We start from the raw sequence: 72,089 nt of genomic DNA on the forward strand, positions 1-72,089 counted from the left end.
GTGGAGATACAAGACCAGCCTGTATCAAAAAAGGAAGCTGAGTTTCCTGTTCATTCATTCCTGCACTCATTCATTCACAAATATTTGCTAAGCCCCTTCTGTGTATCAAGCACTGGTATAGAGGTGAAATGAGAGTCAAGGTCCCTACCCTCAAGGGTCTTGCATTTTTGTGGGGGAAATAGATAATCAGTAGTCATACTAATAAATGTAAAATTGCAGTGATGACGAGTGCTCCAAGTGTAAGTTCCAGACCCTCAACAGCCTATAAGTAAGGGGTTTGTTCTGACCCAAGGATCAGGAAGGACTCTCTGAGGAAGTACTCTCTAGGCAGCCAGAGATACTAGGCCTGACCTCGAGGACAATTGCAGGGAGCCAGAGGTCAGTTTTACAGACAACATCACTGCCCTTGGCAAACCAGGGGAACGACTATGTAGCAATTGCATGGGGCAGCTCACAGCTGGCGTCAGCTTTGTCTTAAGTATACTTTCCCCATTTGATGTTACTACTGATAACAGCTTGAGCCAAACATTTGGGAATATTTATTCCCTGTGAGAAAGTGAGCATATATGCTGCCTACTTTCATCCTCAACTAGTAACAATGCTCCTAAATTTCCTTGATTCTAATTTAGCAAGCTTTCACCTTGACTTCTCCATGGAGGCCACGGGACATAGTGGAAAGAAGATATTCTTTTAAATTAGACAGGTATGGACCCAGATTGTGGTTCTGTGACTTCTAAGTGTGATCTTGAGTAAGTTTCTTAAATTCTCTGATCCTGTTTCCTCATGTGTTTTTTAAGTGTACAATTCAATGACTTTTAGTAAATTTACTGTGTTGTACAGCCATCTCTATAACTCAGTTTTAGAACATTTTCACCATACTTTCCTCATCTATTAAAGGAGAATAATACCCATATTAAAAGGTTTTTATAAGGAAGAAATGAGATCTTTATAAAAATAGAAATTTCTGGGCTTGTAACATAGAAAACGTTCAAAAATAGTATGAAAGGTGACTTCAGCAAAATGCCAGAATAAGGAAATCTAAAATTATGCCCCTCCCTCCAGAAAAAGAATGAAAAAATGGCAAAGACTATCAGAATCAACTTTGGAAATCTGGAAGTTAAACAATGTTTTCATCAACCCAGGAGGACACTTATTTTAACAATACACAACTGAATCTCAGTAAGAACAGCAAGCTTTATGGTGTGTTCATTTATCCTAGTCCCATCCACCACTACCCACTGCAGAGGTAACCTTGAAATTCACAGCCCATGTTCCTGATTCTGGAGGGAGCAGAAGAGATTTCAAGCAAAGAATTGTTATTTCATCTGTCTGGTGGTTCCCTGGACGACCTAGTCAAAAGCTTTCTCTTTATTTCACCTGACTTAGAAGTCACCCAGTGCTGAAGTTGCTACCCTGGGGCATATGTCAAAAATATTTACAGGCAAATGTTTTAGTCTCTGCTGCTTGAGGCAATGGATAACAATTGGGGCAAACACTAGACTAACCAAAAAGGTTTGGAGGAAACGCTGGGGGGTGAGATGTCTATAAGGGCTGTATAAAGCTCCAAAATTTTAGATCATCCAGTTTTAGGAAAAGGAAGAAAAATGAATGAAGAAAAATGAACAAGGCCTCAGAGACCTGTGGGACACCATCAAGTCTACCAACATCTGCATAATGGGAGTCCCAGAAGGAGAGGAGAGACAGAGGAGCAAAAAGAACATCTAAAGAAATAATGACTGAAAAATTGTCCAATTTTTGGAAAAACATTAATCTGTACATCCAAGAAGCTCAATAAATTCTGAGTAGGATAAACTTAAAGAGATACACACCTGGACACTTCATAATCAAATTGCTGAAAGACAAAGATAAAATCTTGAAAGCAGCAAGAGAGAAGTGACTCATCACATACAAGGGAGCCTTGATAAAATTCATAGCTGATTTCTCATCAGAAACTATATATGGTGGCCAGAAGATAGTGGGATGAAATATTCAAGGTGCAGAAAGAAGAAAATCTTTCAACCAAGAATTCTATATCCAAGAAAACATTGTTGAAAGAAATTTAAGAAGACCTAAATAAATGGAAAGACAGCTCATGCTGATGGATTGGAAGACTTAATATGGTTAAAATGGCAATACTCCCCATATTGATGTACAGATTCAATGTAATCCCTATTAAACTTGCATCTATTGCAGCAGTGGACACGCTGACCCTAAAATTAGTATGGAAATGTAAGGGAACTTCAATAGCCAAAACGATATGTAAGAGAAGAACAAAGTTGGAAGACTCACAGTTACTGATTTCAAAACTTACTACAAAGTGTCAGTAATCAAGACAGTGTGGTAGTAGCATAAAGATAGACATAAAAGTCAATAGAAGGGAATTGAGAGTCCAGAAATAAACCCGTACATTTATGGTCAATTGATATTTGAGAAGGGTGGCAAGAAAATGCAATGGTGAAAAATAGTCTTTTAAACAAGTGGGACAATTGGATATCCAGTTGGGAAAAGAATGAATGTGTACCTGTACTTCACACCATATGCCGGTATTAACTCAAAATTGATCAAAGACGTAAGTGTAAAAGCTAAGTCTATATAACTGTAAGAAGAAGATATAGACATAAGTGTGACCTTGCCTAGCCAATGATTTCTTAGTTATGACACCAAAAGCAGAAGCAACCAAATAAAAAATAGTTAAGCTTCATCAAAACCAAAACTTTTGTGTATCGAAATACACTATGAAGAAAATGAAAAGATAACCCACAGAATGGAAGAAAATATTTGCCAACCGTATGTTTATACGTGATTTGTATCCAAAGTAGAATTCAGTAATAAAAAGACAAATAAAATTAATAAATGGGCATATGAGTCTTCTTCAAAGAAGATATACAAATGACCGAGAAATACATGAAAAGATGCTCAACATCGTTAGGGAAATACAAATCAAACCCACAATGAGATACCACTTAACACTTACTAGGAAGCCTATAATTTTTTTTTAAAAAGGAAAGTGCAAGCATTGGCAAGGATGTGTAGAAACTGGAACCCGCATACACCACGGATGGCAATGTAAAATTGTGCAGCTGCTGTGGAAATCAGTTTGGCAGTTCCCCAAAAAGTTAAACATAGGGTTACCATATGACCCAGCAATTCCACACCTAGGTATATATCCAAGAGAAATTAAAACATGTGTCTACACAAAACTTGTATGCAAATATTCATATTAGCATTATTCATAAGAGCCCGACTACTCAAATGTTCACAGTGGAATATTATTCAGCCATAAAAAGCGTTAAGTACTGACACAGCTACAACATGGATGAACCTAGAAGATATTATACTAAGTGATAGGAGCCAGTCACAGAAGTCCACATATTGTATCATTTCCATTTCCATTAAATATCCACAATAAGCAAATCCATAGAGTCAGAAGGTAGATCAGTGGTTGCCAGGGGATGGAGGTGTAGGGAAGGGGGGTAAGAAATGACTGGGAACAGGTAAGGGGTTTCTTGAAGAGGGGTAATGGGGATGGCCTGGAATTAGATTGTGGTGATGGTTGTACAACATTGTGAACATACAAAAAAATTGAACTGTGCATTTTTAAATGGTGAATGTTACATGAATCTTATAGACTATATTTTTAATTTAAATTTTAGGTTCATGGCAAAATTGAGCAATTGAGGTACAGAGATTTACCATATACTCCCTACCCCCCACCTCCCAACACACACAACCTCCTCCAGTATCACCATCCTGCACCAGAGTGGTATATTTGTTACAACTGATGAACCTACATTGACACATCATAATCACTCAGAGTCTATAGTTTACAGGAGGGTTCACTCCTGGGGTTGTACATTCTATGGGTTTCAACAAATGTGTAATGACATGTACCACCACTGACGTATCATACAGAATGGTTTTACCACCCTAAAAACCTGTGCTCTGCCGATTCATCCCTCCCTCTCCTCCAATTCCTGACAATAACGGATCCTTTCACTGTCTCCACTGTTTTGCCTTTCCAGAATGTTATATAGTTGAAACCATACTGTATGTAGCCTTTTCAGTTGGCTTCTTTCACTTAGTAAGTCAAGTGAATTTTATCTCAATAAGAAGTTGCCCAAAAAGGGGTGGAAAAAATCATAGTAAAGTCATGGTGTTGGTGGTAGTTATTATTATTATTATTTTTAATTTTATTTATTTATTTATTTATGGCTGTGTTGGGTCTTCGTTTCTGTGTGAGGGCTTTCTCTAGTTGCGGCAAGTGGGGGCCACTCTTCATCGTGGTGCATGGGTCTCTCACTATCGTGGCCTCTCTTGTTGTGGAGCACAGGTGCCAGACGTGCAGGCTCAGTATTTGTGGCTCACGGGCCTAGTTGCTCCGCGGCACGTGGGATCCTCCCAGACCAGGGCTCGAACCCATGTCCCCTGCATTGGCAGGCAGATTCTCAACCGCTGTGCCACCAGGGAAGCCCGGTGGTAGTTATTATTAATAAAACTCCTAGAAATAATTTTTTCACTCAATATTTATTGACTAACTATAATATGCATGGAATAATTTATGCAAATATAAATAAGGCAAGATAGCTCAAGGCACTTAGAGTTTAGTAGGGGAGAGAGACACAAACAGAAAATTAAAATATCAGTTAGTCATTCAGCAAATATTTCTTAGATGGCTCCTAAGGGCCAAGCCATGTACAATGTGGCAAGCGTGGTGATAGGGATGTCACAGTGGTCTTATGAGCCCAGTGTAGGGGGAGAAGCACAGCACCCTGGACACATTCACCCAGTGCTGGGGTCAGTGAACATGACACTCTGGGAGGGTTAGGGATATACTGGATGGAGCATGTCTGAAACAGGGGATCCAGGGTGCATGAGGTCATGAGCTAACAAAGAAGATTGAAGTATCTGAGGATACTTAACCCAGAAAAGAGGAGGCTCGGCGAGAACTAGTTGCTTTTCACTAAGTATCCGATCCTCAGTGGGGAGGCTGAGCAGGGAGCAGTCCCAAGAAGTCAGACCCGCAGGGCCAAGGTGAGGCACTGGGAATGGGTGTGATGTGTGGTCCTGGTGGATGGAGCTGAAGGGTAAGAATCCGATGGGCTGTACTATAAGGAGAGGGTCAATGTCAAAGCAGAAAAGAAGTCTAAAACAGGGCAACAGCTTCGGGGCTAAGACAGGAACAGAAGTTGAAGGACAAATCCAAACAGGGGTCAAACATAGGGGAGGTGAGAGAAAGGATTTCTGAGCAGGGGGAGCAAAGTGACTAAGCCTGTATGATCTGAGGACAAATTGCCTGCATTTGAATTTTGGCTTGGCCACTTGCTAGTTTAATGACTTGGAGCAAGTTACTTAACTCCCGTGTACCTCAGTTTCTCCATCTGGGGATAGCAATAGTACCTACTGTTGTATTGAATTAATACACATAGAGCATTTAATACCTGGCAATATGTGTTAGCTATTATTTTTTTTCTTTATTGGAGTATAATTGCTTTACAATGGTGTGTAAGTTTCTGCTTTACAACAAAAGGAATCAGTTATATATATACATCTTCCCATATCTCTTCCCTCTTGCGTCTCCCTCCCTCCCACCCTCCCTATCCCACCCCTCTAGGTGGTCACAAAGCACGGAACTGATCTCCCTGTGCTATGCGGCTGCTTCCCACTAGCTATCTATTTTACGTTTGGTAGTGTATATATGTCCATGCCGCTCTCTCACTTTGTCACAGCTTACCCTTCCCCCTCCCCATGTCCTCAAGTCCATGCTCTAGTAGGTCTGTGTCTTTATTCCCATCTTACCCCTAGGTTTTTCATGACGTTTTTTTCCTTAAATTCCATATATATGTGTTAGCATACGGTATTTGTCTCTCTTTCTGACGTACTTCACTCTGTATGACAGACTCTAGGTCTATCCACCTCATTACAAATAGCTCAATTTCATTTCTTTTTATGGCTGAGTAATATTCCATTGTATATATGTGCCACATCTTCTTTATCCATTCATCCGATGATGGACATTTAGGTTGTTTCCATCTCCGGGCTATTGTAAATAGAGCTGCAATGAACATTTTGGTACATGACTCTTTTTGAATTATGGTTTTCTCAGGGTATATGCCCAGTAGTGGGATTGCTGGATCATATGGTAGTTCTATTTGTAGTTTTTTAAGGAACCTCCATACTGTTCTCCACAGTGGCTGTATCAATTTACATTCCCACCAACAGTGCAAGAGGGTTCCCTTTTCTCCACACCCTCTCCAGCATTTACTGTTTCTAGATTTTTTGATGATGGTCATTCAGACTGGTGTGAGAGGATATCTCATTGTAGTTCTGATTTGCATTTCTCTAATGATTAGTGATGTTGAGCATTCTTTCATGTGTTTGTTGTCAGTCTGTATTTCTTCTTTGGAGAAATATCTGTTTAGGTCTTCTGCCCATTTTTGGACTGGGTTGTTTGTTTTTTTGTTATTGACCTGCATGAGCTGCTTGTAAATTTTAGAGATGAATCCTTTGTCAGTTGCTTCATTTGTAAATATTTTCTCCCAACTGAGAGTTGTCTTTTGGTCTTGTTTATGGTTACCTTTGCTGTGCAAAAGCTTTGAAGTTTCATTAGTTCCCATTTATTTTTGTTTTTATTTCCATTTCTCTAGGAGATGGGTCAAAAAGCATCTTGCTGTGATTTATGTCATAGAGTGTCCTGCCTATGTTTTCCTCTAAGAGTTTGATAGTTTCTGGCCTTACATTTAGGTCTTTAATCCATTTTGAGTTTGTTTTTGTGTATGGTGTTAGGGAATGATCTAATCTCATACTTTTACATGTACCTGTCCAGTTTTCCCAGCACCACTTATTGAAGAGGCTGTCCTTTCTCCACTGTACATTCCTGCCTCCTTTATCAAAGATAAGGTGACCATATGTGCGTGGGTTTATCTCTGGGCTTTCTATCCTGTTCCATTGATCTATCTTTCTGTTTTTGTGCCAGTACCATACTGTCTTGATTACTGTAGCTTTGTAGTATAGTCTGAAGTCAGGGAGCCTTATTCCTCCAGCTCCGTTTTTCGTTCTCAAGATTGTTTTGGCTATTCAGGGTCTTTTATGTTTCCATACAAATTGTGAAAATTTTTGTTCTAGTTCTGTGAAAAATGCCAGTGGTAGTTTGATAGGGATTGCATGGAATCTGTAGATTGCTTTGGGTAGTATAGTCATTTTCACAATGTTGATTCTTCCAATCCAAGAACATGGTAAATCTCTCCATCTATTTGTATCATCTTTAACTTCTTTCATCAGTGTCTTATAATTTTCTGCATACAGGTCTTTTGTCTCCTTAGGTAGCTTTATTCCTAGATATTTTATTCTTTTTGTTGCAGTGGTAAATGGGAGTGTTTTCTTGATTTCAATTTCAGATTTTTTCATCATTATTGTATAGGAATGCCAGAGATTTCTGTGCATTAATTTTGTATCCTGCTCCTTTACCAAATTCATTGATTAGCTCTAGTAGTTTTCTGGTAGCATCTTTAGGATTCTCTACGTATAGTATCATGTCATCTGCAAACAGTGACAGCTTTACTTCTGCTTTTCCGATTTGAATTCCTTTTATTTCCTTTTCTTGTCTGACTGCTGTGGCTAAAACTTCCAAAACTATGTTGAATAAGAGTGGTGACAGTGGGCAACCTTGCCTTGTTCCTAATCTTAGTGGAAATGCTTTCAGCTTTTTCACCATTGAGGATGATGTTGGCTGTGGGTTTGTCATATATGGCCTTTATTATGTTGGGGAAAGTTCCCTCTATGCCTACTTTCTGCAGGGTTTTTATCATAAATGGGTGTTGCATTTTGTCGAAAGCTTTCTCTGCATCTATTGAGATGATCATATGGTTTTTCTCCTTCAATTTGTTAATATGGTGTATCACATGGATTGATTTGCATGTATTGAAGAATCCTTGCATTCCTGGAATAAACTCCACTTGATCATGGTGTATGATCCGTTTAATGTGCTGTTGGATTCTGTTTGCTAGTATTTTGTTGAGGATTTTTGCATTTATGTTCATCAGTGTTATTGGCCTGTAGTTTTCTTTCTTTGGGATATCCTTGTCTGGTTTTGGTATCAGGGTGATGGTGGCCTCATAGAATGAGTTTGGGAGTGTTCCTCCCTCTGCTATATTTTCAAAGAGTTTGAGAAGGAAAGGTGTTAGCTCTTCTCTAAATGTTTGATAGAATTCGTCTGTGAAGCAATCTGGTCCTGGGCTTTTGTTTGTTGGAAGATTTTTAATCACAGTTTCAATTTCAGTGCTGGGTCTGTTCATATTTTCTATTTTTTCCTGATTCAGTCTTGGCCGGTTGTGCATTTCTAAGAATTTTTCCATTTCTTCCAGGTTGTCCATTTTATTGGCATAGAGTTGCTTGTAGTCACCTCTCATGATCTTTTGTATTTCTGCAGTGTCAGTTGTTACTTCTCCTTTCTCATTTCTAATTCTATTGATTTGAGTCTTCTCCCTTTTTTTCTTGATGAGTCTGACTAATGGTTTATCAATTTTGTTTATCTTCTCAAAGAACCAGCTTTTAGTTTTATTGATCTTTGCTGTCGTTTCCTTCATTTCTTTTTCATTTATTTCTGATCTGATTTTTATGATTTCTTTCCTTCTGCTAACTTTGGGGGTTTTTTTGTTCTTCTTTCTCTAATTGCTTTAGGTGCAAGGTTAGGTTGTTTATTCGAGATGTTTCCTGTTTCTTAAGGTAGGATTGTATTGCTATAAACTTCCCTCTTAGAACTGCTTTTGCTGCATCCCATAGATTTTGCTATTGATCCCTTACAGAGTATTTTTAATTTCATTTATTGTGTTGTTCATCGTTGTTTGTTTGTTCTTTAGTTCTTCTAGGTCCTTGTTAAATGTTTCTTGTATTTTCTCTATTCTACTTCCAAGATTTTGGATCATCTTTACTATCATTATTCTGAATTCTTTTTCAGGTAGACTGCCCATTTCCTCTTCATTTGTTAGGTCTGGTGGGTTTTTATCTTGCTCCTTCATCTGCTGTGTGTTTTTCTGTCTTCTCATTTTGCTTATCTTACTGTGTTTGGGGTCTCCTTTTTGCAGGCTGCAGGTTCGTAGTTCCCGCTGTTTTTGATGTCTGTCTCCAGTGTCTAAGGTTGGTTCAGTGGGTTGTGTAGGCTTCCTGGTGGAGGGGACTAGTGCCTGTGTTGTGGTGGATGAGGCTGGATCTTGTCTCTCTAGTGGGCAGGTTCACGTCTGGTGGTGTGTTTTGGGGTTTCTGTGGCCTTATTATGATTTTAGGCAGCCTCTCTGCTAATGGGTGGGGTTGTGTTCCTGTCTTGCTAGTTGTTTGGCATAGGTTTTCCAGCACTGTGGCTTGCTGGTCGTTGAGTGAAGCTGGGTGTTGGTGTTGAGATGGAGATCTCTGGGAGATTTTCGCCGTTTGATATTATGTGGATCTGGGAGGTCTCTTGTGGACCAGTGTCCTGAAGTTGGCTCTCCTACCTCAGAGGCAGAGCCCTGACTCCTGGCTGGAGCACCAAGAGCCTTTCATCCACTCGGCTCAGAATAAAAGGGAGAAAAAGTAGAAAGAAAGAATTAGTTGAAGAAGAAAGAAAGAAAGAAAGAAAGGAGGGAGGGAGGAGGGAGGAAGGAAGGAAGGAAGGAGGGAAGGAAGGAAAAAAAGAAAGATGATAAAGTAAAATAAAATAAAATATTAAAAAGTTATTAAAATAAAAAGATAATTATTAAGAGAAAAAACAATAAATATAGACAGATAGAGCCCTCGGACAAATGTTCAAGCAAAGCTATACAGACAAAATCTCACACAGAAGCCTACACGTACACACTCACAAAAAGAGGAAAAGGGGAAAAAATCATAAATCTTGCCCTCGAAGCCCATCTCCTCAATTTGGGATGATTCGTTGTCTATTCATGTATTCCACAGATGCAGGGTACATCAGGTTGATTGTGGAGCTTTATTCCACTGCTCCTAAGGCTGCTGGGAGAGATTCCCCTTTCTCTTCTTTGTTCTCACAGCTCCCAGGGGCTCAGCTTTGGATCTGACCCTGCCTCTGCGTGTAGGTCGCTGGAGGGCGTCTGTTTTGTGCTCAGACAGGACGGGGTTAAAGGAGCCGCTGATTCGGGGGCTCTGGCGCACTCAGGCCGGCGGGGAGGGAGGGGCACTGCGTGCGGGGCGGGCCTGCGGCGGCAGAGGCCAGCGTGACGTTGCAGCAGCCTGAGGCGCGCTGTGCGTTCTCCCGGGTAAGTTGTCCCTGGATCCCGGGACCCTGGCAGTGGCGGGCTGCACAGGCTCCCCAGAAGGGAGGTGTGGACAGTGACCTGTGCTCACACACAGGCTTCTTGGTGGCGGCAGCAGCAGCCTTGGCGTCTCATGCCCATCTCTGGGGTCCGTGACGATAGCAGCAGCTCGCGCCCGTCTCTGGAGCTCCTGAAATCAGCGCTCTCAATCCCCTCTCCTCGCGCACCAGGTACGTGGGGGGTTTCTTGCCTTTCGGGAGGTGTGAGGTCTTCTGCCAGCGTTCAGTAGGTGTTCTGTAGGAGTTGTTCCCTGTGTAGATGTATTTCTGGTGTATCTCTGGGGAGGAAGGTGATCTCCGCGTCTTACTCTTCCGCCATCTCCCGGAAGCGTGTGTTAGCTATTATTATAGCTAATGTTTTACATACTTCTAAGCTCTGTAAGCTGAGGTTATTTAAAGAGACTAAGAGAAAATATCAGCTCCCTTTTCAGCCTGGAGGGTTGCTGGACTTGTTTTGTGAAACTCCCCGAGGATGCCATTTTGAGTATGTAGCTTGGAGGAGAGCTTCCATCCCCTTGCCACTCTTACCAGCAGGCATGGTGAGCCTATACCATAGTCGAGAACTCCCCAGATACCTGGAGTGAAAGAGCTGTGCATAAGAGGGACACACGGCTTGGAGAACTGAACTCAAGGAGAGCCTGGGGGCTGCCATTTAACTGCAAATGTCTTTCCTCCTCTCCTGTAGCAGTTCTACCAATAGAGATTCCTTTGGAAGTCCAAGCCCCTCTCTGAATGTAAATCCGTTTCACCAAGTCCTTCTAGAATCTGAAGATACCAATGAAATTGGAGTTGCAGCAGGGGCCACGATGACTAAGCAGGAGGGTCTGTAACTGTGTTGACCCAGAGGACTACTTCTCAACCATGACTGCACACTAGAAACACCTGGAGAGTTTGTACCATATGGATGGCTGGGTCTCACCTCCACAGATTCAGAATTAACTGTTGGTGAGGATTCTGGCCATAGGTATGTTTAAAAAGCTCCCCGGTCGATTCAACTGTGTAGCCAGGGTTGAGAACCACTGAGCTAAAGATAATGGCAAAGCAAGAGCAAGTGATCTAGACTAAGTGGACAACGTGGGAACTTCTGTAGTCTCCATTTCTTTCAATTCACGACTCATCATAGGGCACGCATAACACTCTTCAGAGCAGTGACCTAACCAGCCTGGATGCACGGGCAGACAGACACCACCAAGCCTTAGACACACATGAGCCTCTGACAATAGACTGGGTGTGGAAGTATGGGTTTTCCATGGGCAACATCTGCAACAGAGAGCAGGAACCTTGCTGGGTGCTTGCTGGATAGTGGTTTGCAGGATTAGATATTTGAATGAGTAAATAATGAATTTGTAACGTTAATTTGCAAAACGATTTGTTTTGGTGAATTCATTTATTTTGGGTGATTTGCCTTAAGAATGTGTGAATGTGTTTACAACAGAGAAGACTAGAACCAGAGCCTAGTTTAATTTATGAGGCATATAATTGTTTTGGATGGTCAAACGAAGTTTGATTACCTGATATAGCATAATGTGGCCATAATCTGACTGCCACGATCTCCACAAATGGTGACGTGATATATATGTGTAACCATCAGCTACCAATGTTGTAAACATGAGCAAATGGACAACAGCAGAATTCTGGCCTCGGATCTACAAAAACATAAAGCGGACCGACTTTCTAAGCCAAGAAAAAAACAACACATGACTTGCCAAGATTCACAAAATTGACACTCTGTGCCGTCTATAAAACTATGCTAAGGATTTGGCCTGCAGGCAACAAAATCTGAGATGATAGAATGCCCATCTGAAAACTGCCACTGGCAGCTCTTGACAAAAAATGTTTGCAATATGGCTGAGGGTGCCTTGCCAATTTACCACAAATTTCCCAGTCTAAGGAGGCAGATGAACCAATGAAAGTCCCCTCAGCCATCTCAGTAAGAGCTCAGCTTGTCAAGATTCAGAATTGCTCAGGGCCAGGCCACTTCTGTGATGGAATTATCCTTGAGCCTGGCTGTTGTGCACAGCAATTTATAATGTGAGGAGCTGAGATAGCGCTTAATCTTGGAGAAGACGTGCAGTGTGGGTATATAGGGCCATGACCTGGCTTCTTTTTCTGGATCTGCCCACCTGTGTCTCCATATGTGAATTTGGAAGTCAGCCTTCTTCCATCCAGCAACCTTTAAGAAGTGCCTACTAAGTGCAAGGTGTTGCAGGTTCAAAGGTGAGTGTAATATGGTTGTCACCTTTGAGGGGCTCATAGTCTAGCAGTAAGTATAGGCATATAGATCAATGTAACAGAATAGAGTCAAGAACTTGACACCCCCATATACTGTTCTCCACCATTAATGTTTTACCTTGTGGAGAATGTCATATAAATGGATGATACCTTTAAGATTCATCCACGATGCCTTTAAGGTTCATCCAAGTTGGCACTTATATCAGCAGTTGATTCCTTTCTGTTGCTGAGTAGTATTCCACTGTATGGATGTACCATAATTTATTTAGCTTTTCACCTGCTGAGGGACATTTGGATTGGTTCCAATTTGCGACTATTATAAATAAAGCTGCTTTAAGAATTGAAATACAGGTTTTTGTATGGACTTAAGTTTTAATTTCTCTTGGAAAAATGCCCAAGAGTGCTATAGGTGGGTCATATGGTTAGTACATATTTGACTTTATTTTTCAAAGCTGCCAAACTGTTTCCCGGAGTGGCTGTACCATTTTGAATTCCCTCCAACAATGTGGAAGAGTTCCAGTTGCTCAGCATGCTTGCCATACTTCATTTGTCAGTATTTTCTATTTTAGATATCCTGGTAGGTGTGTAGTGATATCTCGTTGTGGTTTTAATATGCATTTCTCTGGTGTCTAGTGATGCTGAACATCTTTCCACGTGCATATTTGTCATCCATATATCCTCTTTGGTAAAATGCCTCTTCAGGTCTTTTACCCATTTTCTAATCGAACTGCTTGTTTTCTTATTGTTGAGTTTCTTCCTATGTTCTCAGTATAAGTCCTTTATCAGGTATGTGATTTGAAAATTATTTTCTCCAGTCTTTAGACTGTCTTTTCATTTTCCTACAGTGTCTTTTGCATAGCAAAAGCTTTGATTTTTGATGAAGTCCAATTCATCAATTTTTCCTTTATGGTGTCATGCCCAAGAACTCATTGCCTAACTTCAGATTACAGAATTTTTTTCCCTATGTTTTCTTCTAAACGTCTTATAGTATTACGTTTTACATTTAGATTGGTGCTCCATTTAATTTTTTATAAAGTTTGGGTTAGGGAGAAAGAGATTTTTAGACTTTGGGTGGGGTGGGGGAAGGTTGTTCGTTTTGTTTTGCTTGCCTATACATGTCCAAATTTTCCAATACCATTTGTTGAAAAGACTCTCTTTCCTCTGTCAAAAATCAGTTGAACACATTTGTGAGGGTCATTTGCTGGACTCTCTTCAGGTCCTTTGATCTATGTGTCTATCCCTCTGCCAGTACCACACTGTCTTGATTATTACTGTAGCTGTATAGTAAGTCGTAGAAGGGTTAGTTGAATCCTCCAACTTTATCCTTTCAAAATTGTTCCGGCTATTCTAGTTCTGTTTCCTTTTCATGTAAATTCTAGAATCAGCTTGTCTATATCTACAAAAAGTCCTGCTGAGATATTTATTGGAATTGCATTAAATCTGTAAAATAATTTTGGGAGAATTGACATTGTTAGTGTGCAAAGTCTTCCAATCCGTGAATACAGTTTGTCTCTCCATCTATTTTGTCTTTGATTTTTTCTATCAGTGTTTTATAATTTTCAGCATATTATCCTGTACATGTTTTGTCAGATTTATACCTAAATACTTCATTTTTAAGCTATTATAAATATGCTTTAAAAATTTGGGTTCCTAGATGTTCACTGCTAATATGTAGAAATATGGCACATTTTTGTTTGTTGACCTTGTATCCTGTGCCTTTGACAAACTCACTAGTTCTAGGAATTTTTTTTGGTAGATCCCTTGGAATTTTCTACATTAAGCAATCATGTCATCTGCAAATAGGGACAATTTTAAACCTTCTTTTTCAATCTGAATGCCTTATAGTTCCTTTTCTTTCTTTACTGCACTAAGGCTTTCAGTATGATGTTGGATAGGAGTGGTGAAAGCACACATTCTTGCCTTATTCCCAATCTTAAGAGGAAAGCATTCAGTCTTCCGTCACTGTGTGATGTTAACTGTAAGTGTTTTTGTAGGTGCCCTTTATCAGTTGGGGAAGATTTTATCACAAATGTATATTGGATTTTGTCAAGTGGTTCTTTTGCACCTACTGAAAGAATCATGTGGTTTTTTTCTTTAGGTTGTTAATATTGTGGATTTTATCTAGTGATTATTGAATATTGAACCAACCTTGCAATTCCAGAATAAATCCCACTTGGTTGCAGCATTATTAGTTTTACCTATTGCTGAATTTGATTTGCTAATATTTTGTTGAGAAACTTTGCATTCATGAAGAATATTGGTCTGTACTTTTCTTATAATTACTTTTAGCCTCATAAAATGAGTTGGGAAGTATTCCCTTCTCTTCTAATTTTGGGAAAAGATTATATAAAATGGGTTTTATATCTTCGATAAGTATTTGGTAGAATTCACCAATGAATCCTTCTAGGAGTACTGATTTCTTTGGGGGAAATTTTTAAAATACAGATTCAATTTCTTTCATAGATATAGGGCTATTTTGATCATGTATTTCACATTTGATGAGTTTTGGTAGATTGTGATTTTCAAGGAATCAGTCCATTTCATCTGAGTTGTTGAATATATGTAAATAGAGTTGTTCATACTATTTTTTTTTTTTTTTTTTGCGGTTCACGGGCCTCTCACTGTTGTGGCCTCTCCCATTGCGGAGCACAGGCTCCGGACGCGCAGGGTCAGCGGCCATGGCTCACGGGCCCAGCCGCTCCGCGGCATGTGGGATCTTCCTGGACCGGGGCACGAACCCGCGTCCCCTGCATCGGCAGGCGGACTCTCAACCACTGTGCCACCAGGGAAGCCCGCACACAATTCTTTAATTTTACTTTCATTGTTTACAGGTCTGTAGGGATAGCCATAATTTTATTCCTGATACTGATATGTCTTCTCTCTTTTTCTTTGTACATCTTATTGGGTGTTATCAATTTTATTGACCTTTTCAGTAAACTTTGGGTTTTGTTCATTTTCTCTGTTAGTTTTCAATTTCATTGATTTCTGTTCTTGACTTTACTATGTCCTTTCTTTCGTTTGATTTTTTTTTTTGTATCTTAAAGTGGAAGCTTAGATTATTGATTTGAGAACTTTCTTCTTTTCTATAATAAGTGGTTAGTGCTATAAATTTTTCTCTGTGCATTCTTTTAGCAGCATCCCACAGATTTTGATATGTTATATTTTCATTCAGTTAAATATATATTTCTACTTAACTGAGACTTCCTCTTTGACTGGATTATTTAAAACCATGTTATTTTATTTCCAAGAGTTTGAGGGTTTTCCAGACATCTTTGTTATTGATCTCTCACTTAGTTCCCCATCCCTTGGAACCAAAGAAGTTTCACCTCTGAGGGTTTTAAGTGCCTGTGGGCCCTGCTCCAGTGATTGTAATTTGCCACCTAGATTCAAACACAGCAGATAAGTCGTGGAGCTGGGATTTAAAACCAGTCATTTATGACTCCAAAACTTGAAATCATCCTTGACTCCTTTTCTTTCAATATACCTCATAGCTAGTCAGCAAACCCTATGAGCTCTACTTTCAAAATATATCCAGAATCTGAACACTTCTCACCACCTTCATTGATACCACTCTGTTCCAAGCTGCTATCGCCTCTGGCTTGCCTTATTGCAATAGCCCCCTGACTGGACCCCCTGCTTCTGTTCTTATCCCAGTCCCCTTCCAATTGGTCTCAGTAGAGCAGGCAGAAAGAAACTTTGAAAATATATCCTGTTTCTTCTATCACTGAAACTTTCCACTAGCTCCCCATCTCACTCAGAGTCAGTTAAAATCCTTACGGGGATCTATAAGGCCTTCCATGCTCTGGTCCCTTGCTGTCTTTCTGACATCATCTGCTACCACTCTCCCCCACTCTCTCCACTTCTGCGGATCCTCAAATAAGCTGGCCCTATCCCTGACTCAGGGCCTTAGCAAGTACTTTTTCCTCTGCCTAGAATCCTCTTTCTTCAGGTTTCTCTTTCCCTCCTTCATGGTTTTACTCAAATGTTACCTTCTTAGGGAGGACTTCCCTGCCCATCCTGTTTAAAATTTAACTCCTCCCCTGTCCCTTTATTTTCCCTCTCTGAATTATTCTTCCCAGTAGCACTTTTCACCAACTAACATACTGTGTCATGATTTATTTACCACATTTATCGTCTGCCCAAACCCTCACTGAAAAATAAACTCCCATGCGGGCAGGACCTTCATTTTGATCATCACTCTATTCGAAGCATCTATCAAAATGCCTGACATTTAGTAGATGCTTGAAAGATATTTGTTGAATAATGGATGAATAAATGAATGAATGAATTCTTTCTACTACTCCTTGATGCTTCCGCAAAAATAATAATTGTCACTAATAAAAACTACTATTGGGACTTCCCTGGTGATCCAGTGGTTAGACTCCATGCTTCCACTGCAGGGGGTGCAGGTTCAATCCTTGGTTGGGGAACTAAGATTCCGCATGCTGCGTGGGGTGTGGCCAAAAAAAAAAAAGAGCTAGTATTTATTGAGGGTCTGCCACTCAGGTGCTGTCTGTGCTTCATCTTATTTAATCATCCAAATAATCCTGTAAGATAGGCTGTATTATCTATATTTTACAGAGGAATAAGACTGCTGTTAGAGAGAATACAAGGCAAGACAGTGGTTAATAACAGCGACCATTTGTTGAACATGTTACTAAGTACCAGCTATTATCCCAAGAGCTTGCCATGCTCTATCTCACTTAATCCTCCTAAAACTCTATAAAATGGGTGTGATTATTTTTCTCATTTTGGCAATGAGAAAACGGAACCATAGTGATTTTAAATGAGATGCCCAAGGTTACACCACTGCTTAAAAGTGGCCTTGGGGTTCAAACCCAGGCATTGGACTTAAGGGCCCAGGCTCTGCTCTTCTATGCCCTAGTGTGATCTCAAGAAATGGGAATCAAAGGTAATGACTCCCAGGTTTCCGGCTGGAGCAGTTGGGGAGATGTTGACGCCATTTACTGAGGTGGACAAGACTGGGATAGGAATACATTTGGAGAAAGAAAGAAAATCAGGTTTAGCTTGGTCCATACAAAGATGTTTATGAGATGTTCATGATGGTGTTTATGAGACATCCAAGGGGAGATGTAAAGAGAGCAGTTGACTATCCAAGTTTGCAGCTCAGGGAAGCGGTCTAGACTGGAGACATCAATTTGGAAACCATGTGCATGGAGTTGGTATTTAAAGCCACAGGAATGGATGTGATCCTGGCCCCTTCTAAAGGCTGCCTGGGGAAAGAGAGAAGCCATGCCAAATGTGTGAATCAACCTGCCCCTTGAGATGAGCACAAGCCCAGCTTGCATGTGATCCACTGGCTACCGCCATGCTGAGTTGCAGATGGATCCTCTTTCTGGCAACATTGAAAAGCACCTCCCCTTCTTTCCAGCCATCTCTCAGGACCTGTAGTCTGAATTATCCGCATTACAGTTCCTGTCAAAAACCCAGAGGAAGCCATTGATATTCAAGAGTGCTAGTTTTAGGGAATTCCTCCAAAATTTCAAAGCTGTATCCCTATATCATACCAGAGCTCCAGGAAGCTACAGACCTGGTCTCTATCACTCTGTCCCCCAGTGGAATTACCTTTACAGAACTATAGCTTAACATTATACATTTGGATTTTCCTGAGGGTCCACATAATAGATACCATATGTGCAATATCAGTACATTTCTTGGGTAAAAGTCCTATTAAATATACCATCCGTTATGTGGTGCGCGTTCCCTTAAGCGAAGACCTAGGAAACAATTTTTCTTAAAGTTCTGAAATGAGAAACAGGTTGTCTTTCTTGACAGACTAGTGTACTTGCTTTTGTGAGCTGCTGAAGGTCCTCTAGGCCATCACCTCTCCGTCTTTGCCTTATCTTCCAGGAACCTCAGAGTCGATTTGTTGCTCATTTTGAACAGTTTCTCTTCATCTACGTCAGGAGTCACAAACTGGGGCCCAAATGTTACCTGTAGATGAATAACATTCAGCTAGCTTTGTATTTAAAAATAACCACATGGCTTTTGGGATGAATAGATCTAGATATAGAACATATATACATTTAAGACATCTCTCAATTGTCTTAAATCTGTCCTGATTTGCACATTTATGCTACTTGCCTGGTCCCTGTAGAGTTTGCAACCTCTGACACACATCTTCCCACGTAATCATTTTTCCTCCCCTCAATTCCTTATTAATATTTGGACCTTCTATTTTTAACTCTTGTTTAAACAATTTTGGTTTCATTGTATTGCCATGCAAATATTGTATTTAGGCTGCCTAAAATCCTTCTAGAGAAGGAGGTTACCAAAGAGGAAGGGTCAGGGGAGGGATAAATTGGGATTTGGGGATTAACATATATACACTACTATATATAAAATAGATAACTAATAAGGACCTACTGTATAGCACAGGGAACTCTACTCAATACTCTGTAATAACCTATATGGGAAAAGAATCTGAAAAACAATAGATATATGTATATGTAAAACTGAATCACTTTGCTGTACAGCAGAAACTAACACTACATTGTAAATCAACTATACTCCAATATAAAATAAAAGTTTTATAAATTACATGGAAGGAGAGGTATCAAAAGAGATAGAAAATAAGAAAGAATGGTTAAGAAACATTTAAGATAGAGTAAAAATTCCAATATACATCTAATGAGAGTTAGAGAAGAAGAGGACAAAGAGAACTGGTAAGAAGCAGAATTTTAAAGCAAATGAGACTGTACCTTACTAATGTAAAATGTTAATAATAGGGGAAATTGGGTGTGGGGTATACGTACTACCTTCTATCTTTACACTATATTTGTGCTTCTGTAAACCTAAAATTGTTTTAAAATAAGAAGTTGATTAGCATAAAAAATAAAATAAAATAAAAATTTTTAAAGACCCCAAAACATTGCTTCTACCTCCACATGCACTTGTATTTCCAAGGCTAATTATTTAAGAGTGGTTTCTTTCATCACACTACCCCATAAAATTGTGTCGGAATTCGCATTAAACTCAGCCAGCAAGCACGCTCAGAGCTCACAGAGTTCAAGTTGGCCAGAGATCAGATGGAAATGTTGGGGCCCGATTCCCTGGGAGGATGACGGGAAGGTGAGGTGGAGATGATTTAGAGGAAAGGGCATTATTCTTAATACGCTTCATAATCCTATTATGAAGCTGGAGGGTGAAGATTAAGATTTATTAGCTATAGTAAGACGCTGTGCTTTCTGGGAAATGGTCAATTGGTGAAAATACTGATAGGTCCCATGTCAAGGTGGGCCATCTCACTTTTGTCCCCTGGACTTTTTGCAGCTGTTTTCAGTGCTAAGCTGGGTATCCACGTTGGACCATCTGACCCTCTTTTCCTCTATGGACATTCTTCTACCTTGTCTTAAAGGGCAAGAACACAGAAGGCTGCCGTCAAAATTAGTTAACTTTGTGAAGTGGGGAGTAAATAGCCTGTGGATTAGGAGGCTAAAAGAAGGATTTAGGATGATTTGTGAGTCATTGATCTGTCCTCTTTCCAGTTAGCGAGGATCAGTCAGTGATTTCTTTACAACATGTGTCCCACCCACTTCATACGTGCTTTCGAGGTGGTCAGGTCCGAACAGCTCAGTGTTGGTAGGGACGTTGGAGGCTATGGGGTCTAACTTGCACCTAATGTCTCAATACCTGGCAGTTTTCATCCAGCTTCTGTTTGAATGCCTCAAATGATAGAGAATTCACTACCTCATGAAGCATGGATTCCATCGTTGAACTTCTCTAAATGTTGAGTGTCTCTTCTGTGAAATTAAGATCTGTGTGATATAATGGAAAGAGCATTGGCTATGGTAGAGGACAGAACTGAAGTCAAGATTCTGTCTCCCCTCACTTGACGCTTGGCAAGTCCCTTTAGCTCCCCAAGTCTCAGTTCTACTGATTTTAAAAGGATAATGGCACCAACTTGATGGGATTGTCCTGAGGATTAAAGGAGACCATATAAGTGTATGTCCGTTGTGTGGCATGGGAAAGGAGTTCAATGACGCTTGGTTCAAGATGCTTTACGTGTAGTTTGAGCTCTTTCTCTGGGAGCCCAGTGACTACATATAATCTCTTCTCCTTGTGATGTCCTCACTAAAATGAGTGAACACACTGACGGTGCCCATTTGGAACCGTTGCCTCACTAGCTGAAACCCTTTCCATCCTGAAAGCCTTTCCCATGCTGTGAGTTCAGACCCTTCCTTTCTCTGACTGACCTTCTCTGGACTTGATCTACTTTGACGGAGCAACCCTAAAAGTGGGGGGCCTAGCCAGGGTCCCCACATGTCATGCAGAAAAGCCTACCCACTAGCCAGTGTCTGTCAGCTCTAGCCCCAGAGGTAGCTTATGAGACGACGCCTCTACAGAGCCCCTCTTGCCTTGTTGAAAAGCTCTTCAGTTGTATTAAGGCCTGATGGCAAAGAAGATGGCCTGCATCCTCAAGGGACAGACCACTTGCCAGCCTATCTTTAATTTTAATACTTCAGTTATCCCCTAGTGCCTCTTTATGGTCACCATCACTTTCTGCTAATTTCTTGATTATTCTGCCCAGGCAGCAGTAGAGCCAATCTTCTTCTGAGTTCCCAATTTTCATATCTTTAACTGTAATTAGCCTTTATCAGACTCCAGATACTTCTCATCAGAATCCAGTCTTTAAATCGCAGACTTATTGGAAAATGAGGGGCAGGGTTCTAAGCAGCCCCGATCTGGAGGCGCTGTGGAAATGAACCGTTTGCCAGTGATAAACCTGGCTGATTTTGTGCCAGTCTCTCCTTACAAAAAGGGAATGACTTTGGTGGAAATATCTGAGACCAGGGGTTGGGCCACTTTCCTCTGTCCTTGGCTGGTTGGGTAACATTAGGTAAAAAAATCTTCTCTGTGCAAAACGCCTTACCTGTTTTTTGGGTTTTTTTAACATGTTGATAAAGAGCAGAGTTTTATTTATTTATTTTTAACATCTTTATTGGAGTATAATTGCTTCACAATACTGTGTTAATTTCTATTGTACAACAAAGTGGATCAGCTATATGTATACATATATCCCCATATCCCCTCCCTCTTGCGCCTCCCTCCCACCCTCCCTAGCCCACCCCTCTAGTTGGTCACAAAGCACAGAGCTGATCTCCCTGTGCTACATAGCTGCTTGCCACTAACTATTTTACATTTCATAGTGTATATATGTCAAGGCTACTCTCTCACTCCGTCCCAGCTTACCCTTCCCCCTCCCTGTGTCCTCAAGTCCATTTTCTACGTCTGCATCTTTATTCCTGTCCTGCCCCTACGTTCTTCAGAATGATTTATTTTTCTTTTTAGAATCCATATATATGTGTTAGCATATGGTATTTGTTTTTCTCTTTCTGACTTCACTCTATATGACAGACTCTAGGTCCATCCACCTCATTACAAATAAATCAATTTCATTTCTTTTAATGGCTCAGTAACATTCCATTGTATATATGTGCCAAATCTTCTTTATCCATTCATCTGTTGATAGATACTTAGGTTGCTTCCATGTCCTGGCTATTGTAAATAGAGCTGCAATGAACACTGTGGTACATGACTCGATTTGAATTATGGTTTTCTCAGGGTATATGCCCAGTTGTGGGATTGCTGGGTCATATGGTAGTTCTATTTTTAGTTTTTTAAGGAACCTCCATACCGTTCTCCATAGAGGCTGTATCAATTTACATTACCACCAACAGTGCAAGAGGGTTCCCTTTTCTCCACACCCTCTCCATCATTTATTGTTTGTAGATTTTTGATGATGGCCATTCTGACTGGTGTGAGGTGATACCTCATTGTAGTTTTGACTTGCATTTCTCTAATTATTAGTGATGTTGAGCATCCTTTCATGTGTTTGTTGTCAGTCTGTATATCTTCTTTGGAGAAATGTCTATTTAGGTCTTCTGCCCATTTTTGGATTGGGTTGTTTGTTTTTTTGATATTGAGCTGCATGAGCTGCTTGTATATTTTGGAGATTAATCCTTTGTCAGGTGCTTCGTTTGCCAATATTTTCTACCATTCTGAGAGTTGTCTTTTGGTCTTGTTTATGGTTTCCTTTGCTGTGCAAAAGCTTTGAAGTTTCATTAGGTCCCATTTGTTTAGTTTTGTTTTTACTTCCATTTCTCTAGGAGGTGGGTCAAAAAGGATCTTGCTGTGATTTATGTCAAAGAGTGTTCTGCCTATGTTTTTCTCTAAGAGTTTTATAATATCTGGCCTTACATTTAGGTCTTTAATCCATTTTGAGTTTATTTTTGTGTATGGTGTTAGGAAGGGTTCTAATTTCATTCTTTTACATGTAGCTGTACAGTTTCCCCAGCACCACTTATTGAACAGGCTGTCTTTTCTCCATTGTATATTCTTGCCTCCTTTATCAAAGATAAGGTGACCATATGTGCATGGGTTTACCTCTGGGCTTTCTATCCTGTTCCAATGATCTATATTTCTGTTTTTGTGCCAGTACCATACGTCTTGATTACTGTAGCTTTGTAGTATAGTCTGAAGTCAGGGAGCCTGATTCCTCCAGCTCCGTTTTTCGTTCTCAAGATTGCTTTGGCTATTCGGGGTCTTTTGTGTTTCCATACAAATTGTGAAATTTTTTGTTCTAGTTCTGTGAAAAATGCCAGTGGTAGTTTGATAGGGATTGCATTGAATTTGTACATTGCTTTGGGTAGTAGAGTCATTTTCACAGTGTTGATTCTTCCAATCCAAGAACATGGTCTATCTCTCCATCTGTTTGTATCATCTTTAATTTCTTTTATCGGTGTCTTATAGTTTTCTGCGTACAGGTCTTTTGTCTCCTTAGGTAGGTTTATTCCTAGGTATTTTATTCTTTTTGTTGCAATGGTAAATGGGAGTGTTTCCTTAATTTCTCTTTCAGATTTTTCATCATTACTGTATAGGAATGCCAGAGATTTCTGTGCATTGATTTTGCATCCTGCTACTTTACCAAATTCATTGATTAGCTCTAGTAGTTTTCTGGTAGCATCCTTAGGATTCTCTATGTATAGTATCATGTCATCTGCACACAGTGACAGCTTTACTTCTTCTTTTCTGATTTGGATTCCTTTTATTTCTTTTTCTTCTCTGATTGCTGTGGCTAAAACTTCCAAAACTATGTTGAATAAGAGTGGTGAGAGTGGGCAACCTTGTATCTTTCCTGATCTTAGTGGAAATGCTTTCAGTTTTTCACCATTGAGGACGATGTTGGCTGTGGGTTTGTCATATATGGCCTTTATTATGTTGAGGTAGTTTCTCTCTATGCCCACTTTCTGGAGAGTTTTTATCATAAATGGGTGTTGAATTTTGTCAAAAGCTTTCCCTGAATCTATTGAGATGATCATATGGTTTTTCTCCTTCAGTTTGTTAATATGGTGTACCACATTGATTGATTTGCATATATTAAAGAATCCTTGCATTCCTGGGATAAGCCCAACTTGATCATGGTGTATGATCCTTTTAATGTGCTGTTGGATTCTGTTTGTTAGTATTTTGTTGAGGATTTTTGCATGTATGTTCATCAGTGATATTGGCCTGTAGTTTTCTTTTTTTGTGACATCTGGTTTTGTGTGTATCTTGAAGGTCTCCTCTCTTCCCTGTTTTAAGATTTTCTATGAAGAGAAAAATAGATTCATTGTGGCGAAATGCTTTGTAAAGCACAAGTTCTGAATTTGTGCCAGGCTTGCATTACCATTAATAATTATCTTCTAGCATCTGATGGGCTGACTGTGAGTGTGACTAGAATCTTTGTGCATATATATGAGCCACCAGCCGTGACGCCGGGGCCTCAGCTGGTCTGGATCTACCAGTGCTGCTGTGGGTCTAGGGCTCCAGGTATGGACTCCTTGGCGAGGGCTTACCCATTCAGCCTTCACCTTACCAAGCCTGCCTCACCAGTGTGTTTGAGATCTAGTTTTTCCTATCCATACCGTTGTTAACTTGCCACTGGCCCTACACAGGGTACAGCCCCTCCTACTGTATCCAGACCCTGAGCTCCAGGTGTCCCCCTCCCACTGTTGGGACCCCATTTCTCTGACTGCTCCATCAATGGTCAGCACCTTCTCTTTGATTTCTTCATGTCCTGGCCCATCCTGCATCTAACACGCATCTCCAAGTTTGTGATACATCTGGACACACCCAGAAATAACATTTAACCAGATATCTGGGCCCCCCATTGCCCAGTCAAGTTGACACTTAAAATTAGCCATCCCAAGCCCACCCCTTGTGAACTTGGCATCCATCCACATCTTTGTAAATCATACTTAATCTCCAAATGAAGATAATGACAAGGTGGTAATTCTGCCTTCCATGATGCAACTATCCTGCACACAACTGAACAAGCATTAAGTCCTTCCCCAGAAGAAGAGGTAAAGTCCTTGAGTGATGTTTACTCTTCTTCACATACTGTAACTGAAATACTGTGATGGATAATTACAACAGTGGTAACCTGTGCAATGTCAGAGCTTCCACATGACATCCGTATATCATGCAGTGCTTTATGCTCTACCAAGGGTTTTCACTCAAGTGTGAAAAAACTTCTAGACCTCTTCAGAACTAGCCAGGATGGCAACTTCTAGAGAAGGCTTTTAGTAATGCACATGTCAAGTTCTCCTTGCCTTTTGATAAGCTGGACAGATCCTATTAGAAGGTTCCCATAGGAACCAACAGATGCCGTGCTGAAGATTTTGCAAATCAGAAGCACAATGCCCCCAGGGATGTTTGTCATGCCTACCTCAAATCAGACCAATAACAAATGGAATTTATTTCAATGACCAACTTAGGGTGTCTGGGTTTCAGGAGGGCTGGTGGGGGATGGGTGTGCCAACAAATGGACTACAATGTGCAAGTCTGTGATCCTTTTTATTTTCTAACTCTTTGTTTCAATATTATCTGTGACAGGTCTTGCTGTTGTCATGTTTTGTTTTGTCTCAATCCTAGCTATTGTCAAATTCTCGGAGGTCAAAAAAGTGCAAGATAATAAAACCTTAGGGAAAAAATGAGCCACTGGCTTAGAGAGTGAGTATATGAAGGGCATTCTAGGGTCTTAGGTACTTGGATTCACACAACTTGGCCTTTAACGCAGGTTTTATGGTGGTGGAGGCATCATCTTCCACATAGGTTCCCACTGGAAATGTGGTTTGTTTCCTCGTCCAGAGTCTGGTTTGAGGCAGATTATGGGTCTGGGATGTCCATGCCTCAATTGGCAAGATTGAGGCTTGTGTCAAGCTGCCGTGGCAGAGCCTTGAGCTTGCAGAGCTGGTAAATCAGGTCTATAGTGGCGATCCCTTTGCCTCTACCCAGATATTTGTAAACCCCAGTGGCATCTTCAGATCTCCAGGTAATTTTTAGCATTCTTGGATCCTGAAAAGTAATGTGTGTTACATATTCTTCCCCGGAATCCATTATTTATGCAAAGCGCAATCCTTGGTACATCAGAGAGAATATTATCATACAATTAGATTTTTCTGTGGCCCTTTCATGGTTGCTAACACATAAAATTTCTCCTTGGACTTCCCTGGTGGCACAGTGGCTAAGAATCTGCCTGCCAATGCAGGAGACATGGGTTCGAGCCCTGGTCCGGGAAGATCCCACATGCCGCGGAGCAAGTAAGCCTGTGAGCCACAACTACTGAGCCTGTGAGCCACAGCTACTGAAGCCCGTGTACCTAGAACCCGTGCTCTGCAACAAGAGAAGCCACCGCAATGAGGAGCCCGTGCACCGCAATGAAGAGCAGCCCCCACTCGCCGCAACTAGGGAAAGCCCGTGAGCAGCAGTGAAGACCCAACACAGCCAAAAATAAATAAATAAATAAATACAATTTTTTTTAAGAAAAAAAATAAATAAAATAAAATGTCTCCTTTAGCCCGGATTTAAACTCTACCTTAATTTACACATTATTGAAAACATTACAAAAATAAATCAGTTCAATTTTTAAAGTTCCTGTATGGTATTTTGAGGACAGCCAAATTCTCCTGCTTGTCTGGACTCTTTCCCGCCACCTGCCCCAGCTCATGGCAGGCTAAATAACTGTGGAGAAAAAGCAGACTTTCAGCTGCGGCTCAGATTACTCTGTCACTCTTCCTGCGTGGCAGACAGATCACTGCTGACATGGAGAATGAAGACAAGAAAATTACTTCATTATAGTGTGTCCTGATCAATTACAAACATCTAGGAGTTGGGTCTGTCCATCTGCTGCTCTGATCTGGCCCTGGACGTAGCTCTGGGTTATGAAAACAAGGATTGTGTTGCCTTAGCCCCCAGGAATTAGCAAGCGAGAGGTTTTCAAATCTACGATCGGAGTTGCTCTTCTGCGGTGTGTTCCTTTCTTTTCAAAGATCCAGAGGAGGGAGGGCAAGGGGCTTTCTCAAGGTCAAAGCATAAAGCGATAGCAGAGTCAAGTCTAGATCCAAAAGAACGTGTCAGGTCTCAAACATTGTAACCTCAAGCGATGGCAGTTGATGCTTAGTTTTACCAGTAAACACTTCCCTTTGCTCCCTTCCAGAATCCAGGGTCCCCAGACCCTGTAGCGCTCACCTCTTTTATAATGGCTGGGAGCTCTTAGGGTGTAGGAGTCCGGCTTCCTGGTTTATGTCACTTGCCCCCAGGTCATTCTTCATAGCATCAAGCAACTTCTAGCACTGGATGTTTGTTTGCTCACTTAATTTTCACAACAATCCAATGAAGTAGGTGCCATTATTTTTGTCAGTGCTTAGAAGGGTAACGTAACTTACCCTACGTCACACAGCTATTAGGTGGTATGGCTTGGATTAGAAACTGGAAGTCTGGCTTCAGAGCCCACCTTTTGAACCACTGTGCTACACACGTCCACCATCCCTTACCTAGGAGCCATGTGTGGTTGTTCAGAGAGTTGAACATTTCAAATTTTAGAAAGATAACACATTGCACTATATTGTATATTACCTGATACTAGGGCAGGAGCCTGTAGTCAAACAAGTGATGTTTCTGCAGTGAAATGTATGAATATTCACATTATGTAGGATAAATGAGGATTATAAATCCCCGCTGCCTCAAGTTCAAGTCGGGTTTTGTCATAGTTAAAGAAAAATATTCCATACTCTGATCTATTGGAAATTGGACAATGCAAACAGGCAACCGAGGACTTGTCCTCACATTGCTCCTCTCCCATCTGTCCCTACAGCTGGCTGCTCGAGTCAGGGCCACCATTACCTCTCACCTGAATGTTTCAATAGCCTGTCCTCTGACCATGAAGCTGACAATGAGGAGAATTCTAGAAGGTAGGAGACTTCCTGGCATTACAAGGGGCATTCTAGTCTTTGACTATGTTGAGTCAGTCCTTCATATCCACGTTTTCCCAGGCCCTAGGCTTTTTCCTTAGAGAATCGCTCTTCCTGTATTCCAGAGTGTCAGTTGCCAAGCATGTGTTTCATCACTGGACAAAAAGAGACCATCAACTTAGCCACTGTCTGATTCAGTTTGCTCTTGAGCCATTCAGTTGCATTCACCCGCTTCAAGTGAGGTGGGTCTGTACCACAAGTGGCTACAGGGCAATGGGGGCTGGGTCATATTCATCTGGCTTGCTGAGTCATGAAACACATCAAAAGGCCCTGGCCCTACATATTTAAAGTGATGAAAGGGAAAAACCTACAACGAAGATTACTCTACCCAGCAAGGATCTCATTCAGATTCAACGGAGAAATAAAAACCTTTACAGACAAGCAAAAGCTAAGAGATTTCAGCACCACCAAACCAGCTTTTACAACAAATGCTAAAGGAACTTCTCTAGGCAGGAAACACAAGAGGAGGAAAAGACCTACAATAACAAACCCAAAACAATTAAGAAAATGGTAATAAGAACACACACATCGATAATTACCTTAATGTGAATGTATTAAACGCTCCAACCAAAAGACACAGACTGGCTGAATGGATACAAAAACAATACCCATATATATGCTGTCTACAAGAGACCCACTTCAGACCTAGAGACACATACAGACTGAAAGGGAGGGGATAGAAAAAGATATTCCATGCAAATGGAAATCAACAGAAAGCTGGAGTAGCAATTCTCATATCAGGCAAAATAGACTTTAAAATAAAGACTATTAGAAGAGACAAAGAAGGACACTACATAATGATCAAGGGATCAATCCAAGAAGAAGATATTACACTTGTAAATATTTATGCACCCAACATAGGAGCACCTCAATATATAAGGCAAATGCTAACAGCCATAAAAGGGGAAATCGACAGTAACACAATCATAGTAGGGGACTTTAACACCCCACTTTCACCAGTGGACATCCAAGGTGAAAATAAATAAGGAAACACAAGCTTTAAAGGATACATTAAACAAGATGGCCTTAATTGATATTTATAGGACATTCCATCCAAAAACAGCAGAATACACCTTCTTCTCAAGTGCTCATGGAACATTCTCCAGGATAGATCATATGTTGGGTCGCAAATCAAGCCTTGGTAAATTTAAGGAAATTGAAATTGTATCAAGTATCTTTTCCGACCACAACGCTATGAGACTAGATATCAATTACAGAAAAAAATCTGTAAAAAATACAAACACATGGAGGCTAAACAATACACTGCTTAATAACCAAGAGATCACTGAAGAAATCAAAGAGGAAATCAAAAAATACCTAGAAACAAATGACAATGAAAACAAGACGACCCAAAACCTATGGGATGCAGCAAAAGCACTTCTAAGAGGGAAGTTTATAGCAATACAATCCTACCTCAAGAAACAAGAAACATCTCAAATAAACAACCTCACCTTACACCTAAAGCAATTAGAGAAAGAAGAACAAAAAATCCCCAAAGTTAGCAGAAGGGAAGAAATCATAAAGATCAGATCAGAAAAAAATGAAAAAGAAATTAAGGAAATAATAGCAACGAATCAATAAAACTAAAAGCTGGTTCTTTGAGAAGATAAACAAAATTGATGAACCATTAGCCAGACTCATCAAGAAAAAAAGGGAGAAGACTCAAATCAATAGAATTAGAAATGAAAACGGAGAAGTAACAACTGACACTGCAGAAATACAAAGGCTCATGAGAGATTACTACAAGTAACTATATGCCAATAAAATGGCCAACCTGGAAGAAATGGACAAATTCTTAGAAATGCACAACCTTCTGAGATTGAATGAGGAAGAAATAGAAAATATGAACAGACCAATCACAAGCACTGAAATTGACACTGTGATTAAAAATCTTCCAACAAACAAAAGCCCAGAACCAGATGGTTTCACTGGCAAATTCTATCAAACATTTAGAGAAGAGCTAACACCTATCCTTCTCAAACTCTTCCAAAATATAGCAGAGGGAGGAACACTCCCAAACTCATTCTACAAGGCCACCATTACCCTGATACCAAAACCAGACAAAGACGTCACAAAGAAAGAAAACTACAGGCCATTATCACTGATGAACATAGATACAAAAATCCTCAACAAAATACTAGCAAACAGAATCAACAGCACATTAAAGGGATCATACACCATGATCAAGTGGGGTTTATCCCAGGAATGCAAGGATTATTCAATATACGCAAATCAATCAACGTGATAAACCATATTAACAAATTGAAGGAGAAAAACCATATGATCATCTCAATAGATGCAGAGAAAGCTTTCAACAAAATGTAACACCTATTTATGATAAAAACCCTCCAGAAAGTAGGCATAGAGGGAACTTTCCTCAACATAATAAAGGCCATATATGACAAACCCACAGCCAACATTGTCCTCAATGGTGAAAAACTGAAAGCATTTCCACTAAGATCAGGAAGAAGACAAGGTTGCCCACTCTCACCACTCTTATTCAACATAGTTTTGGAAGTTTTAGCCACAGCAATCAGAGAAGAAAAAGAAACAAAAGAAATCCAAATCGGAAAAGAAGAAGTAAAGCTGTCACTGTTTGCAGGTGACATGATACTATACACAGAGAATCCTAAAGATGCCACCAGAAAACTACTAGAGCTAATCAGTGAATTTGGTAAAGTGGCAGGATACAAAATTAATGCACAGAAATCTCTGGCATTCCTATATACTAATGATGAAAAATCTGAAAGTGAAATCAAGAAAACACTCCCATTTACCATTGCAACAAAAAGAAAAAAATACCTAGGAATAAACCTACCTAAGGAGACAAAAGACCTGTATGCAGAAAATTATAAGACACTGATGAAAGAAATTAAAGATGATACAAATAGATGGAGAGATATACCGTGTTCTTGGATTGGAAGAATCAACATTGTGAAAATGACTCTACTCCCCAAAGCAATGTACAAATTCAATGCAATCCCTATCAAACTACCAATGGCATTTTTCACAGAACTAGAACTAGATACAAAAGACCCTGAATAGCCAAAACAATCTTGAGAAAGAAAAACAGAGCTGGAGGAATCAGGCTCCTGGACTTCAGACTATACTACAAAGCTACAGTAATCAAGACAGTATGGTACTGGCACAAAAACAGAAATATAGATCATTGGAACAGGATAGAAAGCCCAGAGATAAACCCACGCACATATGGTCACCTTATGTTTGATAAAGGAGGCAAGAATATACAATGGAGAAAAGACAGCCTCTTCAATAAGTGGTCCTGTGAAAACTGGACAGCTACATGTAAAAGAATGAAATTAGAACACTCCCTAACCTAACACCATACACAAAAATAAACTCAAAATGGATTAAAGACCTAAATATAAGGCCAGACACTATCAAACTCTTAGAGGAAAACATAGGCAGAACACTCTTTGACATAAATCACAGCAAGATCCTCTTTGACCCACCTCCTGGAGAAATGGAAATAAAAACAAAACTAAACAAATGGGACCTAATGAAACTTCAAAACTTTTGCACAGCCGAGGAAACCATAAGCAAGATGAAAAGGCAACCCTCAGAATGGGAGAAAATATTTGTAAATGGAGCAACTGACAAAGGATTAATCTCCAAAATTTACAAGCAGCTCATGCAGCTCAATATCAAAAAAACGAACAGCCCAATCCAAAAATGGGCAGAAGACCTAAATAGACATTTCTCCAGAGAAGATATACAGACTGCCAACAAACACATGAAAGGATGCTCAACATCACTAATCATTAGAGAAATGCAAATCAAAACTACAATGAGGTATCATCTCACACTGGTCAGAAGGGCCATCATCGAAATATCTACAAACAATAAATGCTGGAGAGGGTGTGGAGAAAAGGGAACCCTCTTGCACTGTTGGTGGGAATGTAAGTTGATACAGCCTCTATGGAGAACGGTATGGAGGTTCCTTAAAAAACTGAAAATAGAACTACCATACGACCCAGCAATCCCACGACTGAGCATATACCCTGAGAAAACCATAATTCAAATCGAGTTGTGTACCACTATGTTCATTGAAGCTCTATTTACAATAGCCAGGACATGGAAACAACCTAAGTGTCCATCGACAGATGAATGGATAAAGAAGATTTGGCACATATATACAATGGAATATTACTGAGCCATAAGAAGAAACGAAAATGAGTTATTTGTAGTGAGGTGGATGGACCTAGAGTCTCATACAGAGTGAAGTAAGTCAGAAAGAGAAAAACAAATACCTTATGCTAACACATATATGGAATCTAAAAAAAAAATGGTCATGAAGAACCTAGGGGCAGGATGGGCGTAAAGACACAGACCTACTAGAGAATGGACTTGAGGACATGGGGAGGGGGAAGGGTAAGCTGGGACTAAGTGAGAGAGTGGCATTGACATATATACACTACCAAACGTAAAATAGATAGCTAGTGGGAAGCAGCCACATAGCACAGCGAGATCAGCTCGGTGCTTTGTGACCACCTAGAGGGGTGGGATAGGGAGGGTGGGAGGGAGACACAAGAGGGAGGAGATATGGGGATATATATACATGTATAGCTGATTTACTTTGTTGTAAAGCAGAAACTCACACACCATTGTAAAGCAATCATACTCCAATAAATATGTTAAAAAGAAAAGGGCCCTGGCCCTGTACAAGAGAAACCTTTGCAGAACTCAGCACCTGTGATCTGAGAGGGGTGTACACCACTCTGAATTTAACAGCACGGTGGTGTCTTCCTGGATGCTGTCATGTTTGGCCTTCTGAAAGTCTGATTCCTCTGGCTGACAGTATGAGCGGCTTACATAAAAATGATTCCTCACATGTGGACAGCACTGTCCAGGGCACAACTGTCCAGAATTACGTGTCATGGCTGCGTGTAATTCTCGCATCAGCCCTGAGATGGACATAGGCTTTGGCAACCTCCCTGCAGACAGCTCTGGGGTGCACTCAGAAATACTGTGTTATTCATAGAACAAAAATATTAAACTGCCATAGCTAAATTCTTATATTCTTCAGTGAGTACACTAGTGGTTTATTACTTAAATTATTTCCTGAAGAAGACCTACTAGATGGGGGAAATTCAGTGTGTGCCTGAACGATGGTTACATATTTTGATGGTAGATGAAATGATGTGGATATTAAATGATTAGAACTAGATCACAAATGTTATTATAGAGATGACTGTAAACTGATAAAGTAAAAATGTGTGCAAAAATGCTTCTAGTTTACCCAAAATGAAAACTAATGAAAAGCTAAATACGAAGTCGACAGCCACAAAGAACAGTCTTCCTGGGCAGGCTACATAAGAAGAAATATAAATCTATGATGAAGAAATGTACATAGAAAGGTGACTTAGCAGGTGAAGCAGATAAAATATAAAAGCATTGCAACATTTAAAGCATTTTTATATATTCAAAAATAAGAGTAGAGTTTAAATAAATGCAATTTATTATATATCAATTATACCCCAATTACAACACATGAAAAGGAAATTATAGCAATGGTCATCCAAAGAGGCTCTCTGTGGACACCTCGGTAGGAGGGGACCATTCTAGGAGGACCAGTTAACACATGACACTCCAGCCTTCAAGGCAGCCCAACGGATCCTGGGACATGAGCCACCCACTACTTACAAATGACATCCTCTGCAACCCATGGCATTTTAGTTCTCTGGAAATTTTTTCTGAAGACATAGTAGTTCAAGGCTGAAGTCATTATTTTTACCAAGCCCATATCACATCTTATGTGTTTGCAACTGAATAGTAGACAAACTAGGCCCTTCTGTTCTCCCCCCACCTAGGAAGTCCTGGAAGCGATGAAGTGACTTTCTAAGGTCATGAGGCCAGCCCACCCAGGACTGAGACATACTTCTCCAGTCCCAGTCTTGTGACTACACCACCAGGCAGCCGTATTATGTTTTTACTTTTGTCAACACTCTTTCATTTGTGTTAATTCTACTTTTAATGGTAATGGCCCTGTGAGATATCAGACAGGCATGAGTATTCCCGTGCTATAGATTAGGAAATTGAGGTCTGGAGGAGCTAAACCACTTGCTCAAGACCTGACCAGTCCATCTCTAATATGAATACTAGACTAAAGCCCTTTGCGCTCAACCATATTGCTTTGATTTGTGGTTTAGGACATGTGTCAGGACAGGACTACGACAGTCTCTTAGGGCATAAGCCTGCCTCAGTGTCTTCCTTGCATACTGTAAGTACTCAATCACCATTTTTTTTTTCTCTTTTTCTTTTTGCTTGAGAGGAGAGTTGAAATGTTTCAATGCTTGCTGGTTAAAGCCATTCATCTTTTACTTCATAAAAGAACAAACCAACCTAACAAGGTTACATCTCTCTTACCTTTAGGGTTAATCATGTCACCAGAACATTTTTCAAAATAATTTTTTCCCTGATAGCTTCACAGGAGTGTCAGCCCTTCCAAATGTCTTCACTGTCTCCTCAGGCTGACACCTCGAAATTTACCATTTATACCATCAAGCTGTCATTTGCTTTTGATGAAATGACTTGACTACAAAAAAAAAAAAGATTGTTATACTTTTGGACTGAAAGCAAAGAAATGGATTCCTTTGGTGAAGCAGAAATCTATTGATGTGTTCATTCGTTTGTACTCTCTACCCCAGGAGGGTCACTGGGGACCCTGGATTCTGTGCAGACTTCCCCTACCTGTTAATGACTTGTTCCAGAAGTTTGAGCAGCTGAACCATAGCAGAAAATACCACAATCTAACCGGGGAGAGGAATAGCTATTTCCTCTTCTCACGGGAGTCTATCGCCATGGCTCCCTCCTTGCTTTCTCCCTGAACTTCAGTGTGGAAAGGGGTAAGGAGCAGACTTTAGTGTAAAACGGATTTAGGTTCCAATCCCTGGTCCTCCACTTAATTGTTATGTCATCTAAAGTGAGTTCTTCTGAATCTCTTCAAGTGTCAGTTTCCACCTGTGTATAACGGGGTTCATACTGGCGTTGACTTGGTGGGCTTACATGAAATAAACTTACATGGAGAACTTGGCACCATGCTTGGTGCTAACGGTGGGTGCTCTTGTTCGCGGGATGAAGGTCATGTTGAATATGTCTAGTCCGGTCTATGGCCAATGGATAGAGCTGGACCATGTAAGCCTCTGCGTGGGCAAGTTAATTTCCTGTAGTGTGAAATTGCTGGGCCAGAGGGTATGTGAGTTTTAAATTGACACAGATAGTGCCAAATTGATCCCTAGAAAGATGGCATCCATTCACACTTTAACTGTATGAGAGGGCTGTGTCCTCTCAGCTGCACCAGCACCGGGCATAACATAGCCTTGTGTTTTGCTCAGTGCAGAAAATGGTATTGCATTGCCTTGATGTACGTTTCTGTATTTGTTCATGAGACTGAACGTATTTTCTTGGGCCCACTTAATTTTTTTTGTTGTTTAACATCTTTATTGGAGTATAATTGCTTGACAATGGTGTGTTAGTTTCTGCTTTATGAAGCAGCTCTACATATAAAAGAACCATCTATTTGGGTACACTGGTTGTTGGGCTGGGTTGCACCCAGAAGACGCCCTACCGGGTGAAGTGTGGAGGGTACCACACCAAGGTCGTCTTTGGATCATGGCAGCCTCCTGCGCATGGGGACCTCAAAGACCCAAGAGAACTGTTTCCCACTTAGGTGGGCTGAGCATGTCACAGCGTGTGCCAGCTCTCCTGCCTCTGGTCCCGGGTGGAGGTGGGGAAGCAAGGGAGAATTTCAAATTACTCAGCTGAGAAGTCACAGAAATGACCTGAATTCCCAACTCTGCCATTGACTCACTGTGGGACTGTGGGCGAATCACCCATGCTTTCTTAACAAAGCCATGGGAGCGAGAAGAGGTTGGGACTTCTCCTTTGGGCGGTCCACTCCACTTAGTGTTGTCAGATGAAATACACGGTATCCAGTTAAATTTGAATTTCAAATAAACAATGAATAATTTTGTAGTATAAGTATGTCCCATGTAATAGGCTTTTTTCTTTTTTCTGTTTTTTTTTTTTTTTTTTTTTTGCTAAATTTGGAGACCTGAGCTACAGCACTGTTTCTATTTCCATGTATATTTTTTTCATCCTCGTGTCAGTCTCTCTGAGCTTCAGTCTTCTCCGCTGGAAAATGGAACTAATAACATCAGCCCTGAAGCCCTCACAAGGCTATTGTGGGGATCACATGGGATGATGCATATGATACTGTTTGGCAAATTATGAAACGCTCTTCAAATATTAGATGGTCGTACCAGTACTTATATATATATATACTATAGTATATAGTATATATAGTATATAGTAAAACTGGCATTATACAGGGGCTCCTGCAGTGAGAACCTCCCTTCCTCCCTTTGCCCTCATCAAACAATATATAGGGAGGTGTCTGGGAAAGTGTGGATTGCATCTTGTGGGCTACGGTATGTATCTCCAATCCAAACATAACAACGTTTCGTATTTTGCACTAAATAAGCACTTGGGTTTAAATATAGCTCTTTCTGTTAAATCGATATTTTAAAAAAATGTCTGCATGGGGTAATTATTTTCCCTAAAGAGCACCAGGAATACATTGCAGCCTCCTTCCTGCTTAACAGTGTATATTAATAAAAGGTCTGTCACCCTCAGAATGCTTATTACAGTGACAAATCACTAGGAGAAGGGGGAGATGATTTAGTACCTGCTCAATTCCGCTTATTCAGATCCTGCACATTCCAAATCTGAGGCCTGCAGCCCTGGTTGGAGGGCAAGTGGGAAGCAATGATTTGGGGGGAAAGGGACTGGGTCAGTTTTCCACCTGGATATCGTTTTCAAATTGTAGGCGAGCAATTAAATTTTTTATTACTGAAGTTCGATCGCCTCCCTCCCGCCACCAACTCTCCCAAAATAGCAATTCTCTTGTCTTCTCATCGAAGTGAGCTGTGCTATAACTTTAAGAGCATGAAAGCAAACGTAGGGAGGAGGTCAGTGTGCAGGGCACCCAGCAGGTTTGATGTGTCAGTGGATAAATGATGGGATCACATCTGGAACAGTTTGGTGAATAAATAAAATGTGAAACCTCATATATCACTGCCCACCTTCCAATCTGTAAGGGAAAGAGCAAATAAATTCTCTAATGACCTTGTAAACACATAAAAAATATTGAATAAACTCTAGAAATTTTGTGTCTAAAGTGTCCGTATTAAATAACGAATTGAAGAGTGAGAAAATGCTTGAAATATAGAATGAGCCTTCCTCATAAAGTGCTGTTTCATTTTATGTTATTTATTAGTCCACACTTGTAGAGCTCCAGATAATGTAATTTAGATTTTAACTCAGTGTCATAGAAACACTCTTCCTGCAGAGATGTTCCCAGAGGAGTTTTTATATCTACACCTAGGGACTCGTTCTAGATTTTTATGGCTTTGCCTGCCACAAGATCCTGCCATCTATACTCATCATTAATTTATGCATATCTCCAGTGCCATTAACTCTAGGAAATCTTTGGGACAACACAGGTACAGGAAATTCCATCTGCCAAATATTAATCGTAATTGAGGTGCAGCTGAGCGCTCCTCAGGACACGTTTGGAAAGGGGAGGAGGGCGGAAATGACATGTCTTGGCTCTGTCGAGGATACATCACACATATCCGTCTAATATTAGACAGCAATCGGTGAGCAGGTGGTGCCCCAGCTCCTGCCCCAGGAGACCTGGGTTCTAGTCTCAGTCCTGCCCCTAACTTTCTGTGTAACCTCAAACAAGCCTCTTCTCTCCCTACCTCTACTTTCTCATCTGCAAAATAAATGAGGGTGGCCCTACGTGCTTACCAACGGTCCTCCCAGCTCTGGCATTTCTCGATGCTCTGATTTGTCAGGTGGGACAATCAGCAGCTGTCTGACCAACAGGTAAGTATGATCATGGTCCTGAGAGACACACGGGCAGGTGAAGCCCTTCTGCAATTCCGTCAGTGATCATAAAAGATAGTCTGAGCCAACTCTTGGGCTTTGCCACCATTTTCAGGTATCGTGTGCTCCCAGGCAGTTCTGTGGGTAGATCTAGCAATTCAGAGCCACAGCCATGTTTCAATCAGTGTGATGCATTGGTAATGAGCACGGGGTTGCTCTGGGGGATCTGACCGAACTTTACATATGTTGGACCGGTATTATTGTCTCATGCCCAGGTCTGAGGACATGGGGAGCCAGCTACCGTCCCTTCTCCCTCCCAAGCCGATGCCTTTGGGGCACTTCTCTTGCAGAAAGTGTGCCTGGTTGAGGCTGGCCACCCCAGAAGCCTGGTTCAGGCCCTTGAAGGAGAACCTGGCATGCTCTCTTTGTCTCTCTCATCCTGTTCCTCCCTGTCCCACTAGGATGGCTGATCTGGGGGAAAGCTGCTGACTTGCAGGTCTCCTCTTTGCTGTCAAAGAAGGATCTGTTAATGTGATAATGAAGCCCTTGGTCGTGACTCTGAGTGGCCTTCTCTTTTGCATGTGTTGAACACATCTGCAAATACTCAGTTAAGGAGGCAATTAGGCAGTTGTTTCCCCAAATGACAGATGGTCAGCTCACTCCAATAATTGCCCCAGCAGTTGAGTATTTACAGGTGTATTCTGGACATTTCCCATCAGACTGCCGTGGGAACCACAGTTACATCCAGAGAGAAAGTTTGGCAGGGACCTTTAAATGATCTGTCCCTTGATTCCTCTGTTGCTCATTTCCTCTGCTTCCAAGTGAGAAATTCCTATCCAGTTGACTTCGCCCCTCTGAGGTCCCAGTGACTGTGTGTCTCAGAAATCTTGGAATGGGAACACACACTCTGTTGCTGGTTGGCGGAGTTGTGTCCGAGGAGGAAAAGTCAGCTCTCTGACTTTCAAAAGGATTTGTAGCTGGGGCAAGATCGCTCCTCATCCCTCAGTCTTCACTGGCTCGTTGGGATCCTTCATCTGTGTTCAGTTTGGGAGACGGGAAAGGGGTAAAGCTGAAATCCAATCGCGGGAAGGACTGACTTCCAGGTCTCTCTCTGGGCATGTCACTAGACACGCATCTGAGGATTTGGAAGAGAATGCCATCCATTGGTGAGACAGGCCTAGTGTGGCTGTCTTAGGGGTGTCGTCAGCACCGTCTTAGGGGTGCAAATAAACTGAAGCTGTTGGGCACTGTGGAGAGCCTTGGTAAGAGAGCCAAGTCCAAGTGCTAGTTCTGCTTCTGCCTGCCCGTGTGACCGTGGGCAAGGCATGTGACCTTATCTCCTGGTCTATCTAAAGTGGAGATAGTACCACCTGCCAGACAGTCGTGCCGATTAATTGGGGTGATGTTTGTGAAGTGCTGTGTAAACTGTGAAGTGCTGTTCCAGTACTTTACACATGGCCACTCCTTTACAGGGACAGTTGCTACATCCTCACTCTGTGGGAATTTCTCTCATGAAAATTAGAGTGTTTTCTGTCCAGATGAGGAAATAATGTATATAAGTACAAATCCTGGTACAATAGGAATCCACGTGTTAATCGACTGCACAAACAAAGCATTAGTTCTTGGATTAAAAATAAACATTGGAAGATGAGGGGAGATTTTTCACACTTTTAAGTTCTCCCCAGGGCAATGTCCCCCGTTCCCTCCCAGTTTCAGTATGCACAGACTCAGGAAACGGGAAGGGAGGTGGCAGTAAGGGACACGGTGATGGTGCAAGTGAGAAACATCCTTCAAGTATCCAGAGTTAGGTGTGTTCCTCCCACCCACGCCCAATGTCCAGCCTTGGTGGGAAGGTTTTATAGGGCATAGACTAATGTGTATTTGACAAGTTATTTTTTAAAATATATTTTATTGATGTATAGTTGATTTACAATGTTGTGTTGATTTCTGCTGTACAGCAAAGTGATTCAGTTATATATAAATAAATATAAATATATCTATATTCTTTTCCATTATGGTTTATCACAGGATATTGAATATAGTTCCCTGTGCTATACAGTAGGACCTTGTTGTTTATCCTTCCTATATGTAATAGTTTGCCTCTGCATCCCTCCCCCACCCACCCCTACCCCTTGGAAACCACCAGTCTGTTCTCTATGTCTGTGAGTCTGTTTTTGTTTCATAAATAAGTTCTTTTGTGTCATATTTTATCCACACATAAGTGATATCATATGATATTCGTCATTCTGTTTCTGACTTACTTGACCTTGTATGATAATCTCTAGGTCCATCCATGTTGCTGCAAATGGCATTATTTCATTCTTTTTTATGGCTGAGTAGTATTCCATTGTATATATGCACCACATCTTCTTTATCCGTTCCTCTGTTGATGGACATTTAGGTTGTTTCCATTGAAAAGTTATTTTGAGGTCATGCTCTTTGCACAAGTCCAGGGACAATCATTTCTTGCTAGAATGAAGAATCGTGTCTTGCCCACTGAAGGGGAGAATTCAGTCTATACAGGCCAGTGACACCGCAGCCCAGGAGATCATGTAGCAAACCTCCTGTGGGGTTACTAAGAAGGGACTGAACTTGCAGCTGAGTTTTGGTGTTGACTGATGGCACAATTCCAGTTCCTCCAGCATGGCTGCTGCTCTTTCCTTAAGCCCAGCCCATGCGTGGCCAGCTGTTGCAGAATAGCTCGAGTTTGTGCTGAACTGTTCACCCTTGGAGGTTAGCCTTGCCAGGACTAAGAGTGCCATTGATTGTGGGGCAGGAGGTCTTAACCTGGTTGTGCCCTGGCCCCCTCGGTGGTCTGTTGAAGCCTATAGGCCCGTTTCAGAAAGGTCTTTAAATGTGTAAAACACATGAGATTAGAAAGGGAGCCAATAATACTGAAATATAAAGTGTTTTAGCAAACAAATGTGTGATACAGTAGCATATGCACTTCTCCATCAAGGATTTTTGAACAACGACTGTAATTTTAGAGTCGTGAGTATAAGTGACATTTGGAGATATCTTCAACAACTCTAAAGTGATTTGCAAAGATCTGTAATTGCTCTTGGTAACATGTGACAAGTACTGACTGCTGATTCTACTGTGGCTTATTACCTACATTCATTAATTGGGGGAAGTTCTAAATTCTACTTAGAAGCTGCTGAAACTAACAGTGTAACTTTGGTCCAATCCAGGTTTCTAGTTCACAGGTCAAGCACCCCTTCTAGAGGAGGACCAGCCCTGGGCCAGGGGGCAGGAACCTAGGTCACACTCTTCTGAGCAGTGTGGCCTGGAGGGGGCGTGGTTTCCTAGGGAGGGCCCCTCCTGGGCTTGCATACTCTGATTCTTGTTCCCAGTCATCTTCTGTGTGACCTAGGTCAAACCACTTACCCAATTTAGAACGTCAGTGTTCTCATTTGTGAAAAGAGGTGGATGGATTAGATCATGTCTTGAGATCCCTTCCAGTTGTGATATCTCTATGATTCAATGATGCCACTGAAAAATTTCAGGCATACAAATTCTGGGGAAAGTGGATTATAGGAAAGAACATGGAGTCTGACATCCACAGTCCTGGGTTAGAATCACAAATTTTTCTAGTTACTGTGTGATCTTGGGCAAATTAGTTGACCTGCCTCAACCTTAGTTTCCTTATCTATAAAATGGGAGCAGTCATAGCACCTCCTTCATAGAGTTAATGTGAAGTTTTTGTTTATTTCTCAGCTGGTTCCATAAAGGACTTGAGAGGGCTTGATAATGGATACCCAGTTCAGCATGTAGTGCATGGCAGGCCCACAGAATATGGCTAGACAGTGATGTCCCATTTGTTGCCTCAAACAGCTCCTTCAGAGCAAGTGGCACGGATCAGGCTGCCTCTGGGTGCAGCGCCATACATCAGCTTTAATCACACCACTACCTACCTAGGTTAACATCCTCATTTTACATCTGAAACAACTGAGGCTCTGAGGTTCCAGGACTCACCTCTCCGCCTGTCTCTGTCTCTGTCTCCTCTCCTTTGGGCTCCAGCTAGAATATGGGCGCTCTGACATTTTCCTTCAATTTCTTAACTTCGTGACAAAATGCTAACGTTAATTTTATTCTCTTCATTTCCATCAAGAACATCATGAAGAATTAATCTTTTTTGAAAAAAGTACAAAATGTGGAATAACAGTCTCACTTTTTAATTTCTTGCAACCCTGGAAGCAAATAGTGAAATTTCAAGCTTCCTTATGGCTTCCTGGTTGGGGTAAAGAGGGAAAATAGCTATCAAATGACATGAGTGGTGATTTGATTTGTGAAATTTTTAGTGAAGGCATAACAAAAGATTTAGTGATTTGTTTTGAAATATTTAGAAGAATGCCCTCTAAGATCATAACAGTTAATGAGCTGCCTCGTTCCCACATCCTGGCAATGGGGGTACTCATTTGTTAAGGAAAAAAAAGATTCAAAACATACAAATAGAAGAAAATATAAATACCTAATAAGGAAATTGCAATTCAGCTATTGCAATGCCGACCTAAGAAGAGGAACCAAGAAAGGCCAAGGACCTTTTGCTTTCATGTCTTGTTGGCTTTTAAAAGTCTCGGGGGGTACCTGTGATTTCCAGTGCTCTCTTCCATTGCCGAGCAAGCTAGTTACAAGAGGTCTTGAACTCCTGGCTTTGGGAGCCCCAGACCAGATTACACATTGCCTATATTTCCAGATGGATCGCTAAGGCTCACGGTTTATAGGTCCTCCCCCACCTTCTCAGCCCAGGAGAAAGGCCCCTCTGGCCTTAGCATGGCCATCCCCACCACCATCACCATCCCCACCACCGTCACCATCCCCACCACCGTCACCATCCCCACCTCTATCACCATCCCCGCCACCATCACCATCCCCGCCTCTATCACCATCTCCACCACCATCACCATCCCCACCTCCATCACCATCCCCACCACCATCACCATCCCCACCTCCATCACCATCCCCGCCTCTATCACCATCTCCACCACCACCACCATCCCCGCCTCTATCACCATCTCCACCACCATCACCATCCCCGCCTCTATCACCATCTCCACCACCATCACCATCCCCGCCTCTATCACCATCTCCACCACCATCACCATCCCCACCACCATCACCATCCCCACCTCCATCACCATCCTCACCACCATCACCATCCCCACCTCTATCACCATCCCCACCACCATCACCATCCCCACCTCCATCACCATCCCCACCTCTATCACCATCTCCACCACCATCACCATCCCCACCTCTATCACCATCCCCGCCTCTATCACCATCTCCACCACCATCACCATCACCATCAAACTGAACCATCGCTGGAACACAAGCTGTGGCTGTGCTCATCCTCAGGGCCAGACCACGCTAAGTCTTTCTTTCTCCTAGCAGCTCCTGGGTTTACTATTTATTTGGCAGAAAAAATGGCATCTTCTGGGGCTCCTGGATTGCCAACACCAGAGGAGAGTGTTTCGCGCACACTCACATTTCTCACAGCAGCCAGGGAACGGACAGAAATATGGACATTCAAGTCAGGTCTCTTTTGCTCTCTTCAAAAGTGTGTCTGGGGAAGGGGAAGGATTATGCTCTTGAGAATCATCCCTGTTATGCTCTGCTGCAGTAGAAACATCGTCCTGGTCAGGGGCCTGCTTCTAAAACATTCCCAGGACTTTAAATTTTGAAACCCCAAAAAGCGAAAGAAAGTTTCCTGTTGTAGTTGGCCAAGGCAAACACATGGTCAGGCCCCCAGAAACTAGAAATCACACGATCACACAGATGGTCTCAAGGGGATCATCACAGGCCCTAAATGGAAAACGCTTGCTCAGGCAGAATGTGAGAATATGGAAAGCAAATGTGGTACCTTCCCCCAGTGCCTCCCGACCTCCTTGATTGGGATGATTTATTAAAGCATCAGGCAGGGAAGGACAAAGTTGCCTTTAGGGACCAGCTAATTTCAACTTTCAGTTGCTGGTAAATAAGTCAGTCCTAGATAAATGTACCCATCATGTGCTGTGGAGGTTTCATTTGTAGAGGAAGAAACACCAGTTCTTTAAAATATTCAGGAGACTTCTGGGCCAAGTCCACTGTTTCTCGCTCTGTCTGGGCATCTGAGGTGTCTAGGGCATCTTTGAAATGAACTTGAGAAAGTCTTGCCTGAGAGGACCTGGTCAAGTATTTGTTGTCATCCACAAAGGGCCAATGACAGAAATGTATCCCTTTTCTATCACGTACAGCAATTGGGCCATTCAACTAATCCACATTCCTCCGTTCCCCAGCCCAATCCCATAGCCAACTGTAGCCTCTGGCTGTGTCATTTTGGAGGGTCTCGCTTGGCCCATGAAGAAGAGATAGCTGTGGGACTGCCACCCTCACTCTGTTGATGGGACTTCTTCGGGTTCTGGCTTAATGGTAGGCTCTTCTAATCTACTTTGCTTATCCTAAAAGCCACATTCTCCCTTATTGGTCCTGGACCAGTAAGATATGCCTCACTGGGCCAGACTGATGGCCTTCCCAGCCCCTGATTTCTTTTCTTTTTTTTTTTAAACCAAATTCTTTTTTTTAAAATTGAAGTCTAGTTGATTTACAATGTTGTGTTAGCTTCAGGTGTACAGCAAATGGTTCAGTTATATATAATATATTTTATATATATATATATATATGTGTGTGTGTGTGTGTGTGTGTGTGTGTGTATTCTTTGTTGACTCTTTTCCCTTGTAGGTTATTACAATATATTGAGTAGAGTTCCCTGTGCTCTACAGTAGGTCCTTTTTCGTTATCTGTTTTACATATAGTAGTGTGTATCTGTTAATCCCAAACTCCTAATTTATCCCTCCCTCCCTTTCCCTTTGGTGACCACAGGTTTGTTTTCTATATCTGTGGGTCTATTTCTGTTTTGTATTAAAGTTCTTTTGTATCTTTTTTTTTAGATTCTACATATAAGTGATATCATATAATATTTGTCATTCTTTTTCTGACTTACTTCACTTAGTATGAGAATCTCTGGGTCCATCCATGTTGCTGCAAATGGCATTATTTTGTTTTTTATGGCTGAGTAATATTCCATTATATATATATATACCACATCTTCTTTATCTATTCATCTGTCAATGGACATTTAGGTTGCTTCCATGTCCTGGCTATTGTAAATAGTGCTGCTATGAACATTAGGGTGCATGTATCTTTTCAAATTATGGTATATATATATGCCCAGGAGTGGGATTGCTGGATCATATGGTAGGTCTATTCGTAGTTTTTTAAGGAACCTCCGTACTGTTCTCCATAGCCAGCCCCTGATTTCTGACATGAGCACCACGTGGATCCCGGGTTGCTGAACATTTGTGTAGATTTTATACTGCACCACCCTAGAGGATGCCCTTCCTTTAGTAGGTAGCGAGCATTATATATTTCTTAGAGTAGTTTTCCAACTTATGTAAGTAAAATGTCTAGTGAAAGGTATGACTTTTTTCATATTTGCACAAAGGCTAGCAGCTACCTTGCAGTGGGTCATCCCCCATGACTCAACTGTGTATCCAAGCTGCCCATCAAACCATATGACATTAGATTGAAAAGGACTTAGCAGGAAAAACAGAAGCCTAGAGGGGAGAAGGGAGTTGCCCACTGTTGCACAGCAGAGCTGGAGTTGGAACCCTAACCTGTCTTCCTGCCCTCTGCCCTTTCCACTGCACCCATTCACTACCTCTCACCTGTGCCTGTACTCTAGCCCTTCTGTGTGGTTGGCCTGTACCAGGGAAATGTGGATCATAGACTTGACTCCAAACCAGCCCCTCTCATGTGAGTATTCCAGGATGAAGCCAACATCCTTTCTACGTCCTCTGTAGTTTCATAAACAGTTACACAAGTTCAGACTACAAACCATAAGGTTTCCCTAAGAACATTTTCTCCCATCCTTGCTGCCTACAGACCAAAGATTCCCAACCATGCAGGCTATTGTCCCAAGGCAATCTGTCCATCAACCAAAGTATAGCTCTTCTTATATCTCCCCATTGACTGGGAGATGAAGTCCATTTTCTTTAGCTTGGAAAAGATGGTCCTCTGTGATCTGACTGCTGCCTGCTTTCTATCCTCACCTGAAAGCAAAATGGGTATCTCTGACAGTGGTCACCCAGCCTGCTTGCTGTCCCCTGAGCATCTTCCATTACTTGCGGTTCCACGACTTTGCTCTAGCTGCTCGGTCTGCCAGAAACATCCTCCCTCCCCCTTTTTGTCTACTAAAGGATTATTGGACTTCCAAGGCTAAGTTGCAATCCTTTCCTTTCCATGGAGTCTTCTCCTGTCTTTCTCTTCAACTCGCACCCTTGCTTCCCCAAGCACTCTGCATCACTTCTGGAGCACTTATACCAGAATTCTTTTTGATTTGTTTAATTTTTGTTTTTGGCCTCCCCTCGCAGCTTGCAGGATCTTAGTTCCCCGACCAGGGATTGAGCCCGGGCCCTTGGCAGTGAAAGCGCCACGTCCAAACGACTGGATCACCAGGGAAGTCCCTATAACAGAATTCTCTGTTTCCCCACTAGACAGGTAATGGACTCACGTATGGGGACAGGGACCATGCCCGTATTGCTCACCACTCTTAGAACAAAACTTGCTACAGACCACGAGCTCAGTAAGCGGTAACTAGACTAAAAGGAATCGATCAATTTGCTTTCCTTTATTTATTATTTTTTTCAAAACATTTATCAAGTACCTATTCTGTTCCAGCAGTCAGTGGTGAGCAAGACAGACGTAGTGCCTGCCCCATTTGAGCTCACGGATTATGGGAGAGACAGGAAGGTACCAGTTACCAAAGAGTTTGACAAGCGTCACCGTGGAATATGCCCAGATGCCGAGGAGTGCCTAAGTCTACACTGCCGGGAGAAAGTGACATTTCAGTTCGAGCTGAATGATGAGTAGGAATCAGCCGGGTGAGGAAGGTGGGAAGAGAGAGTGTTGGAGGCTGAAGGAGCAGATGTAAGAAAGCTTGAAAGCGAGAGAGGGCATGACTTGTTCAAAGACTCTGAACTGGCACACTGGGTCCGGGGTGGGGGCGGGGGGAAGACAGCGCATTTTAAGCCACAGGGTGGAGTCAGACTTTATCTATAGTAAGAGCAAAGGGGATGCTTTGAAGAGTTTTATGCAGTGAGATAAACCATCAGGTTGACCTGTGATTGCTTCTGCCCCTGTTATCTGTTCCAGGTGGCAGAGTGGAGGGAGCCAGGCTGAGCATGGACCCTCCCTGGGCTTATTCAATTGTCCGAAACCTTGTCCTCTGGGCCCACTTTCTGTTCCTGAAACCACTCGCCATCTGAGTTTCTTGCCGTTCCCAGGAGAGGCCGCTTCCCTCCACTCCCCCTGGTCTTTCCTAACGAGGCAGCTTAGAAAAGGCCTTACACTCTGTGTTGGGTTTGGATTCCTCTTGCTGCGCTGCACCGCCTCTGCTCCCTGAGCCTTGCCTGCCCTTGAACGGTGCTTAGCTCTGGCCTCCTTTCCTTCCGACTGCCCCTCCGAGTCTGGCCTGTCTCAGACCTGCCTCCTGGCCAAGCCTCTGACAGCACCAATCCCATCTTTAGATGCCTGGTGACTCGTCAGCCTGGGCCATTTTGCTCTTTGTTCCCACATCCAATTAGACTGTTTTGAATTGTAACCTCTGCGGACCAAGACTTTGGCTTTTGGTCCTTGCCAGTTGTGTTTACATCTATTCCAGTCTCTAAATGAGTGCTGTAAGCCACATGCACCGCAATTCCCACAGCTACATTGAAAAATCGCTGCCCGGGCCCCTCACTGTCTTTGTCTCCTGACTTTGCGGGGGCACAAAGCACCTTTGATGGGTCCTGAGGCTCTGGCTCATGAAAGCCTCACTGGCAGCAAGCCTGACTTTGACCAATTATGTTCTCAGAAGAAGAACTTCGTTCGCCCTTACAGACCTCTAAACTAGAGTTTAACGTTTCCTGTTGATGTTCAAAAAATACAAACCATTAAAAGATGCTCATTGTTATCTATATAGCAAAGCTTCAGAAATAGATACGCCACCCAAGAGTGGAGAAATGGCTTGATGCATTTTGGCATATCCACTTAAGATAGCACACTACCTTCAAAAATGATGAGAGTGATGATATAGAAACAGGCATGCAAGTCCACGACAAGATCAAGGGGCAAGCAATGAACTTGTGGGTGTAACTATCATAGCTGGGAAAGGTTCTGTGCCTGTGGACAAGATCTGGAAGATAATATAAAAGGCAAAAATAATTATAACCGAAGTACCCACTGAAGTACGGTTAGGAGGTACTTTTGCGCACATTACTTTATTTAATGCCCACAACCCTGGGAGGTTCATCCTGTTCTGCTCATTCTGCAGCTCTGTCTAGGGAGCGGCAGGTTCAAGACTCAAAATCTGTTTGTCCTTTGGTTATGGCATCCGGTTTGACTCCTTTCTCTGTATTTTTCTATGTATTTACTTTTACCAGAGAGCTTTATATTTTTGTACGCTTTTGTGTTGCTCTCTAGCGAGCATCCTTTGTTTCAACTTGGAGGACTCCCTTTAGTGTTTCTTCTAAGGCCATGTGACTTGCTCTAGGTTATATGGGGAGGTAGTGATGGAACTAGGCCAGAAAGCACCTGTCAAGTAAATGATCTGAAAAAGAAGCTTAAAGACTACCCTTTTTCAAACTTTAAAAAGACTATTTTATATATAAAATATATGTTACTGTAAACCATTCAAAAACGATCTCTATCATCATGGGGATGTAATGTACAGCATGGCAACTAGAGTTAATAATACCGTCTTACGTATTTGAAACTTGCTAAGAGAGTAGATCTTCAAAGTTCTCATCACAAGAAAAAAATTGTAACTATGCATGGTGACAGATGCTAACTAGAGTTATCGTGTTGATCATTTTGCTATATATACAGATATTGAATCATCATGTTTTATGCCTGAAACTAATGTAATCTTATGTCAATTATACCTCAATGAAAAAAAAAGTTCATGAGTCAGCAATTTATAAATCCTTTTAGCAGCCTGATACCTTATAACATGTAATAAAATTGAATATACTTTAATGAAAAGAAGACTTTCTAGATTCGCAACTGGAGACCTGTTTAATTCCGTTAAAGAAAAACAAAAACCCTCCTTGTTAGTTTGCCTATGTAAACAATACGCCCAGTAGGAAAGGAGACCTTTTCCTATTTGACTCAGCGTCATAGCCCTTTGTTGCCCCTGCACGGAATGGCCTCAGCTTGCATGGTTCTTCTTCTTTTCCTTGACTGCCAGCTGCGGAACGGGGTACAGATGCTAAGCGCACAGACTGGTGCTCAGACTATCCCTCTTTCAGAATCCAGTTCTGCAACTTTCTCACCGTGTATTTTTGGACAATTCATTTAATCTCTCTCTAAGCCTCGAATTTATCGTTCCTTAAAAGGCATGACGATAGAGGAAGATGATGGAATAGAAAGCCCCAGACCTTGTTCCCATACAGAGATGCCAACCTAACAACAATATCTGATCCAAAAAGCCTTTATGGGTATTCCAGAAATCAGTTAAGAAATTGCAGGACCCTCAGGCAAGCACAAAGCCAAGAACAGTCACACTAAAATGGGTGAGAAAATCCACTGCATTTTCCCCATGGTAGTCCTTTCCCAAGCTGACACAGCTCATTCTGATCAAGTAAACACCTGTAATAGTATAATAATGGTGCCTAAATCACTTTTAATCCCTTTGATCCTTGTATAGACTTTAAATTATAAAAGCATAAAAATAATTATAAGGATAAACACATGTTAATGGCTACAAAATACAAAAAGATGTAATTTGCGACATCAATAACAAAGTGAGGAGATGTAAAAAAGTAGAGGTTTTGTATGCAATTGAAGTTAAATTGTCATGTTTAGAATAGATTGTTATAAATATAAGGTGTCATGTAATCTCCATGGTAACCACAAAGAAAAATACCTATAGGAGATACATGAAAGAAATGAGAGAGGTACAAACTAGTATGTAGAAAAAAAACTAGGGCTTCCCTGGTGGCTCAGTGGGTAAGAATCCACCTGACAGTGCAGGGCGGCACATGGGTTCAAGCCCTGGTCTGGGAAGATCCCACGTGCCATGGAGCAACTAAGCCCGTGCGCCACAACTACTGAGCTTGCACTCTAGAGCCTGCAAGCCACAACTACTGAGCCCATGCACCACAACTACTGAAGTCCGTGTGCCTAGAGCCCGTGCTCCACAACAAGAGAAGCCACTGTAATGAGAAGCCTGCGCACCACAACAAAGAGTAGCCCCTGCTCGCTGCCTCTAGTGAAAGCCCGCACACAGCAACGAAGACCCAACACAGCCAAAAATAAATAAATAAAATAAATAAATTTTAAAAAAATAATAAAATAAACTACAGGGATATATTGTACAACACAGGGAATATAGCCAATATTTTATAATAGCTATAAATGGAATATAACCTTTAAAAGTTGTGAATCTCTATGTTGTACACCTGAAACTTATATAGTATCGTGCGTCAACTAAAAGAAAAAAACAAAAAAAAGTATGAGTAGAACCAAAAGTAAATTAAACATTTTTTAAAAAGGAATCAAACCGTGTCACTATAAAAAATCAACAAAACACAAAGAAAGGCAGCAAGAGAGGAAAAGAGGGTCAAAATAACTGCAAAACATACAAAAAAAGAATTAGCAAAATGGCAAAAATAAGTCCTTCACTATCAGTGATTATTTTAAATGTAAATGGACTGAACTCCCTGTTATGGATTAAATTGTGCCCCTGACCACATTCACATGTTGATATCCTAACCCCAGTTGTGACTGTATGTGGAGATAGGGCCTTCAGGGAAGTAATTAAGATTAAATGAGGTCATAAGAATGGGACCTTAATCCAATAGGATTGATGTCCTCATAAGAAGAGGAAGAGACACCAGAAGTCTTTCTCTCTCTTGACATATAAGCAAAGAGGAAAGGCTTTATGAAGACACGGAGAAAAGACAGTCATCTACAAGCCAGGAACGAGGGTGCTCATCAGAAACTAAATTTGCTGGCACCTTGGCCATAGACTTCTAGCTCCAGAACTGGAGAAAATATTTTCTCCTTTGAGAAAATAAATGTCTGTTTTTTAAGCTACATACTTTGTGGTATTTTGTTATGACAGCTTGAGCAGACTAATATACTCCTCAATCAAAAGACATAGAGTGGCAGAATGGATAAAAATGGAAAAAGAAGATCCAACTATGTGTTGTCTACAAGAGACTCACTTTAGATTTGAGGACACATGTAGGCTGAAAGTGAAAGGATGGAAAAAGATATTCCATGCAAATGGTAACCAAAAGAGAGCAGGGCTGGCTACACTTAGACAAAATAGACTTTATGTTAAAAACTGTCACAAGAGACAAAAAAAGATATCATATACAGATAAAAGTGTAACCAAGAAGATATAACAATTATAAATAAATGTGCATCTAACAGCCGAGCACCCAAATATATTAAACAAACATAAACAGAGTTGAGGGGAAAAATAGACAGCAACACCATATAGTAGGAGACTTCAGTACCATAATGGAATGAGGCTAGAAATCAATAGCAAAAGGAAAACTGGGAATTTCACAAATATATAGAAATTAAACACAATCTGGAACAACCAATGGGTCAAAAAAGGAATCACAAAGGAAATTAGAAAATATTTTTAGACAAATGAAAACAAAAATAAAACATGCCAAAAGTTATGGGATGCAGCAAAAGCAGTACTAAGAAGGATGTTTATAGCAATGAATTCCTACATTAAAAAAGTAGAAAGATCTCAAATCAACAACCTAACTTTATACCTCAAGGAAATAGAAAAAGAACAAACAAAACCCAAAGTTAGCAGAAGGAAAGGAAGAATAAAAATTAGAACAGAAATAAATAAAATAGAGAAGAGAAAAACAATAGAAAAAAATCAACAAAACTGAGTTGCTTTTTTGAAAATATTAAGAAAATTTACAAACCCTTAGCTAGATTAAGAAGGAAAGAGAGAAGACTCAAATAACTAAAATTAGAAGTGAAAGAGACATTACAACCACTGCCACAGAAACAAAAAAAAAAAAATCATGAGACTATGATGAACAATTATACCCCAACAAATTGGATAACCTAGATGAAAAAAATTCCTAGAAACATGTAACCTATCAAGACTGAATCATGAAGAAATAAAAAATCTGAATTGACCTATAACTTGTAAGAAGATTGAATCAATAATCAAAAACCTCCCAACAAAGAAAAGCCGAGGGCCAGATGGCTTCACTGGTGAATTCTAACAAACATTTAAAGAAGAATTAATGCAAAACCTCCTCAAAGTTTTCTGAATAAATGAAGTGGAGGGAACAGTACTAAATTCATTTTATGAGGTCAGCATTACCCCGATACAAAAATCAAACAAAAATACTACAAGAAAAGAAAACCATAGACCAGTATCCCTGACCAATATTGATGCAAAAATTCTCAACAAAATACTAGTAAGTTGAATTCAACAACACATTAAAAGGATTATACATCATGACCAAATGGCAATTATTCCTGGAATGCAAGAATGTTTCAACATATGAAAATCAATTAATGTAATACACCACATTAACAGAATGAAGGGCAAAAATTGCATGATAATCTCATTGATGTAGAAAAATCATTTGAAAAAAACTCAATACTTTTTCATGATAAAATTTTATTTCAACAAACTAGGAATAGAAAAAAATTACTTCAACATAATAATGAGCATATATGAAATGCCCACAGCTAACATCATACTCAATGGTGAAAAACTGAAAGCTTTTCCTCTAAGATCAAGATAAAGGCAAGGTTGCCCACTCTCACCATCTCTGTCCAACACCATACTGGAAGTCCTAGACAGAACAGTTAGGCAAGAAAAAATAAGTAAAAGGCATCCAGGTCAGAAAGGAATAAGTTAAAAACATCTCTGTCTTCAGATGACATGATTTTATATGTAGAAAAGCCTTAAGATTCCACACACAAAATATTAGAACTAGTAAAGGAATTCCATAATTTCACAGTATACAAAATTAACACAAAAAATCAGTTATGTTTTTATACACTAACAATGAGCAATACAAAAAGGAAATTAAGAAAACAATCCCATTTATAATAGCATCAAAAATAATAAAATATTTAAGGGAATTCCCTGGTGGTCCAGTGGTCAGGACCCTGCACTTTTAATGTCAGGGCTCAGGTTCAATATCTGGTCGGGGAACTAAGATCCCACAAGCCATGCAGTGTGGCAAAAAAAAGAAAAATTAAAAAAATAAATTAAAAATAAAATAAAATATTTAGGAATGAGCTTAACAAAGGAGGGGAAAGACTTGTACACCAAAAACCATAAAACATTGCTAAAAGGTATTAAAGAAGCCAGAAATAAATGGAAAGATTTCCATGTTCGTGGATTGGAAGATTTAATACTGTTAATGTTGATATTACCCAAAGCTATCTACACATTTAAGGCAATCCCTATCGAAATTCCAATGTCATTATTTATAGAGATGGAAAAAAATCCTAAAATTCATATGGAATCTCAAAGGACCCTGAGTAACCAAAACAATCTTAAGAAATACAGAAAAAGGTGCAGACCTCAAATTTCCCAATTTCAAAACATATTACAAACCCATAGTAATCAGAACAGCGTGGTACTGTTTTAAAGCAGACATATAGACAAATGGAACAGAATAGAGAGCCCAGAAGTAAATCCCCATGTATAAGGTCAAATGATCTTCTACAAGAGTGCCAAGTCTACATGATAGAGAAAGGATAGTCTCTTTAGCAAATGATGTTGAGAAAACTGGATATCCACATGCAAAAGAATAAAGGTGGACCCTTATCTTACACCATAAACAAAAATAAACTCAAAATGAATCAAAGACCTAAACATAAAACCTGAAGCTATAAAACTAGTAGAAGAAAATAATAGGGGACAAACAGGCAACAAAAGAAGAAAATTGAGAAAACAGGTAACAAAAGCAAAATTAAACAAATGGGGCTATATCAAACTTAAAAACTCTGCACAGCAATGGAATCAATAAACAGAGCAAAAAAGCAGCCTATAAAATGGGAGAAGCTATTTGCAAACCATATGTCTGATAAGGGATTAATGTCTAGAATATATAAAGAACTATAAACAACAAAAAAACCCCATATTATCTGATTAAAAATGGGCAAAGGACTTAAATAAACATTTCTCCAAAGAAGATATACAAATGGACAACAGGTTTATGAAAAAATGCTCAACATCACTAATCACCAGGGAAACGCAAATCCAAACCACAATGAGGTATCCCTTTACACCCATTAGGATGGCTTTTCATCAAGAATAAAACAACAACAAGAGATAATAAGTGTTGAGGAGGATGTGGAGAAATTGAAATTCTTGTACAGTGTTGGTTGGAATGTAAAATGGTGCAGCTGCTATGGAAAAACAACATGGACATCACTCAACAAATGAAAAATAGAACTACCATATGATCCAGCAATCCTACTTTTGAGTGTTTGTCCAAAATATTTGAAATCAGGATCTCACAGAGATATTTGTACACCCATGTTCATTGTGACATTATTCACAATATCCAAGAGGTGGAATCAACCCAAGTATTCATTGCTGGATCAATGGATAAAGAAAATGTCATATATACATGCAGTGGAATATTATTCAGCCTTAAAAAAGGAAATCCTGTCACATGCTGCAACATGGATGAACCTTGAAGACATTATGCTAAGTGAATAAGCCTGTCACCGAATGACAAATACTGCATGATTCCAATTATATGAGCTATCTAAGGTACTCAAAACGCTTAAGAGCAAAAAGTCAAACTTTAAAAAGCAAAAAATATAATGGTGGTTGCCAGGGGCTGGGGGGAGGGGAAAAAGAGATTCAACAGGTATGGTTTCAGTTTTGTAAGAGGAGAAAGTTAAAAATGGTTAAGATGGTATATTTTATGCTATGTACTTTTTACCACAACAATATTTTAAAGTATGGAGAAGATATTTGACACTATATCACTTGATTGTGTAAGGATTAAATAAATTACTGCATGCAAAATTCTTATGATGGTACCTGGTATTCCACAAATGGTAGGCATCCTTCTGGAATGTGACTTTTTTCACAGGCAAGGTATTGTCTCATTAAATGCATCTGTTTGCCTTTAAGTACCCAAAACCCTCAGACCCAACTAGTCTGAGCAGAAGTTAAGTGTTGAGAAAGAATAAAGCAGCCCCTGACAGCCAGAAGCTTAGCCTGCCACGCTCATCTAGACCTTGGTGTGAACAGAAATAATTTCACAGAGCATCAACATCATACAAGACCATTCTGTGACTCTGATGGATCAAGACAAGATCAAGACTACTTGTAATCAAGTCTGAGCACAGGCAGAAGCAAGAACATTGTCCAAACCACTAAACTGACTGAACATCTCATTATCCTGGTGAACATGAGTAACTGCTGCTTTTTTTTTTAACATCTGTATTGGAGTATAATTGCTTTACAATGGTGTGTTAGTTTCTGCTTTATAACAAAGTGAATCAGCTATACGTATGCAGATATCCCCATATCCCCTCCCTCTTGCGTCTCCCTCCCCCTCTCCTTCTCACCCCTCTAGGTGTTCACAAAACCCTGAGCTGATCTCCCTGTGCTATGTGGCTGCTTCCCACTAGCTGTCTATTTTACATTTGGTAGTGTATATATGTCCATGCCACTCTCTCACTTCGTCCCAGTTTACCCTTCGCCCTCCCCGTGTCCTCAAGTCCATTCTCTACGTCTGCGTCTTTATTCCTGTCCTGACACTAGGTTCTTCAAAACAAAGCAAAACAAAACAGAACAATTACAGCCTTAGCCTCATTCTGTTTTTCCCACCTTCTAGATAAATATTATTATTCCTAGTCATAAAATTATCCCAGTTTCCTGACAGCATCCAATCTGTAGCAGAGCCCGTTTCCGGAACACTTCCCCAAATCACCTAATGCAATCTGAAATCTTACAATGAGTGCTGTCTGTCCGCCTTTTACTGTGACACCACACAGATCCCTATGGTGTGTGATCACCTCATTGCAAAGAGTCAACAACCCTGATTTCTTTAACTGTAGATGTGCTCCTGATGGTCTCTGCTAGAGGAAATTAACAGGGTTGACCCTGCCAGCTGCAGCAGTCCAGATGTGTCTCTAACGACAGTGTATTTCATTGAAACCCACCACCTCCTCAAAGTCTTCCTGGATTTACCCAGTTGGAAACAGTCTCTCCCTGCCCTCCCATGGCACTGCTGCAGTGTACCCCATTATCACTCTAGTCTCATTCGCCCTGGAGTATATTCTGTGAGACACCGGAGCCTAATGGTTGTCAGTGCTCTGGGTTTGAATTCCAGAACTTCCCTTCATGCGCTGTGTGACCTTGGGCAAGGCACTGCATCTGTCAAACTTCAGCTCCTTCTGTTATTAAGTGAAGAAAATGATAGTGCCTGACTTGTGAGATAATGTTCACAAGCATTTCATCTAGTGTCTGCACACTATTAAATGCATTGAAGCTTCCATTATTATGTTTACTTACACAAAATTCTTCATTCCTGAAGAATTTTAGACCTCATGGGGAAAAAACCGGTTAAGGGGACTGAGGTCATGAATCACGTTCAGGTCCTCTCCGGGTTGATCTAATGCTGTAGAGACTCCCACCAGTGGGTCCTTTCCCCCATTAGACAACTTCTATTTGCCCTAATCTCCACAGTGATAGAGGTGTTGCCCATGCCTCCATAATACAGAGCTTTGACTGGCTTGGCCTTGTTTAACCCTTCCTTAGCTTCTTTTCTTTCTCCCAAGCTTCATTGTGAGACTCTCAATTCTCTTGACTTTCTCTTTACCTCCCTTTTCCTGTCCCTTTCTCTGGTTTCCTCTTTTCTTTCTTTTATTTTTTTAAAATTATTGTCAATAAGAATGACCCTTGATTCAGATGCACTGGAACTAAAACTAACACTGATGCTAAAAAGCCACAAGTGAATTTGCATTAATGGTATATGAAGTATCGGATTTAGGAGAGAGAGCTATGTACAAAGCTGGTGAAATAAGTCCTCAAAAATTGTTCAAGCATAGTGCCATGGGAACTCAAAGGAAGGAGCGTGGTGTGCAGGAATTCATGGAGGCTACATAGAGAGGGCGGTCATTGTACAAGCTTGTGGATGAACAGAATAGGCCAGAAAGAGGGGGCAGGAGGCTTTGAGAAGGCTCTTGCAGTAGTCAAGTCAAAAAGTATTGAGAGACTTAGGGAAGCGAGTGCAGGTAGGAATGGAAAGGAGATGATAGGTAGGAGAGGTTTGAGCTACAGAATCCACAGGACATATTAAGTATCATGCTGGAGGGCCTGAGCCTAGGATTCAGCTCTAGGATCCAATGCTACAAGATCTATACCTCTCGTCAGCTGGGTGCCCTTGGGCATGTCACTTCCCCTCTGGTGCCTCAGTTTTCATATCTGCAAAATGGGGACAATAGGTAACTGCATAAGATTGCTGTGAAAGTTAGATTTGATGAAACACCATTCTGTTTTCTTAACTTTTGATGTGATAATTTTGTAAGAAATGTGTTGATATTATTACCAGGACAGTGAAGTTAGTGGCAGTCAATGACTGCAGCAGTTGCAGGTCTTGGACCGCTTGAAACTACATCTTCCATCTTCACAGGATCACTCTGGAAGGTTCTCACTCAATGGTGGGGGTTATTCCTATCCCTGTGGGAGACCTTCCTGGAGCATCTTCACCCCAGGGCTATGGAGGATATTAATGGTCTTGGGAGGGGAGTCCAGCATCTGGCCATACCCAGAGCGAGGGCCATTGGTTAAAGAGGGCTTCAGCCTGCAAACAACTCTGTCTGTGGAAATGAAGGGAGGGGTCATTTCTGCCAGTGATTTCTTATGAGAGATCTCCCTAACTAACCCACCTCCTCAAATTCTCTAACTCTGAAAGGGAAACATTTACACATGATACTTTAAAAAATGCCTTTAGAGCTATTTAATAATAACAAAGCATGTGCCTGCTTTATTTTGAGTTCCTTTTGCTGCATGACTAACTGGGACTTGAGGGAAGTATCAGGCAGCATACCTGTTTCATCTGTTGTGGTGATCTCTGCTCCCCAGAGAATGTGTTCACTGTGTGTGAAGAGAAATGTGGAAGTTGGCATGAGTGACTGCTTATCGCTTCCTTTCCCCAAATCAGGTCTAGCCCGTCAACCTAGGAAAGGATTTGGTTTTTAAAAGGGACTAGAAAATAGGTTGTTTTAAATTGTTATGACCTGGGGCTTCCAGTGCCACCACCCGCCTTATGCAATGGAACATTGCCTGTAACTTAAAAGCCCCCTGTATTCTCTGCCCCTCCATCCCCACGCCAGGGGTAACCTTTCTCCTAAATTTTGTATCTATCATTCCTTTGCTTTTTGAGCTTATGCGTACATCTCTAACCAGTGTATTTTTTAATTTTAGATGTATTTTTAATTGAGGCCATTAGTTTATAACATTATACAAGTTTCATGTGTGCAACATTATATTTCTGCTTCTATATACCTTACGGTGTGCTCATCAACCAACATTTAGTTTCCATCCATTGCCCTACAGTTGATCCCCTTCACCCGTTTCACCCTCCCCCCGCCTCTTCCCCTCTGGTAACCACTGCTCTGTTCTCTGTATCTACGTGTTTGTTTTCGTTTGCTTTGTTCATTTATTTTTGTTTGCTTGTGTTTTATATTTCACATATGAGTGAGATCGTGTGGTATTTGTCTTTCTCCATCTGACTTACTTCACTCAGCATAATACCTTCGAAGCCCATCCCTTTTGTCGCAAATCCTGACCAGTATACTGCTCAGTTTTCCCTGGTTTTGAACTTTAAGTGAAATCCTACTCTAGGGAATTTTCTGTTGCCTGCTTCTTTTACTCACTGCCATTTTCAAGATTTTCCATGTCAATGCATCTAACTGTAGTTTGTTCCTAGTCTGTGTGACTGCCCTCTTCTCCAGAGTTCTGCTATACGCAGCCTACGAGTCAATACACAGCAGCTCGGGCTGGAATGTAACCATTGTATGAACAAACCACAATTCATTTACCCATTCTAGGGCACACCATTGAAAGTAAAATTGTGGGATCATAGACTATGCCATGTTCAACTTTACCATGTGGTTGTGTCAGCTTAGGTCCATGAAGAAGCAGAATTACCAAGCTGGAACTAAGTGTGTGAAGGATCTACTGAGGGAATGCCCATGAAAGGTAGATGGGAAAGAGCAGAGAGGTGTAGGCAGAGAGAGCCTTCAGACCTCAGTGTTGGTCTGGACTCTGAAAGGAGAGAAAGAAGGAAGCAAAATTGACTAAGAAGGATCTCAGACAGGCTGATGAAGTGTTTCTGTGCCAAACTCCACTGTTAGAGGAGTCCTGCATCCCACAGGAATGGTCCACCGCTAGTACCCCTGCAGTGCTCAGTCATCGGCTGGGAGCAACCCCGGGGAAGTGTGGCTTTGGGGCAAACATGGTGGTAGATCCAGAAGGTTGGCAGCTGGGGCTGTCAGTCAGCCATGCTCTCTGCAGCAGGCTCTCCTGAGGGGAAGTTGAGTGGCACACTTCTATGGCTACCACAGTCATTGGTTGTACCAATTTACACTCCCACCAGTGGACAAGAATTCCTGTTTCTCTACATCCTTGCTGAGACAGTATTTTCAGACTTTCTAATATTTACCAATATCTTGTGTGTGAAATGATATGTCCTTGTGCTCTCACTTTGCATTTCTCTGATTGCTAATGAGAATAAGCATCTCTCCATAAGAGTATGGGCCATTTATATGTCATCTTCTGGGAACTGCTTATTCAGTTCTTTTGCCCATTTTTAACCTATTGGGTTATGTATATTTTTTCTGATTGGTTTGTAAGAGTCTTTTATATATTTTGGATATGAATTACTTTTAGGTAATAGGTGTTACAAATATCTTTAGATATTTGTGGCTTGTTTTTCTACCCTCTTTATTGTATCTTTTGATGAACCAAAGATCTTAATTTTCATGTATTTATTAGTTAGTTTCTTTATAATTTATGCTTTTGGTAACTTGGTAACTTGTTTTAAAATTTCTCTACTCTGAAGTTATAAAGATATCTACCGATATTGTTTTCTAAAAGTTTACAGTTTTCAAGTTTACATTCAAGTCTGTCTTTATTCCACTTGGAATTGATTTTTTAGTATGCTGAGATAGGGATCCAATTTTACATTTTTCTTTATTTGAATAGCTAATTGTCTCAGTAATATATATTTAATGCTATTTCTTTTTTTAAAAAAATTATTGGAGTATAGTTGATTTACAATGTTGTGTTAGTTTCAGGTGTACGGTGAAGTGAATCAGTTATACATATACATAGATCTATTCTTTTTTAGATTCTTTTCCCACATAGGTCATTAGAGTATTGAGTTCCTTGTGCTATACAGTAGGTCCTTATTAGTTATCTATTTTATATATAGTAGTGTGTATATGTCAATCCCAATCACCCAATTTATCCTTCCCCCCTTTCCCCGCTGCTATTTCTTCCAATAGTCTGCAATGTCAATTCTGTCATATATCATTTCAACATGTGTGTGGGTTGGTTTCCGGGATATCTACTTTGTTCCACTAGTATATTTGCTTATCCTGGTGCCAATCCTACACTACCTTATATAGTGCAGCTTAAAATTAGGTCTTGATATCAAGTAGGGTAAGTCTCCCTACCTTGTTCTTTTTTAGGAGTATATTGACTATTTTAAGATATTTGCTCTTTTCATATAAAATGTAGAATCAGTTTAACTTCCCCTGGGAAAAAATAGGAATTTTTATTGGAATCACTTTGAATCTGTACACATTTAGTCAGAACTGCATTAAGTTCTCTGCAAATCTCTTTAATGTCTGGTTTAATAACAGATAGTGGGTTTGTCATAACCACTTTTGTATTCAGTGTGTTGCATTATATTGCTTTGGCTGAAGTATATAAAAGAAATCTGGCCTCACACAGATACACAGTTGGAAAACTGAGGTATATTCTAATAGCCTTTTTATATAGTTCTGGATATTCTTTTACATTTTACCAAACTCAACAAGTGGTAGTTTCTTAAAATTTAAAATGTGTATTCTGAAACCATATTAATGAATCTTTCATACTCGATTATGTTAAAATCCATTGATCTCACCAACAGTGCACAAGGGTTCCCTTTTCTCCACTTCCTCGCTTATACCCGTTATTTGTGGTCTTTTAGACAATAGCCATTTAGACAGGTGTGCGGTGATATCTCATTTTGGTTTTGATTTGAATATCCCTGATGATTAGTGATGTTGAGCATCTTTTCACGTGCCTGTTGGCCATCTGTGTGTCTTCTTTGGAAAAATGTCTATTCAGATCCTCTGCCCATTTTTTAATCAGATTGTTTGTTTTGTTGACATTGAGTTGTATGAGTTCTTTATGTATTTTGAATATTAACCACTTATCGACGTATCAGTTGCAAATATCTTCTCCCATTCAGTAGGCTGACTCTTTGTTTTGTTGATGGTTTCCTTCACTGTGCACTGTTGATTGGAATGTAAATTGGTATAGCCATTATGGAAACATATGGAGTTTCCTTAAAAAATTGAAAATAGAACTACCATATGATCCAGCAAATCCAACCTCTGGATATTTACCTGAAGAAAATGAAAACACTAATTTAAAAAGATATATGCACCCCTATGTCCTTGGCAGTGCTATTTTCCATAGGTCAGATATGGGAGCAACTTAAGTGTCCATCGATAGATGAATGGATAAAGAAAATGTGGTATCTATCACATGGAGTACATGTGGAGTATGTGCATGGAATACAATAGAATATTACTCAGACATAAAAAAGAATGAAATCTTGCCTTTTGCAACAACATGGATGGACCTAGAGGGTATTATGACAAGTGAAAGAAGTCAGACAGAAAAAGACAAATACCATATGATTTTACTTATATGTGGAATCTAAACAAACGTAACAAAATAGAAACAGACTCATAAATACAGAGAAAAAACTGGTGGTTGCTAGAGGGGCAGGGGTGGGGGCATGGGCGAAATTAGGAAAGGACTTTAAGAGGTACAAACTTCCAGTTATAAAATAAATCACAGTGGTATAATGTACGGTATAGGAAATATAGTTGATAATATTGTACTAACTCTGTATGGTGACAGATGGTAACTAGACTTCATGGTGATCATTTTGTAATGTATAAAAATAACAAATCATTGTGTTGTATACCTGAAACTAATATAATATTATAAGTCAATTATACTTCAATTTAAAAATAAATTGAATTAAATTAAAATACATTGATCCTAGGTACACTTTTTTTTTTACATCTTTATTGGAGTATAATTGCTTTACAATGGTGTGTTAGCTTCTGCTTCATAACAAAGTGAATCAGTTATACATATACATATGTTCCCATATCTCTTCCCTCTTGCGTCTCCCTCCCTCCCACCCTGCCTATCCCACCCCTCCAGGTGGTCACAAAGCACTGAGCTGATCTCCCTGTGCTATGCGGCTGCTTTCCACTAGCTATCTACCTTACGTTTGTTAGTGTATATATGTCCATGCCTCTCTCTCGCTTTGTCACAGCTCACCCTTCCCGCTCCCCATATCCTCAAGTCCATTCTCTAGTAGGTCTGTGTCTTTATTCCTGTCTTACCCCTAGGTTCTTCATGACATTTTTTCCCTTAAATTCCATATATATGTGTTAGCATATGGTATTTGTCTTTCTCTTTCTGACTTACTTCACTCTGTATGACAGACTCTAGGTCTATCCTTAGGTACACTTTGAGTGGACCTTTTACCCATGCCTAAGTTTGTAACATTATACATTAGGGATATTTTTCTAAAATACTGGTTCACTGGATTATGCAGATCTTCCAAATGTTGATGCATTCCATTATATAATATCAGAAATTCACATTCATTAATATCACTGCCCAACTTATTAGAAAAATCTATAAGCACCTGGAACCTATTAAATTCAAGGTGGCAGATTCAAGTTTTCCAAAATTCTAATTTCCATTTTGAAGTTGGAATTTTATCACGGGCAAAAAATACTGTCAGTTGTTTCTCTTGAAGTGATACTCACTTTGTTCACTTTCAAGGAAATGTCTCCTAAATACCCAAATTTGAATGACCACAGTTTATCTCTGATTTGTTCTTTCAAGTAAAATTGTTATCCCATAAGAAAAGCAGTTAGTTCAGTTCACAACTCATTAGACTTTGGTATGCAGATGCAGAGCTTAAAAAAATTTTTTTTAACTATGCAACACAATTTTTTAAAATTGAAGTATAGTTGTTTTACAATGTTATGTTAATGAACTTATTTATAAAACAGAAGAAACCCTTTTATATGTACTTACTTCATCACACAGAATATTTTAGAAAGGCAAAGATCAAGATTTAATATAATTAATTTTTTAATGATTCATCAAGGACATTCTTACGTGAAATTGGCTTTTTCAATTTTATTGCAAATATGTGACAGTGAAGGATACAATGGCTACTAGTACAGTTTTTTGCCACTGTCTTAATTCACTATAATCGCACTAAATAAATTGCTATAAAAAGTGATATTTCAAAATTACAATTTCAGACAAAGACATCCTCATGAGTATAGTCAACACAACAGTTTTTAGTCAGAAAATATGATAAGGAACAAAGTTGAACTGTGCGTTAAGTTTAAATGTACCCCAAACATTTTACTTGGTGTACATATATCAAGTCCGAGGGATAAAGAGGTACCTTCTTCTACTACTCTTCGTTCTGTTGTGTACATGAGCTATTCCACATATTTCAACACGGTCTAGTATTTTGCCTTTATTTTCTTCTAAAGGTTCAGCATCAGTACAAGATGACCTTGAGAACCTCCCCTGCCCCAAATATTGAAAAATAGATCAAGAAAATGATGTACAAAGAAAAAAAATGAGTATAATAGACCTTTAACACTTTATGTTCAAACTACATTTATTTTCACATTGTTGTTTATTACTTATATATACTTTTTTTATTGTCGAATTATTCAATTCACTGTTCAATATAGGTGATAATTGTTTGGGTATCTTAGGTTGGGATGAATGCATAGTAATTTTTCCCATTAAAATTAATGGAAAAAATTTTCATGTAGCAGCTTTTCACTTAGCAGTAGGGTTTTCAGGAACAAATTAAAGTCATTAAGGGAGAGACGTGTGTTATCCAGTATTTTAGTTATATTCGTTAGGAGTGTTGTCCAGAATATCTAATGTACAGTTCTGCTGGAAACTGAAGTTCTCTAACTCTTCTTTAAACAAAAGTAGTCAGCTGGTACAATATTGAGTATATCAATATTGAGTATTCTTATTTCTCACCGTAAAATTTCATTCTCATTTAATAATCAATTCACACTGACATGTATGTGAATCTTTTTTTTTCTAATTGGAGTATAGTTGCTTTACAATGTTGTGGCAGCTCCTGCTGCACAGCGAAGTGAACTGGCCATATGTGTACACATATCCTCTCCCTTTCGGATTTCCCTCCCATCCAGGTCACCACAGAGCACCGAGTAGAGTTCCCTGTGCTATACAGCAGGTCCTCACTAGTTATCTATTTCATACCCAGCAGTGTATATATGTTAGTCCCAATCTCCCAGTTCTTCCCATCCCCCCCTTCCCCCTCCCCGGTGTCCACACATTTGTTCTCTACATCTGTGTCTCTATTTCTACTTTGCAAATAGGTTCATCTGTACCATTTTTCTAGATTCCACATATATGCATTAATATACCATATTTTTTTCTCTTTCTGGCTTACTTCACTCTGTATAACAGTCTCTAGGTCCATCCACGTCTCTACAAATGACCCAATTTCATCCCTTTTTATGGCTGAGTAATATTCCATTGTATAAATGTACCACACCTTTATTGATTTATATCCCCATACTTGCCAAAGAGGTTTGCAGCAGCTTACAATGAGATAATCTATTCAAAGCTCGTAGAACATTATCTGGAAAATAGTAAGAAGTCAATAAATGTTTGTTGTTATTATAGTTATAAAAATACACACTGAAATCATTAGGATAAAACTGGAAAGTCAAATGTATGCAAAGGAGAAGCAAAAATAAGCTAACATTGAGGGCTCTGAGTTACAGTGATTGGGCATTAAACTTTACTGAGTTTCTAGGCAACCTGAGAAAACTTGCTTTAGAGTTATTTTCTGACAGAAGGAAGCCTATCAATTCCTCAAGGAAATCAAACTTTTTTTTTTATAAAAAAAAAAGAAGTGTGGTGTGGTTTTTACACTGAGGACACTGAAAAACATAATCGACAATATCTTACATGATAATTTTGCAGTAAGAACAGCAACTAATCAATCCATCCATCTTTCTAGCTACTTTTTTTTTTTTTTTTTTTTTAACGGTACGCAGGCCTCTCACTGTTGTGGTCTCTCCCGTTGCGGAGCGCAGGCTCCGGACACGCAGGCTCAGTGGCCATGGCTCACGGGCCCAGCCGCTCCGCAGCATGTGGGATCCTCCCAGACCGGGGCACGAACCCGTGTCCCCTGCATTGGCAGGCGGACTCCCAGCCACTGTGCCACCAGAGAAGCCCTCTAGCCATTCTTTTAAGAAATACTGTGGCATTTAGTTTGTGCAGTCATCTAGATAAAGGCCAAGGACAAAACAATAAAGCATGACTCAATGAAAGTGTTTCTACAGCAAGATGAATGAGACCAAGCATAGAGCTTTCCAGAAATCCAAATTAATAAAGTTAAGAGTTTATGATACTTAGAGGTGTCTATGAGTAGCATGTTTCATATGTTTCCTTTTTATGTTTCATACTTTCTTTGCTAGAGTTTTACTAGATACAGTTCAAGATTGTGGCTCTGTAATCTCTTCTGTATTCTGTTTAGTTGATTAAAGTAAGACTGATATAATTTAGCTTATAGACAAATTGGTAATGCTATTAAAGCTGACTTTACAGACCAGTATTTTTACCCAGATAAAACTTCACCTTTTAGGGTGAGGGAGAGATAAATTAGGAGTTTGGGATTAGCAGATACAAACTACTATACATAAAGTAGATAACAAGGACCTACTGTATAGCACAGGGAACTATATTCAATATCCTGTAATACTTGTAGTTTTTTAAGGAACCTCCATACTGTTTTCCATAGTGGCTGTATCAATTTACATTCCCACCAGCAGTGCAAGAGTGTTCCCTTTTCTCCACACCCTCTCCAGCATTTATTGTTTCTAGATTTTTTGATGATGGCCATTCTGACCGGTGTGAGGTGATACCTCATTGTAGTTTTGATTTGCATTTCTCTAATGATTAGAGTCTGTCATACAGAGTGAAGTAAGTCAGAAAGAGAAAAACAAATACCATATGCTAACACATATATATGGAATCTAAGGGAAAAAAAAGGTCATGAAGAACCTAGGAGTAAGATGGGAATAAAGACACAGACCTACTAGAGAATGGACTTGAGGATATGGGGAGGGGGAAGGGTAAGCTGTGACAAAGTGAGAGAGTGGCATGGACGTATATACACTACCAAACGTAAAATAGATAGCTAGTGGGAAGCAGCCGCATAGCACAGGGAGATCAGCTCGGTGCTTTGTGACCACCTAGAGGGGTGGGATAGGGAGGGTGGGAGGGAGGGAGACGCAAGAGGGAAGAGATATGGGAGCATATGTATATGTATAACTGATTCACTTTGTTATGAAGCAGAAACTAACACACCATTGTAAAGCAATTATACTCCAATAAAGATGTTAAAAAAATATCCTGGGTCATCCCTGGTGGCGCAGTGGTTGAGAGTCCGCCTGCCGATGCAGGGGACACGGGTTCGTGCCCCGGTCCGGGAGGATCCCACATGCCGCGGAGCGGCTGGGCCCGTGAGCCATGGCCACTGAGCCTGCGCGTCTGGAGCCTGTGCTCCGTGACGGGAGAGGCCACAACAGTGAGAGGCCCGCATACCGCCAAAAAAAAAAAAAAATCCTGTAATAAACCATAATGGAAAGGAATATGGAAAAGAATATATATATAGTTTATATAATTATAAGAATATATATAGTATATATAGTTTATATAGTTTCTGTACACCAGAAACTAACACAACATTGTAAATCAACTATACTTCAATAATAATAAAAAGAAGTGCACCTTTCAGACAGAATTTCGCTCACAGTGTTGCTCACACCCTGAGATAAGTACTATAATCCCCTCCATTCTACAGATTAAGGCACGGATTCCTGAAATAACTTACCTAAGGTAACACAGCTAGTAAGTAGCAGAGCCAAAACTTGAAGTCAGACAATGTGGCTTTGGAGTCCATGCTTTAACCATGATGCCTTCGGGACAGCTGCTTCATCTACTTCCACAGCCTAAGCCACAGCGGAAGTTAGATTGGCCTAGAAGAGTGTCAAAGTGCCGTCAGCCATACAAAACACTCATTCATGTTCCCTGAATAAGTTCTGGGGATCTAATGTGCAGCATGGTGACTATAGTTCACAGTACCGTATTGTGTACTTGAGAGTAGCTCTTAAACGTTCTCACCAAAAATGAAACAAACCCAAAACATGGTAATTATATGAGGTGATGGAGGTGTTAACAAACCTTATTGTGGTATCATTTTGCAATATACACATGTATCAGATCATCACATCGTACACCTTACATTTGCACGTTCTATGTCAATTATATTTCGATAAAGCTGGGAAGAAAGTAGAATGGGACCAACTTATGGAGAGTAACGATTAGAGTTTGAATTGTTTTCTTGAAGTGGCTCAGAGCCATGGCAAAATATTATTGGAGAAATGGCATAAGAAGAGTTGGCCTTTCGCCTGGGGTTGAAGATATTTTCATCCAGGGCTTTTAGGAGATTTTCCAGGTCCCCTTCGTTTTTGAACTTGTTGTTTTCATCGTTGATACTTCCATGCAAGCTCTGCGAGGACAGGGATTGTGCCAACTTCATGGCTGCAGCCCCTGGAACCTGCCACCCATACCCCAAGGCCTAACCCCACGGGGGCTGCCAGTGGATGTTTACTGCATGGAATGGGAACTGACTTTCGCTGTAACAGTTTCTTTGGTGCCTCTGACATAGGTCAATGCCTTTCCCTAGGCCCATGAATTCAGGAAGAAGGCAGACTCTCCTAGAGTTACAAGTTACTTCCTAACTAAGGAAACTGAAGGAAGGCTCACAAAATTGCCTATAAAGCATAGCCTCACGAGTTGCAATTATAATAAAGAGCGATGACTCAGCAGACCGCAACACACACTCATAGGCATAGGCCTCCATCCGGCAGGGCTCCTCAGAGTGCAGGCCTGGCTCTGGGACACGGGGAAGATCCAAGTCTGCCTTAGGATATTCTTTTGGTAGATTCTGGCTTGAACCCACTCCCCGTGACACCCCTGGTTCCATGTTATACACAACGTCAGGGTACCAAAGACAGAGCAGACAAGCCCTATTCTTTCAAGTGCGCCTGTTTCAGAATGCCGTGACAACTAGCCCAGGATAATGTTTACCCTTTCTCACCCTGATTCTCAAAGTTTGCATGTGATTAATCACTGGCAATACTCCTATTGGAGTCTATCCTTTTTCTGGCCAACACGTTTGAAAGCTGCATTGAGTCACGGCCCTGGATCCGGTTCCCTGCAAACATTCTCTGGGATGAATTAAACATTGGTGGACTCTAAGCCATGGCCATTTTGCTCCACTGTGCCAGGGTGATATTTCACAGATTATGAGGTCAAATCCATTTATAAGCTGATGTCTAATTAGTTTGGCAGACACTTGTACTAGTAAGCATAAGAAAACTCTATGTGTGATGATGTAGTCAGGGGAGAAATTAGTGTTCCAAAAAAGTGAACTTCATACTTATGCAAACTAAGGATTTTCAGGCAGATTTTACTCCTTTTGTGTTCGATATTAAAGATGTATTGACAATAATTGTTTCGAATACATAGTAGAAGGACTATACCATGAGACCTGTTCTTTGATAAGTTTTCAAGAATCAGAAGGCTAGGGTTGCGATATGACGGTAGCTTCTTCCCAAGTGCCAGCATGCTCCTCTGGCAAGGGATTCAGAGCCTCTCTGGGAGCAGACTGGGGATTGGGGCTTGAGTGTCAGTTGTTTCCACCTTTGTGGAAGGGGTTCAAAAGAAAGAAACTCCCAGTTACTGAACTCCTATTACATACCAGGCACAAGGCTAGGTCCTTTACATGTATTATTCACTTTAGACCTTACATTACCACTGCAAGGTAGATATTATTTTTCTTGTTTATGTACCACTTTTAAAACAAATGATAACCCATCACAACAACGGGCTAAATTTATTGTTTTTTTGCTTTTAGTTAATTTTTAATCGAAATATAGTTGATTTACAATGTTGTGTTAGTTGCTGGTGTACAGCAAAGTGATTCAGTTTTATGTGTGTGTGTGTGTGTATATTCTTTTCCATTATAGTTTATGACAAGATATTGAATATCTTGTTCCTGTGCTATATAGTAGGACTTTACTGTTTATCTATTTTATAAATAGTAGTTTGTATCTGCTAATCCCAAACTCATAATTTATCACTCCCTACTCTCTTTCCCCTTTGGTAACCATACGTTTGTTTTCTATGTCTGTGAGTCTGTTTCTGTTTTGGAAATAAGTTCATTTGTATCATATTTTAGATTCCACATATAAGTGATATCATATGATATTTGTCTTTCTCTGCCTGACTTACTTCACTTAGTATGATAATCTCTAGGTCCATCCATGTTTCTGTAAATGGCATTATTTAATTCTTTTTATGGCTGAGTAGTATTCCATTGTATATATATACCACATCTTCTTTATCCATTCATCTGTCAATAGACATTTAGGTTGTTTCCATGTCTTGGCTATTGCAAATAGTGCTGCTATGAACATTGGAGTGCATGTATCTTTTCAAATTATAGCTTTGTCCAGATATATCCCCAGGAGTGGGATTGCTGGGTCATATGGCAACTCTATTTTTAGTTTTTTAAGGAACTTCCATACTGTTTTCCATAATGGCTACACCAATTTACATTCCTACCAACAGTGTAGGAGAGTCCCCTTTTCTCCATACCCTCTCCAGCATTTATTTGTAGAATTTTTAATGCTGGCCATTCTGACTGGTGTGAGGTGATATCTCATTGTGGTTTTCATTTACATTTCTCTAATACTTAGTGATGTTGAGCATCTTTTCATGTGCCTGTTGGCCATCCATGTCTTCTTTGGAGAAATGTCTGTTTAGGTCTCCTGCCCATTTTTTTATTGGGTTGTTTGTTTTATTGTTATTGATTTGTATGAGCTGTTTGTATATTTTGGAAATTAAGCCCTTGTCAGTCACATCATTTGCAAATATTTTCTCCCATTCCATTTGTTGTCTTTTCATTTTGTTTATGGTTTCCTTTGCTGTGAAAAGGCTTATAAGTTTGATAAGGTTCCATTTGTTTATTTTTGCTTTCATTTCTATTGCCTTGGGAGACTGACCAAAGAAAAACACTGCTTCAATTTATGTCAGAGAATTTTTGCCTATATTCTCTTCTAAGGGTTTTAAGGTGTCAAGTCTTATATTTAAGTTTTTAAGCTATTTTGAGTTTATTTTTGTGTTTGGTGTTAGGGAGTGTTCTAACTTCATTGATTTACATGTGGCTGTCCAGCTTTCCCAACACCACTTGCTGAAGAGACTGTCTTTTCTCCATTGTATATTCTTGCCTCCTTTGTCGAAGATTAATTGACCATAGGTGTGTGGGTTTATTTCTGGGCTCTCTATTCTGTTCCATTGACCCATATGTCTGTTTTAGTGCCAGTATCATGCTGTTTTGATTATTGTAGCTTTGTAGCATTGTCTGGAGTCTGGGAGGGTTATGCCTCCACCTTTGTTCTTTTTCCTCAGTATTACTTTGGCAATTCTGGGTCTTTTATAGTTCTATATAAATTTTAGGATTATTTGTTCTAGTTCTGTGAAAAATGTCATGGGTAATTTGGGTGATTAAATCTGTAGGTTGCTTTGGGTAGTATGGAACAACAGCTAAATTTTAAAAAATGATATTGGTGTATCATTGATAATCATATCAGAAGATATAGAAAAATATTTCACAGAATCCAACACCCATTCATGATAAAAAAAATAAAAAACTCACTGCAAACTAAGACTAAAGGAGAACTCCTTCAACTTGAAAAAGAACATCTACAAAAACCTTACAACTAACATCATACATAATTGTGGGAAACTTGAAGCTTTCCTTCAAAGATCAGGAAAAAAGGAAGAGTGTTTCTCTCTCAGCACTTCTTTTCAACATTGTAATAGAAATCCTAGCTAATTCAATAAGGGAAGAAAGGGAAATAAAATGTATACAGGTTGGGAAGAGAGAATAAAACTGTATTTGTTTACAGATGACATGATCGTCTACATAGAAAATCTAAAAGAATTGACAAAAAAATCCTGGAAATAATAAACAATTATAGCAAGTTTATAGGATACAAATTTAATTTACAAAAGTCATTCACTTTCCTATATACCAGTAATTAACAAGTGGAATTTGAATTAAAAATGCATTACTGGGCTTCCCTGGTGGCGCAGTGGTTAAGAATCTGCCTGCCAATGCAGGGGACTGGGTTCGAGCCCTGGTCCAGGAAGTTCCCACATGCCACGGAGCAATGAAGCCCGGGCACCACAACTACTGAGCCTGCACTCTAGAGCCCGCGAGCCACAACTGCTGAAGCCCGCATGACTAGAGCCCATGCTCTGCAACAAGAGAAGCCACCGCAATGAGAAGCCTGCGCACAGCAATGAAGAGTAGCCTCCGCTTGCCACAACTAGAGAGAGCACGTGCACAGCAAGGAAGACCCAACACAGCCAAAAAATAAGTAAATAAAATAAATTAATTAATTTTTAAAAATGCATTACCATTTACATTAGCACCTCCAGAAATAAAATACTTAAGATATTTCATTTGTGAATGGGGAGATATTCCATGTTCATGGATAGAAAGACTCAATATTGTCAAGATGTCAGTTTTTCCCAACTTGATCTACAGATTCAACACAATACCAATCAAAATTCCAAGTTATTTTGTGGATATTGACACACTGATTTTAAAGTTTATATGAAAATGCAAAAGACCCAGAATAACCAACTCAGTACTGAAGGAGAAGAACAAAGTTGAGGACTGACACTACCCAAATTCAAGTCTTATTATAAAGCTACAGTTATCAACACAGTGTGGTATCAGTGAAAGAATAGACAAATGCATCAGTGGAATAGAATAAAGAGCCCATAAATAGACTTCCCCTCCATAAATATA

The sequence above is a fragment of the Delphinus delphis genome, chromosome X, assembly GCF_949987515.2.
Source record: "Delphinus delphis chromosome X, mDelDel1.2, whole genome shotgun sequence".
NCBI classification, from domain to species: Eukaryota; Metazoa; Chordata; class Mammalia; order Artiodactyla; family Delphinidae; genus Delphinus; species Delphinus delphis.